Genomic DNA, 55,689 nt, shown 5'->3' on the forward strand with positions numbered 1-55,689 from the left:
CACCACGGCCATGACCCCACCCTCCACTGGAGCCGCGCACTACTGCTTCAAGCTCGCCATGGAGGCACTCAACGCGACGCACTGTGCCACTGACACTGGGCTCCGTCATCCTCACTACCGGTGGCCCCTCGCCGGTCCACTCCACTGCCGGGACTACTCCACCGAGCGTCCGTCTCTTTGTCCATAGTGCCTCGCCATGCCGGCAGCCATGATCACCTCACCCTGAGCCCGTAAAGCCACTCCATCATCCTCTGCTCTAGGCTGGTCTACGCTTGTGAGCCCCTACACGTCGTGTTGCTCGTGACACCGGAGACCATGCCCTTGCCACGATGTCATACAATGCCTCGTCGTGCTCTGCCCCTCCTCTGTGTCAAGCAGTAACCCCGTGAATGCAACTCGATGTCCTAGGCCATGATGTTGCCCACCGCACTACTGGAATGATCGCTCGGAGCCACCTTTGCCACGCTGCTCCGAAGCACACCGCCGGAGCCGCTGCCGAAGCTGTGGCGCTGCCCGCGACGCCATGCTCCCCGGCTGCCCGACGAGCGCCGTCCTGGGACCTGAGGCCAAGCTCGAGGACCCCGTGACGTCCACGCAGCTACACCACCTCATCGATGTCCACCTCAAGCTTCTACTCCATGCCTTGTCCCCGGCCATGGCCATGCCAAGCCCTAACCCTATCTCGGCCGCTGATGTTGTTGTGCTCCACCGAGGCTGCATCAGTGCCCTCCACTTCAACCCGCACCGATGTCACCACGGCCGAGAGCAGGAGCTGCATCGCCTGCTAAAGCTGCAACTAGGATAGTAAGCCGTTGTCCATGCCCCAGGCACGGTGGCAGCACCTCGACGCGCCCCCGTTCCAAGACCACAATGACCTACACCCAAAGCCTAGGACCCCATCTATCCCCTCCCTGCCGTTACTCATGCTGAGCTCGGCCTTCGTGCCGCTGTTTCCACTATCATAGGGAGGAAGCGACCCCACAATGCCACCATGCTAGAGGATGACAGCACCACCTGGCCATGTCCATCCATGTGTCCAGCCTTCATGCCGTGAATCTTTGCCTTGCAGGGAGGCTACGCCTCATTTCTCTTGGTGTGGCTACCCTGTCCGACAACACAGGCACCCCATCGTCTCTCGGCCACCTGCTGCCATGTTCCGGGACAAGTCGCAGCAGCCCTCCACCTCCCCGCTTTCATCAAGGTTGACCCCTCGAACCTAGTCGACACCGTACGCGAAGTCGGTAAGACCCTTGCCTTTCTTTTCCATGTTCTCTTCATACTTGTTGACTTTGATCATCAAAATCATTTATCTACATTGTTACTTGATCTATCAATATCCATTGTCTATACACGATCATGATCTTTATTTATTCAATGCCTGTGCCAACCATCGCCATCTCTGACGTTGCGACGAAGCTCTACCGCTCCTAGACACGCCCACACTCACTAGCACAAGACCGGACTTAGCCAAATGGATCCATGGCATAGGAGATGCCAGAAAGGACTTGTCGCCTATAAAACCCGTCGTGGCCAAGCCATGCCATGGCGAAGAGTTACCATGACCTCATCGTGAGCCCCAAAGCCATAATTGGACCACGTGGTATTGATCGCCGCATCATGGACTGCAGGATTCCCTTTTTGGTTGCCCTGACAGCTCCGTGGAACCCTGTGCCTGTGTTTCACCACTATTCTAGCTACCTCGAGTCACGAGAACATGCCGTCGAAATCTACCGGGACCCACACTAAAGGCCTTTTGAAGTAGTCACATTGCACAACTCATGAATAAAGCCCTGCTATGCACCGCATGACCTAGTATCGTGCCATCATGGTATTGAGTCTGTTCCTAACATTCCAGCTGCCTCGTTAAGTGAGGGCAAGCCGTTGAGAAACCGTGTGATCCCTAGCATCGTACCAATGACAAGTGGAGTCTTTCCGACATCCCGGTCGCATTGCTTTGCAAGTGCGTGCCGTTGAGGAGATATCATAACCCTGTCTACTATGAGCCGTAACCTCTAGACCATGAACCCTAGTCGTATGTCTTATCGAGACCATGGAGAGCCCCATCTCGCATCTTTCCATATACGCATATCTACCTTGTTGGGCCCTATTCTTATGACCTATCTGTCCATGACTATCTTACAGGATCTATCCATCACCCAACTATGGAATGTGCTACTCCACCATTTTTGTTGGGTTGTTTGGTCATGTCTTATCGCTGGTAGTTGGTGTTGTTGCCTATGTGCCGAGCCTTCAAGCCAGCTGATGGATCGTACCTCGTTCGGACGCTATGATCGTGGGATCCCTCTTGCCATGGCCGTGATGCCGAGTGTAACTCGACCCCTCGCTCTTTAGTTGACTTCATAATACTATGAGTGTTAACTCCTACCTTTGGCCCTAGAACATGGTCGTGATGGATTCAATGTCGATACTAACATCGATGTGGATATCACCCGCACGCCTTGAGCCCTCCATGACCAAGTCCTATGGGAGATGACTGGGAGATAACAATCGTAGAACGATGGGTGCCAACTCATTGGTGTAGCTTGTGGCCGTGAGTTCGCCTCGCCATGACCATGGAACTACGCCTCTCTTTCGCTTTTGTTTGCTTCTTTGTGCACAAGCCCTTGTATGCTTGTACCCCATTCGACCATCATGTTTCTTTGATTCTCGCAGTGACAACCGCACCACTATGAATCTGAGAGATGACTTAGTGCTAGTGCACCTAGGTCAGGTACCCTATGAGTGGTTTGCGCACTTGTATCCTTTAGTAAGTCGCTCCTTCCGATGCCTGTGGCGTGTGCGTCGGAAGCAGTAGATCTCTGCTCTCTGTGGTTTCTTGCTCTAATTGCCCAGTTAGCCCGCTCTATTCGACCCCGCCCTGTCCATGGCAATTGGATCAAAGACCAGACTATTCCCCTTTTTGTTAGCGAAGCTATGGTCTATGTCGTACCTCGGACCCGTGCGTGTTGACCCGATCGATCGTCAAAAACCATCTTTCCAAAGATGTGTCTGAGAACATGACATGGATGTGCCTAGCTAACCCCCGTATCTTTTGCCATGTTGAGCGACCCTCTTCTCGGCTCCCAATGTTATTGTGTTGTGTGGATCGAGGGGAACCGTTGATGTCCAATCTCTTTGCGCTACCGCATTCTACCATAGCGGGTGAGCCAAAGTACGTTGGAGCCAAGTCACAACAGTGTTAATCGTTCTTGTATGCTACTCGTGTCCAATTGTGACTTGCAGGATAAGGCTATAAGAGTTGAACCCCGTCGTTCTTCTTTCTTGGGGCCCGACTTCCAATCCTCATCAATTCAATGACACCAGATCGAAAGATCGTGAGCCGTGGTGTTTGCTCTGGATAAGCTCTGGCTTAAACCATTTATCGTAAAGCCATACTGGCTTGGCCATGACTTAAGCTTGTGCTCAGCATACCACCACTTGTGATTCTTGGCCCGAGGAAATCGGACAACCACCGAGAGGGCTAAGCCATGTATCTCTTATTGTCTCACCGGTGTTATGGGATTTCCTATGTCTCGTCGTCTTTTCGAGTGTTGAGTGCTCTCTTGCCTTGCATGTCGCTTTGCGGAGTAGCTGACAATCGGACCAAGAGAACATGGACGACGACAAGGACTGCGGAATGGAGTCAACGTAGGAGGAGGTGACCCCGCTAATGGAACACCAACGAATGGAGAATTGTACCACTACTACCTCTACATCGTAGGTGTCATGGCAGCACCATCTTTTAGAGAATCCTATTAGACATTGCATAATATCTAGAACTGCTAGCGCTTTATAATTATTCCTTTGATAGTACTTTGATGCATGCTACTACCTGAGCCATTATTACCCTGATGCAACCCACTCTACCACATCACCCTGCTTAGCGCATTCGCTCGCTTATATATGCTTACTTGCCTGCTTGCTTGCATATTACACCACTATACTTATTATTAACTCCACTTCGCATTTTATTAGGGATGTGATGCTGGTGGTGAACCCCTTGGGAATGGTTTGGCTATGGGTGCTGGACTTGGTGATGTGTGAGCATGCTGCGTGTGTCTTGGGTGCGTGGAGAGTGAGGGTTGTGTCGACCGAGCTAGAATAATGATGAGCCTAGGGCGAGTCTTGCCATATAGTGCTACCTAGGCACTTGGATATGGAATACCTATGGCGGGTAAATGGTAAATGGGGGTGGCCTTGGGTGTGAACCTCGGAGAGGTAGAGCCTAGGGTAGAGGTGCTGTGGTGGCACGTAAAATGGAAACCCTAATGAAGACATTCTGGCTTTGTCAATCCCTAAGGACTAACTAGTACTCAGACTCACCGGGAATCCTTTACATCCCACTCGCCCTATATGGTGCGGGACGGTCAGACTAATTGGTAGAACAATGCCACTACTACTAGGCAAATGTGTGCAAGGAGGTACGGGGTGCGCGGTTCTCCCCCACACCCTTCCGAGACTTCAGGAGGCCTTGTGGACCTGGCTCTTGACACCCGGAGGGCCCTGGCTCTGTCTACGACTCATAGTATCAGCCATCCTAGACTAGACTTGGGATGTTCTAGGGCTGAGAGGTAGGGTGGCATCGTTCTAGGCTAGCAAGCGACCGGAATTCTGCCTAGGAGATACATGGCTCCGAGGATGGCTAATCTTATGGGTATGTATAACCTCTGCAGAGTGTTTGGTTGATCGATCGATACATATGCCGACTTGTCGGCTATGGACCTTTCTTGGGTTTCGCTTAAACTAGATAGGAGATGAGTCCTTCTTTCCTCCCTCCAGGGTTGGGGTATTTTCCGGTCATGAGCCTTGGGGGCTGCGGGCCGTTGAGACAAGGCCGAGAGGGAGTTGGCCTATCGACCTGAGTGTGTGAGATGAGATGTGGTGTGGTGGTGTGGAGATGGTTTGGGATGGATGGTTGGTGGATGGATGGATATGGATGGTGTGGTGGTGAAAGTGTTAAAAATTGGATAATATTATTATTATATTACTAATGCTATTTACTTCTCATGCGCTAAGGATGCAAACCACATCCAAATATTAGGATCGCCATATCCCTTGTTTATCTTTTCCACTAAAGCTCATTGGTGCTGACCATGGCCTGCACACATCTGGCGGTATGCAGATTTCCTGCTTCTCAGAGGTGCTGACTTTGGAAGGATTAGAAAATCTCGTGCCTACGCTCAAGTTTGGTTCAGGGATGGAATCTACGCTGCACTACGCCAACTCTGATGATACCCGTGAAGGAGGAGCCTTCACTCGATAGTCTTCCACTAGATTAACTCTGTAATAGGTGTGTTCCCTAGTGATGTAATATCTTGTATTTTTGTAATCTTACGATGTATGACTGTGACATCGACTGAAATATGATAATATGATGGAATCAGTTCTTGGTTTTATCATATTAAAATTCATTCTGTGGATTTTCCCTTCAAGGAAAATTAAGGATGTTTCAGTTGGTATCAGAGCCATACTTGACCTTAGGACAAGACCTTTAGTACCAAACTCTAGTTTAGAAGCCAAACATTCTATCTATAGTGGAGTCATAGTTACTAACACTTGATTCCCCATCTTTACCTTGAATTCTACCACTAACTGACTGTCCCCGCCTTGACAAAGTTGACCACTAGGAAATGATTACCTCGTCATTGCCCCTGCAAGATCGATAGATGTGTGAGACTCAAAGGCTTAGGAGTCGCCTTAAGTCAACACTATGCATATAGGAGTTGTAATGCTGCTTGAGTGCCTAGATCTTTTTGCTTCTTATGCTTCTTGTGTTTATATAGCTTGAGTGAAGAATATAAAAGTATTTTATCTACATGTGACTCCAGGCAAAAATCAAGGCCGTAATATGACTAGACAAGTGATTTTGACCACCGGTTGGACATATTAAGCCAAGACGTCATATCTTTACCCGTCCACTTCAAAATCGACTTCAAATTTTCAGCCAGGCATGTTCAAAATGCTCTCTCTCATTTGTTGAAAACTTCTTCCGTTAGCAAAAGCAACTCCATCTTAAATGAAAACTGTTTTAAAACCCTCTAAACCTACCAAAAGAAAGTGATTTCAACTCTTTTCCAAACCTACCTTAAATTTCAAAAGCTTTAAGGAAAGCAAATTGAAAACCAACCTTGTTTCAAAAGTGTTGTGAATTCATTTTTGAAAGACAAAAGTTTTGTTTTACACCATGCCTTTAAAAGCTGGTATTTATTTATTGATTCCAAATCAAAGATCTTGACTCTATCCTTAATATAAGAAGCTTGTACAAATAAAACCTACCATTAAATCAAACTACAGATGAATTACTAAATAAAATATCTATAAAAGCGCTACTTTTCAAAATGAGAACACAATTTCCAACTATTTTCAAAACCCTTGAGTCTTAAAACAAAAATGGGGCACAACCTACTTTAAAAAGGCATTTTTATAATGATTTAAAAATTCTAAAGGTTGTACCCTTCTTACTTACGAAATCTATGAGACAAATGATTTGGAACAATGTTTCAAAAGTTTTCACCACCAATTTAAAACCCACTTAAAAAGAGCCTTTCTCAAATTTTCGTAAAAGACTCTTTGCAAAAATTAAAATTGTGACAAACCCCGATTTGGTCCTTTAAAAGGTCTCTTCCTCATTCACAAAATAAAGTTTCTCCATTTAAAAAGCCGTATGCAAACAACTCTTTCCAAAAGCTCCTATTCAAAACTCCAACTACGAAACAAATGCATTGGTGCATATGACTTGACAACGAGGACCCCTCCTCTCTAGTGACACTAACCCCTAAATCTCAAGGACGAGATTCCTGTAAGGAGGGTGGATTGTAACAACCTGGGTTTTTGGAGAAGCCAAAAATACGAACTTTTTAAAAAAAATTCCCGCAATATGTGAAGCACGTAGACGCTAGGTCAAACAAAGAACAATTTATAAATAAATTGTTGCATACATATAGTGTTGCTTGTAGGAGCTTGCCAGAGTTCCTTATTTTGGTTTAGGGTTTTGTGTTGGAGAGCACAAGTCCGTAGCAAATCCTTTGACTCCTTCTAGAGTCTCTCATGAATCCTTCTATCTCTCTCTCTCTCTCAATTCATCTCTTTAGTTTCGAACCCCTTGACCTAAATTCTATAATCAACAAACTATCTTTATCAACTCAATGCCCATGAATTGCCAACCCTTGACTGGACCCCACATAGAAGCCCTTGGTTTATTTAGAAGGTAGAAAATAGAAATAGAAAAGAAATTAGAAAAGGGGAGGAAAACAGGAAAGCCATTTCAGCCCAAGGTGCCAAGTTAGCCCAGCTCGTCCTACTCTCTCAGCTAGCCCAGCCAAGCCCCCTCCTCCTTTTGGCCCAAGACAAGCACCGTAGATGGCCCAGCTCTCCAACCTGCCGGGCTGCTCGCGTCCTCAACTGCATGGCCTGCTTGGCCCAGCACTCCTCGGCGTTCGTGGGCCAAGCCTGCCCAACATCCCCGCTAGGCCCGCTCACGCACGCACGGCCAAGCGACCTAGCAGGGTCAGCCCAGTTGCCCCCTTGTGGCCGCCCCTTTCACCGAGCCCCTCTCCTTGCCCAGACGTCCCAAGCCACCACTCTAGAACCCTAGGCAGAGCACGCCGTGACCCCGCTCCCACGCCGTCGCCGCTTGCCTGCTGTGAGCTGGCGTGAACGCAACGCCAAGCCCCACGCCCTTGGCTCACTCTGCACCCCCCGCTCGATGCACGCTGTGTGGCCGGGCAGCATGGACCCTGAGAATCACCGCCATCCACGACCCCTAGCTGCCCTAGCCCATGAGCATAAATAGCTGAGCCGCCATCGCCCCTCTTCTTCTTTCTCCAAGCCGCCGCCATTCCTTTCTTCCTCCTCTAGTGCACCGCCGCTCTCCACAACCATCGCCATGTCCATGACCCCGCTCTCCACTAGAGCCGCACACTGCTACTTCGAGCTCACCATGGAGGCACTCAACGTGATGCACCGCGCCGCCAACGCCGAGCTCTGTCATCCTCGCTACCGGTGGCCCCTCATCGGTCCACTCCGCTGCCGAGACTGCTCCACTGAGCATTCGTCTCTTTGTCCACAGCGCCTCGCCACACCGGCTGCCACGATCACCTTGCCCCGAGCCTACAAAGCCGCTCCATTGTCCTCTGCTCTAGGCCGTTCTACGCTCATGAGCCCCTACACATCGTGCTGCTCGCGACACTGGAGACTATGCCCTTGCCACGACGTCATACCATGCCTTGTCGTGCTCTACCCCTCCTCTACGTCAAGCAGCAACCCCACGAACATGACTCGATGTCCTAGGCCACGACGTCACCCACCACACTGCTGGAATGACCGCTTGGAGCCACCTTCACCATGCTACTCCGAAGCACACCACCGGAGCCGTTGTCGAAGCCATGGCGCTGCCCGTGACGCCGTGCTCCCCGGCTGCCCGACGAGCGCCGTCCTAGGACCTGAGGCCAAGCCCGAGGACCCAGCGACATCCACATAGCTGCACCACCTTGTCGACGTCCACCTCAAGCTTCTGCTCTGTGCCTCATCCTCGACCGTGGCCACGCCAAGCCCCAACCCTGTCTCGGCCGCCGATGTTGTCGTGCTCCACCGAGGCCGCACCGGTGCCCTCCACTTCGACCCACACCAATGTCACCACGGCCGAGAGCAGGAGCTGCCTCACCTGCTAAAGCTACAGCTAGGATAGCAAGTCATCGCCTTGAAGCACTACCACAGCATGTTCGTCCATGCCCCAGGCACGGTGGCAGCACCTCGACGCGCCCCCATTCCAAGACCGCAATGACCTACCCGAACAGACGGTGAGCACCCAAACCCTAGGACCCCATCTTTCCCCTCCCTGTCATTACTCATGCTAAGCCCGGCCTTTGTGCCGCTGTTTCCACTATCGTAGGGAGGAAGCGACCCTGCAACGCCACCATGCCAGAGGATGACAGCACCACCTAGCCATGTCCATCCATGTGTCCGGCCCTTGCAGGGAGGCTACACCTCATTTCTCTTGGTGTGGCTACCCCGTCCGACGACATAGGCGCCTCGTCGTCTCTCGACCGCCTGCTGCCATGTTCTGGGACAAGCCACAGCAGCCCTCCACCTCCCCGCTTTCATCAAGGTTGACCCCTCGAACCTAGTCGACGCTGTACGTGATGTTGGCAAGACCCTTGCCTTTCTTTTCCCTATCTCTTCATACTTGTTGACTTTGATCATCAAAATCATTTATCTACATTGTTACTTGATCTATCAATATCCATTGTCTATACACGATCATGATCTTTATTTATTCAATGCCTGTTCCAACCATCGCCGTCTCTGACGTTGCGATGGAGCTCTACCGCTCCTAGACACGCCCGCACTCACTAGCACGAGACCAGACTTAGCTAAATGGATCCACGGCGTAGGAGACACCGGAAAGGACTTATCGCCTATAAAAACCCATTGTGGCCAAGCCATGCCACGACAAAGAGTTACCATGACCTCATCGTGAGCCCCAAAGCCATAATTGGACCACGTGGTATTGATCGCCGCATCATGGACTACAGGATTCCCTTTTTGGTTGCCCTGATGGCTCCGTGGAACCCTGTGCCCGTGTTTCACCACTATTCTGGCTACCTCAAGTCACGAGAACATGCCATCGAAATCAACCGGGACCCACACTAAAGGCCTTTTGAAGTAGTCACATTGCACAACTCACGGACAAAGCCCTGGTATGCACCGCATGACCTAGCACCGTGCCGTCGTGGTATTGAGTCCATTCCCGACATTCTGGCTGCCTCGTTAAGCGAGGGCAAGCCATTGAGAAACCGTGTGATCCCTAGCACCGTACCGATGACAAGTGGAATCTTTCCGACATCTTGGTCGCCTTGCTTTGCAAGTGCGTACCATTGAGGAGATATCATAACCCCATCTACTATGAGCCATAACCTCTGGACCATGAACCCTAGTCGTATGTCTTATCGAGACCATGGAGAGCCCCATCTCGCATCTTTCCGTATACGCATATCTACCTTGTTGGGCCCTATTCTTATGACCTATCTGTCCATGACTGTCTTATAGGATCTATCCATCACCCGACTATGGAATGTGCTACTCCACCATTTTTGTCTGGTTGTTTGGTTGTGTCTTATCACTGGTTGTTGGTGTTGTTGCCTGTGTGCCGAGCCTTCGAGCCGGCTGAGGGATCGTACCTCGTTCAGACGCTGCGATCGCGGGATCCGTCTTGCCATGGCCGTGATGCCGAGTGTAACTCGACCCCTCGCTCTTTAGTTGACTTCATAATACTATGAGTGTTAACTCCTACCTTCGGCCCTAGAACATGGTCATGATGGATTCGATGTTGATACTAACATCGATGCGGATATCACCCGCACGCCTTGAGCCCTCCATGACCAAGTCCTATGGGAGATGACCGGGAGATAACAATCGTAGAACGATGGGTGCCAACTCGTTGGTGTAGCTTGTGGCCGTGAGTTTGCCTTGCCATGACCATGGAGCTACGCCTCTCTTTGCTTTTGTTTGCTTCTTTGTGCACAAGCCCTTGTATGCTTGTACCCCGTTCGACCATTGTGTTTCTTTGATTCTCGCGGTGACAACCGCACCGCTGTGAATCTAAGAGATGACTTAGTGCTAGTGCACCTAGGTCGGGTACCCTATGAGTGGTTTGCGCACTTGGTTCCTTTAGTAAGTCACTCCTTCCAATGCCTATGGCATGTGCATCGGAAGCAGTAGATCTCCGCTCTCTGTGGTTTCTTGCCCTAATTGCCCAGTTAGCCCACTCTGTTCGACCCCGCCCTGTCCATGGCAATTGGATCAAAGACCGGACTATTCCCCTTTTTGTTAGCGAAGCTATGGTCTATGTCGTACCTCGGACCCATGCGTGTCGACCTGATCGACCGTCAAAAACCATCTCTCCGAAGATGTGTCTGAGAACATGACATGGATGTGCCTAGCTAACCCCCGCATCTTTTGTTGTGTTGAGTGACCCTCTTCTCGGCTCCTGACGTTATTGTGTTGTGTGGATCGAGGGGAACCGTTGATGTCCAATCTCTTTGCGCTACCGCATTCTACCATAGCGGGTGAGCCAAAGTACGTTGGAGCCAAGTCACAATAGTGTTAATCATTCTTGTATGCTACTCGTGTCCAATTGTGACTTGTGGGATAAGGTTATAAGAGCCGAACCCCATCGTTCTTCTTTCTTGGGGCCCGACTTCCAATCCCTGCCAATTCAATGACACCGGATCGAAAGATCGTGAGCCGTGGTGTTTGCTCTGGATAAGCTCTGGCTTAAACCATTTATCGTAAAGCCATAATGGCTTGGCCATGACTTAAGCTTGTGCTCAGCATACCACCACTTGTGATTCTTGGCCCGAGGAAATCAGACAACCACCGAGAGGGCTAAGCCGTGTATCTCTTATTGTCTCGCCAGCATTATGGGATTTCCTACGTCTCATCATCTTTTTGAGTGTTGAGTGCTCTCTTGCCTTGCATGTCGCTTCACGGAGTAGCTGACGATTGGACCAAGAGAACGTGGATGACGACAAGGACTGTGGAATGGAGTCAATGCAGGAGGAGGTGACCCCGCTAATGGAACACCAATGAATGGAGAATTGTACCACTACTACCTCTACATCGTAGGTGTCATGGCAGCACCCTCTTTTAGAGAATCCTATTAGACATTGCATAATATCTAGAACTGCTAGCGCTTTATAATTATTCCTTTGATAGTACTTTGATGCATGCTACTACCTGAGCCAGTATTACCCTGATGCAACCCACTCTACCACATCACCATGCTTTGCGCATTCGCTCGCTTATATATGCTTACTTGCCTGCTTGCTTGCATATTACAGCACTATACTTATTATTAACTCCACTTCGCATTATATCAGGGATGTGATGCTGGTGGTGAACCCCTTGGGAATGGTTTGGCTATGGGTGCCGGACTTGGTGGTGTGTGAGCGTGCTGCGTGTGTCTTGGGTGTCTAGAGAGTGAGGGTTGTGTCGACTGAGCTAGAATAACGACGAGCCTGGGGCGAGTCTTGCCATGTATTGCTACCTAGGCACTTGGATATGGAATACCTGTGGTGGGTAAATGGTAAATGGGGGTGACCTTGGGTGTGAACCTCGGAGAGGTGGAGCCCGGGGTGGAGGTGTTGTGGTGGCACGTAAAATGGAAACCCTGATTAAGACATTCTAGCTTGGTCAATCCCTAAGGACTTACTAGTACTCAGACTTACTGGGAACCCTTTACATCCCACTCGCCCTATATGGTGCGAGACGATCGGACTACTTGGTAGAATGATGCCACTACTACTAGGCGAATGTGTGCAAGGAGGTATGGGGCACGCAGTTCTCCCCCACACCCTTCCGAGACTTTAGGAGGCCTTGTGGACCTGGCTCTTGACACCCGGAGGGCCCTAGCTCTATCTATGACTCACAGTATCAGCCATCCTAGACTAGACTTGGGTTGTTCCTTGGCTGAGAGGTAGGGTGGCATCATTCTAGGCTAGCAAGTGACTAGAATTCTACCTAGGAGATACATGGCTCCGAGGATGGCTAATCTTGTGGGTATGTATAACCTCTATATAGTGTTTGGTTGATCGATCGATACATATGCCGACTTGTCGGCTATGGACCTTTCCTAGGTTTCGCTTAAACTAGATAGGAGATGAGTCCTTCTTTCCTCCCTCTAGGGTTGGGGTATTTTCTGGTTGTGAGCCTTGTGGGCTGCGGCCCGTTGAGACAAGGCCGAGAGGGAGTTGGCCTGTCGACCTGAGTGTGTGAGATGAGATGTGGTGTGGTGGTGTGGAGATGGTTTGGGATGGATGGTTGGTGGATGGATATGGATGGTGTGGTGGTGAAAATGTTAAAAATTGGATAATATTATTATTATATTACTAATGTTATTTACTTCTCATGCACTAAGGATGCAAACCACAGCCAAATATTAGGATCACCAGATCCCTTGTTTATCTTTTCCACTATAGCTCATTGGTGCTGACCATGGCCTGCACACATCTGGCAGTGTGCAGATTTCCTTCTTCTCAGAGATGCTGACTTTGGAAGGATTAGAAAATCTTGTGTCTATGCTCAAGTTTGGTTCGGGGATGGAATCTATGCTGCACTACACCAACTCTGATGATGCCCGTGAAGGAGGAGCCTTCACTCGATAGTCTTCCGCTAGATTAACTCTGTAATAGGTGTGTTCCCCAGTGATGTAATATCTTGTATTCTTGTAATCTTACGATGTATGACTGTGACATCGACTGAAATATGATAATATGATGGAATCAGTTCTTGGTTTTATCATATTAAAATTCATTCTGTGGATTTTCCCTTCAAGGAAAATTGAGGATGTTTCAGTGACATCCCAAAGATAGCTTTCGTGACTAGGTATGGGCAGTTTGATTTCACCGTGGTGTCCTTTGGACTCAAGAATGCTCCTGCATACTTCATGAACATGATGAATAAGATTTTCATGAATGAACTGGATAAGTTCGTGGTAGTATTCATTGATGACATCCTTGTCTATTCAACCATCGCTGAAGAACACAAACATCATCTGAGAAATGTGCTTGAGAAACTAGCCCAACATTAGCTCTACGCAAAATTCAGTAAATGTGAATTTTGGCTATAGAAAGTTGCCTTCCTAGGACATGTACTATTAGCTGAAGGTGTCGTAGTTGACCCAGCCAAGATTGAAGCTGTGAAAGAGTGGGATCAACCCCGTAATGTGATAGAAATCAGAAGTTTCTTGGGATTGGCCGAATATTATCATCGATTCATTGAAAACTTCTCCAAGATAGCCCGTCTAATGACCAACCTTCTAAAGAAGACTAAAGAGTTTGAATGGATGCCCAAGTGCAAACAAAGCTTCCAGGAATTGAAACAAAAGCTTACCACAACTCCTATGCTAGCATTGCCTGATATCAACAAAGATTTCATGGTCAATTGTGATGCATCCCATCAAGGACTTGGTTGCGTACTGATGCAAGATGGAAGAGTGATAGCATATGCATCTCGATAGTTGAAAGAACATGAGAACCATTACCCTACTCATGATCTTGAGTTAGCAGCAGTTGTGCATGCCTTGAAGATTTGGAGACACTACTTGATAGGCAACAAGTGTGATATCTATACAGATCACAAGAGCTTGAAGTACTTTTTCACTCAAGAAGATCTAAATATGAGGCAACGCCGATGGCTAGAGTTGATCAAGGACTATGACCAGGAAATTCACTATCATCTGGGAAAAGCTAATGTAGTCACAGATGCTCTCAGTCACAAGAGTTATTGTCAGACTTTGATCACTGAATTCATACCACCTAAGCTCAAGGAAGAGATTGAAGATTTCCAACTTGAGATACTACCGCATGACTTGTTGAATGAGCTCCGCATATAGTATGATCTCACAGATCGCATCCGTCAAGCTCAGAAAAGTTGCAAAGAGATCGAATATCTCCATGGTCTGATGAAACTAGGCTACAAGACCAACCACCAAGAAGATGAACAAGGAACCATCTGGTTCAAGAATAGAATATGTGTTCCATCTGACCCAGCACTATAGGAGGAAATTATGTCCGAAGCCCATGACTCTAAGTATTGTATCCACCCTGGAGGTTCAAAGATGTATCAAGACTTGAAGAAACACTTTTGGTGGAAAGGCATGAAGACCGACATTGCAGGACATGTGGCACGATGTGACACCTGCAATAGAGTCAAGGCTAAACATCAAAGGCCTGCAGGATTGCTAAAGCCTCTTGACGTCCCTAAATGGAAATGGGAGAGCATATCCATGGATTTCATCATTGGATTGCCCCGTTCACGAAAAGGCAATGATTCCATTTGGGTGATTGTTGATCGTTTGACCAAGATTGCTCACTTTGTACCAGTTAAGACCAAGACAGATGCCAAAAAATTAGCAGATCTATATGTTGAGCATATTCTCAGACTACATGGAGCTCCCTCTAGTATTGTATCTGATCGTGGTCCTCAGTTTATGTCCCAATTCTGGGAAGCCCTACACAAGTCCATTGGAACCAAACTTGATTTCAGTACCGCTTATCAGCCATAGATAGATGGATAGACTGAACGAGTGAATCAGATCTTAGAAGACATGCTTCATGCTAGTGTACTAAATTATGGCTCTAATTGGGAGAAATACCTACCCTATGCAGAGTTCTCTTACAACAACAGCTACCAAGCCAGTATCAAGATGTCACCATTTGAAGCTCTGTATGGCAGACCTTGTAAGACACCTTTGATGTGGTCTCAACTAGGTGAAAGATCGTTCTTTGATTCCGCTAAGATCCAAGATGCAAAAGGAGTTGCTCAAGTGAAGGAGAATTTGAGGATTGCTCAAAGTCGATACAAGAGCTATGCTGACAAAAGAAGAAGAGAACTTGAGTTCAATGTGGGAGACTTTGTCTATCTCAAGGTATCCCCGCTATGTGGAACTATTAGATTCCATGTGAAAGGAAAGCTAGCCCCTAGATTTGTTGGGCCATACAAGATCCGCAAAAGAATTAGAAAACTCACTTACAAACTTGAGCTACATGAGGAATTGGTGGGTGTACATCCCGTATTCCATGTCTCACAGCTACGCAAGTGTTTGAGAGTGCCCAATGAAGTAGTTCCAACTAATACACTTGACATTCAAGACACTCTCAAGTATAAAGAACATCCTATTCGAATTCTGGGTAGAGATACCAAAGAGACCCGAAGCAAAACTATTCCTATGTGCAAGATCCAATGGAGCAATCACACTAAGAGAGAAGCAACATGGGAGAAAGAGTCTGACCTCCGGCTATGATACCCTTACCTCTTCGAAGAGTACGTTACGCTTTAATCTTGGGGACAAGATTCTGTTAAGGGGGTAGGACTATAACAACCCAAAAAATCCACACACCAAAAATCACAACTACAAAATTTTTGTGTTTGCCTTATGTGATGTTGAGTGACACATGTAGAAGCTCAGCCCTAGTTTTGGATTGGATGTGACCCAACTAGGTTAAAATCATAAGCATAGTTTGGTTTTATGCCACATGTGTAATTAAATTCCTAAATAAATAGATCATGCATGCATCCTTAATCCCACTTGTGATTTGGATTCTCTTGCCTTATGTGATATTTAACTAACTTAATATTTATGATAAACCCTAACCAAATTGGCAACAAATAAAAGAGAAAGGAAAGAAGAGGGAGGCAGCAACTCAGCCCAGCCTACCTCGATCGGCCCAGCTAGCCCAGCTGAGCCTCGCCTGCCCTTTCACGCGGACAGCCGCTGACAAGCCGACCCCGCTTGATAGCTATCACGCACCGCACGTAGCCACATTGCGCCAAGCGCCTAACGACCCGACCCCGCTTGTCAGCACAGTAGCATCTTCTTCCCCTCACCCATGCAATCTCCCCGCATGACTGAAAGCCGACCAGTGTGGCAGGTGCGGGCCTAGGGTCACGCAAATAGCATGACCTTGTTCCCCTTTGCTTCACACTTATGCAACCGCACGAGAGCCGTCGGATGCGCCGCACGTATCACCACCGCCCGATCGCCGTCCGCCATTGGAGCCCTTGGAGCTTGGCTATAAAAGCCAACGTCCATGAGCCCTAACCCTCAGCTCGTTCGCCACCACCGCTGGTGGCACAGCACCACACAGCGTCAAGCCGAGAGAGAGGGAGGAGGGAGAAGCAAGGTGGAGAAGGAAGCCGCTGCGGGGAGGACCTCGCCGGAGCCAGGAGCACCACCCTAATCAGCTGTAGCGACGTAGCTGCTCGGCACAGCACTACATTGCCTCATCACGGCCTCGCCTCACCACCGCACCACCATCCTACCACCACGAACCCTGCGGTGAGCCATCTTGCTGAGACCACCTCCCTAGCCAAATGGAACGTGCACCGCCATGATCGAAACCTTGCTGAAGCTTCGAGCTCTGGCCTAGCCCAATTGGTTAGCTAGGGAGACTGCCATGGCCACGCCTGCCGAGACCCAGGACACGCCATGCGTGCTACCATCAGCCAAAAGGAGGACCCCAGCCATGACGTTGCACATCGGAGCAGGAGCGCACATACACGGACACGCTCACCATGGCTGAGAGCACAACCATGGCGAGACCACTGTGTCTTCTACGTTGCAGAAAAGGCAACGTTGACACCCCGACTGGCTCCGCCATGACAAGAGTCACACCGCGCTCACCTTAGCTGAAGAAGAAGCCCACCAGAGCCCTGTGTTGCTACACCGCACCTCGTCGGAGCGCCACCGCCTTTGTTTTTCCCCCACCACCATGGCCAGAGCCACTAGGAGCACTAGGAGCTCCATCAACACACCCACCATGGCCGTAGAAACACCATGGAGCTCACACACTCTTCCAACTAGGCTCTCGCTACAACTACAGCCCTGTCCATGCACGCCGATGAACCCACGCCACCGTACACCAAGGCTAGAGCCCTAGGGAGCCCTAGCCATTGCCCCAACCCCACTGTCACACTTGCCGAGGCTTGGGGAAGCTATTGCCTACCCTAATTGGACGCTAGCGCTGCCACGGGGGCTCGTTGGTGACCTCACCACCAGCGGGAGCCCCATCTAGGAAGAAAAGGGGATTTTCCCCTCGTCGACCATGTCCCGAGCAGCTCCGCCGAGCTCCAACCACGACCACGTCCCGAGCAGCTCCATCGAGCACCGACCACGACCTCGCCGACCACGTCCTGAGTAGCTCCACCGAGCACCGACCATTACCTCATCGACCACATCCTGAGCAGCTTCACCGAGCACCGACCACGACCTCGCCGACCACGTCCCGAGCAGCTCCGCTGAGCTCCAACCACGATCACGTCGTGCACGTGAACCAAACCCTCGGAGTAAGTGGACCAAGTCCATCATAGACCGGCTCTGCGGTCTATGGACCAACACAAGCGGGTTCACCATGAACCACGCCTCACCTACGCCCGTGGATCACGGCCCATTAGTGGCCCAGTATGACAATGTGGCCGCACCAGCGCGTGCCACGTGGCAGGCCAAAGCCCAGCCCGTATCCAGGCCCAACCAGCCCAGTCGAGGCCCGGCCTGTATTGGCCATTGACTGGTCAACACTGACCATTGACCGGGGCCACCTGTCAATGATTGTGATTCGTTGACCGTTGACTCGCCCAATTGACTTGACAATGACTTAGACCGGGCCTACAAGTCAGCGACACAGAGCCGCTGGACCCACTTGTCATTGAGTGACGTCATGCGGGACCCCACCTATCAGTACCTGAACCGAGACGATGACGTCATGCTGATGTCAGCATGCCACGTGGACCAGTCATAGCGTGAGACGTGTCAGCCCAGGATTAATTCAGCCTTTTCCATTTTCAAAAATGATTAAAACTTCAAAAATTCATAACTAATTCATATGACCTTAGAAAAATACGAAACTAGGACCAAAATTCATCTAAAATTGAGCTTTACGCAATGAACCCATGTTTGAGTGCATTTGGCTCTTTTGAATTTTCATTGCTTCTTTGTGCTATTCTATAGACGTCGCTAACGCGACTATAATTCGATCATATGTAGACTCGGAGGAGAACCAGATAGACGAGGATCATGAGTACCATGAGGAGTACGGAGACGACTATACTAAAGGTGCCACATCCCACCCAATCTCGTAGCACCTATTACGCACGGCTAATATAGGACTGCTATTGCTTTACTTTACTGTTATAATCATACGATAATAGGACTTGCATGGTAGTATGCTTACTTGATGGCCTTTACCTTGACGCAACCTTACCCCTGCATACCCTGCTATTAGGCTAGACACACGCTTCCTACTATATTTCATTGCTTATACTCAAAACTCTAAAGGAATAGACACTAAGACCAGCAACTCGACACAACCGATGCAACTGAAAACTCAACAAGCCCTAACTAAGCAATGGTAGCAAAGGCTCAAAGGGTTTATAGGATTGTGGGTAAACCAATCTATTTTTTTTGGCTTTTCTGGACTATAGGAAAAATTAAAAAAACAGCGAAGGATTTGAAGTCTCTCACCGATAAACCTTGCTCTGATTACCAACTGATATGAACCCGCTAGGGTGAATCCTAATCTTTCGATGAGAGAAGGTGGATAACTCGATTTGGGGATGGAGATGATGTTCATGGCCCGACTACAACCATCCAAGGATGCTGCGCTTGGGCAACCGATACACCACCTCCAACAGTCGTCACAATCTTGTGGAACACGATCAACCAAACCACTAGGGTAATTCCTGCAAGCAATCGAGGAACAAGCAAGAACAAGTAGAACAAGCAACTCAATTGCAAATATGGAGATGAAAACAAATCTGAAATCACAAAGTTGGGGTTTTGAATTGAGTAGAACGGATGGTCTAGTCGACACATGCGTCTACAAGGAAGTAGCAATGGCTAAACTTTCAACAAAATAAAAACCAATCTATTTGTGGCGGCTCTAATCCTTATTAATACCTAGGGAAATGACCAAGGGGGTGTTGGGGTCATTCTCCAACCCTAGGACGCGTCCCTAATGGACCCAACTTGATACATGGACCATCGGCCCAAAATAGGGTGATGCAGCACCAAAGGCAGAAAAGGTCCTGGCGTTGAAACGATGACTGCAGAAGCATCAGATAAGATATAGCCATGAGTCCAGATCCATTGGAAAATAGACTTGATAAGCTTTCCAAAAAGTGCTAGAATGTCCCAATCGGAGTCCGTATGAAGTCATAGTGACCGTCGCAATTTGGGACTATTTTGCAGTCCGAATTCAACTTCCAAAACGTGTTGGACTTGGACTCTTTCTGTCCTTGGAACCAAAGTGACATGGTGGCCTAGCGGAGGATGTTAGGAATACTTGGATTTGGTCCCCAATCAACTTCATTAACCTTCCATGCTTTCTATATGCAATCAAACCTTCCCTTGATCCATGTAAGTAATTCTGAAAATGAGAATGAACACACATCATGGTGCAGCATCAATTCATCAAATGCATCAATGATAAGCCTCATATAGAATAGTTGCACTTTTGGTATAGAAGTGGTTGGCATGGTCATATTTGAGCCAATGATGTCCTCATCAGAACCTATGATGGGAGGAGACCGGGATGGAGGTGCTGTGGTGGCACGGTAAATAGAAACCCTGGTGAAGACATTCTGGCTTGGTCATCCCTAAGGACTTACTAGTACTCAGATTCACCAGGAAGCCTTACATACCACTCACCCTATATGGTGCGGGACGGCCAGACTACTTGGTAGGATATTGCCACTACTGGTAGGTTGATAGCGGACAGTGTAAGGAGGTATGGGGCATGGAGGATTCCCCCACACCCTTCCGAGACTTCATGGAGACCTTGTGGACTCGGCTCATGACTCACAGTTTCAGCCACCCCAGACTAGACTTGGGGTGTACCAGGGCTGAATGGTAGAGTGGCATTATCCTAGGCTAGCAAGCGGCCGGAATTAGCCTAGTTGATGACGGTCAGCGAAGAAGGCAGATCTTGTGGTTATGTAAAACCTCTGCAGAGTGTATGGTTGATCGATCGATACATGTGCCGACCTATCGGCTATGGACCTTTCCTGGGTTTCGCTTAAACTAGATAGTGAGATGAGTCCTTCTCTTCTTCCCTCGTGAGAGAGTGTCGGTTGTAGCCAAGGGCTACGGGCCTTGAGACAGTGTCGAGAGGGAGTTGGCCTATCGACTGAGCGATGGTGTGGAGATGGTGGTATATCGATCCCAGGATCGAAACCTGGTGCTGGACGAGAATGGGGTGGAATGTGTGTGGGAATAGTGTTGAAACTTGACTACACTATTATATACTTGATATGCTAATACATAGAAAACCCCAGCCTTCTAGGTTCCTTTTGATTATATCCAACTTGCATCCAATTTCCACAAAGCGATGCTCATAGGGTGGGAGTGGCCAGTACAAATCGTACTGATAAATTTTGGCACACAGGTTCTGCTGAGGAGTATAGCTCCGAGGAGTTTGACGGTTGAGGGGTTCGTTCCTACGCTTGAGTTTGGTGATCTTATCTTCAAGTTGTTCTGAATGAATGCTACTTTTGATTCCGCCAATGCGGCGATGTAATAAATTATGTAATTCCGCACTATTTGAACTCTGATATTATCATTGTATGGATGTGGTATTCGACTAGAAATTGGGTAATATGATCCACAACGTTCTTATTACACTTCGACTCTATGGATTTCCCTTCGTGGAAATCAGGTCGCTTTAGTTCCCCTACTGATTCGGTCAAAAAAAACATATGGCTCAAAATAAACTACCACTAGAAACACCATAAACTACTCTATCAAGAAGTGCACTTAAGATTTTTTCTAGTGTTCTCTAAGTTACCCTCAACCCAAAGGACTTTTTGCTACATAGAGCCAATCCTATCAACTAACCTAGAGATAATCTAGGAAAGTAAAGGTCACATAAACAAAGCATGTGCTAAGGATAGAGAGGGCAAATTCTTAGACACACGACGATATATATGGTGGTATTGGTTGCAAAACCTCAAACCCTAGTCCATTTTGGATCTCCACCAGGGTACGCTCCTAATCACCAAGTCCATTTCATTTGTGATGTTTGCTCAACCAAAGGTGATGGAGTCACACAGCCTCTCATGCCACCTGATCCCTACTGCAAAGTTGGACTACCACACAAGACCTCCACCAACCAAAAGACCATGTCGTGAGCACTCAATCTCACAATTGCCACCACTATTAGCCGATTTGGACTGTGTTGAAATGCAAATAAACTGAAGGCATGTCGATAGGTGTTAGTGACATAGTCTTATCACCACCACCAGATCACGATCACCTTGATGCTACTTCCACTATGGAGTTTCTCTAAATGATGGAGGGCATATCCTCTTCCCTCGCACACCATCACGTCACCGCCCCTCATCAAGAAATTAAAGGAGGGTTATCGCCTAGATGGCCACAAGGCCTTGACCAAAAGGTCAGCACTCTAGACGGAATGTAGAAACACTTTCTCTAACTTATAACAACCTTGGGGCACTCTAGCACACTTAAGCAAGTGAGACAACCTCGTATATATAGCCTCGTCCCACTCAATGGACCATTGGGAAAAGTCTGCCATATTTTCTGTGCATCACCTGATGATTCGCTTGATGGTCCTCGATACTGCATATATCACCTGACGGGGTATATTCCCTAGTCGAACGTTGAATCTTTACTCAATTGACACTAGGTTGTATTCACCTAATAATCTATCACCTTATCCTTCATTGTCCACCATATCGTCTACATGGGGTATCGACCATTGGTCTTGACCAATGCCACAATTCTGATCATCATAGAATAATTCGCTCAGTTGCTCCTATGCTACACCACATTATCTAGTGGCCTTGATCTTCTAGGTCATCAACTATGCTAGCTCTCTAATGTACACCAGATGATTCACAATTTGATTCTTCTCTTCACCATATCATTCGATGAGCAGTCTTCCTATTTGATTTACTAGACTCCACCATATGACCCGATAGGCTTGATCAAATGATCAAATGAATGTTCTAGTGGGGAATCTTCATTGTTTCTTTTTCGTTTGAACTCAGATCTTGATCAAACTTAACATTGCATCCTTTGGATCCATTATAACATGTCTAACACATCTATAGCACACAAGTGTTGGTATTTCTTACGCTCAAGTAGAACATTCTACAAGCGCACAGAATACCATTGTAGCACTTCACCAAGGAGTATTGCAATGTATCATTATTTATTTAATCCCAATGGAAAGAGGTATCAAGGAATGATATTAAATGAGAGATCTTAGTGTTTCGATAGTGTAGAGGGGTAGATCGAATTGGATAGGAAGGGTGCTAAAACAAGCTCAAGATAAAAGATAACTCAAAAGATAACTAGTAAGGTATAGCTAGATGGGAGGACCTTGAGAGAGTAAAGGTTCCTATGATTTTAGCTCTACTTCTATGGTTCTACCTCAATCATACAAATTTAGCAAGCATATTGAGTCCACACAGTGGATACACGAGGCGATAGGCGAGACAACAAGAGAAGAAAGCTCTTGCCTGAAGCGGATATCTCTTTATGCGGGCCTTACCTTTTAAGAACTTGTCTAACAACACGTGGTGGAATATAAAGACTAGATAGTGCTATCACCACCTACTAGCTACCACAAACAATTCGTGCAACAAGCGACAACCATGTGCAAGATCAAATATAAAAACCACATTTACACTATCTCACTACTCTAATTGTGTAAACATAGATCAATTAGATCACCCAATTAAAGGCAATGATCAATGTACAAGTGTGGGTCCTGGATCATCAATCTATCATCCATACAACTATATGCTAAGATATATACCACAACAATAATATTACAAGAATAATGTTGCACAAAATAGAGACTGAGTAAAGTAGAGAAAGAATAATACATTAAATAAAGTAGAATCTTACTAAAAATGGAAAGGTACAAGAGCTATACTCAAATTCATTGTCTCTAACTTTATATTTTTATTGCATGAACAATTTAGGATCCATTTGGTGGGGATTTTGTTTCTCGTAGAAACATTTTAGATCCAAAATTTTTTAAAGAAATATTTCAGGTGATGAATCATAATCACTTCTATGGAATCATTTGATTGGTAGGTTGGATACTAACTCCAAAAAAGATGTTTTATATATGTTTAAAAAATCTAGAATTTTTTGTGGGCAAAGAATAATTTAAATAGAAAACATTTTATCTTGTTGCACGTAAAAAGAATAACTAGAAAAAATAGTCTCTGGTGTATAGGGGAAACTAGAAATGTAATCTAGTGAAACTTGGCTCGAGGCATTTTGCTCGCTTCAGTCTAAAAAAGGAGAACTAGAGAAATGTTCTAAGGCAAAATCATTTCGCCGATATAGCATTTGGCAGCATTTCTTCCGATTCAAATAAGAATCGGAACTGATCCGATCATCCTACCGACCCTTAGTTTTGGTGTGAAACGGTATATGTTTTTAATATAGATCTTTAATAAAGGTTCAAAAAATGAAAAAGAATATGCAATAGGCATGGTAGCAAATTGTTCACGGAACAGTTAGAGATGTGTGGAACGACGGACGACCTGGCCAATAATCTTAGAGATTTTTGCTTGTGCCTTTTATATTTTTGGAATACTGAACTCAAAAATCCTAGCTCCGTAACTGACGAGCGGCACGGGCGGCAGCGACGAGCTACCCAACCGTCCACACTGGTGCATGCTCCAGGAACACAAAAATGAGAACGTGTTGCGCCCTTCAAAAGAGGACACATCACAACTTTCTACTGGAAGGGAAGGTCAAAAGGACTTGAGAGCGTCTCAAGACACTCTCCATGTCCTTCCTAAATAAAAGAAATAGAGATTTTAGTAAAAAACTATCATCCAACAACTTTTTAAATGGTCATTCAAATATAGCCATCTTTTATTTCGGATTTTTCGCTAACAAAGAATAAAAAACGAGAATGACTCTTTAGAGTGCACATGAGATATAGAAAAACTGTTGGAGAGTGAAAAGATATAGAAAACAATTTTTATGCAAATGATTTTCCAAACGTTAATTTAGAAAGTGAGATTTAGAAAACTCTTAGAGATGCAGAGACAAGCTTCACATGATACATACCACCCCTTGTTGACAAATCCACTCATGCGCATTCCATGGTTTCATGTGGCCCCACCCAAGCGTGTACACCAGGCCTTCAAGGGAAAGCTAGCGCTCGCTTTTAGCGGTTCAACTTGGCCCACATTTGCTTTCCAACACGTCAATGGAAATTGCGTCGCCCATAATCCCTTGTCCTTTTTTTCTATTATAAAACTACTAATTGCACCCAAAAGGCTAGGTAGTGCCTCCGTTAATATTGGTGGTGATTATACAATGGCCAGAGTTATTATTGATAGCTATCAATCAAACTTCTATAAATTTGATCTAAAGCCTTGTTTAGCACAATTTCGCCAGCTTTATGAACGGTTTGAAGCAGTTTTGTGCCAAACAGGTCTTTTGCAAACAACTTCACATGTAAAAGCTTCTGAAAACATGCTCTCATAGAAGATAGATGGGTGATAACTTGAAAATAATGGCTTCACCCATCCCACACACTCGCATCGGTGGGCTCCCTCGTTAGTGGAAGTCGGATTTGCCCCTGTGCGACATGGAGGCACCGCCGTGGGGGCACTGGCGTGGCTGGGACACGTTGCAAGCTGTGGGGCGTGACCGCAGCTGGGAGGCGCAGCCATGGGGGTGTTGGCATGGCTTTGGGAGCTTACGAGCGCTAGGGCACGGCCACCGGGGCTTGTGGTCCCTTGGCACGAGGGCCGCCGGGTTGCGGCTGCTAGGGTTTGCAGGCATCAGGAAGAAGCACTTTCGTAGAAACAAAGATTGTGGGAAGGAGATGAGGAAAAAGTAGACAAGAAATGGAAAAGAAAAGGGTATTATGGTCATTTCATTTTTTTCCTATCATGAGAAGCTCTTCTGGCAAATGGGTCACTGAAACAGTTGTAGCTTTATCAATAAAGTTGCTCATGGAGCTAAAAGAATAAGAAACCTGCTTCAGTAGTAAAGTTGGGTTATGCCAAACATGACCAAACTAACAAATATGTCCGTGCATTACATCGAAAAATAGAACTTTTACATAGCCTCCTAGACGACTTTACGATTCAAACATTTATTCGACGACCATAACTGCTTTCCAATTTATTTTGGAATCAAACTTTGTCACTATTACAAAAAAGGATTTATAGCAACACCATCTTTCTTTTGTAGGTATTGAGCCGCCCGTACAAATGGTGGCCAAATGAGCCGCCCCTACAAATCCATTTGTATGGGCTGCTGGTGTTATCAGTCGCCCCTACAAATGGCCCGATTTGTAAGTGTTGCTCAATATATAGCCGCTCTATAAAAGGGATTTGTAGGGGCTGCTCAATATCCAGCCGCTCCTACAAAAGGGATTTGTAGCCCTACGAATGCACGCCGAATAGTAAAAAGTAAGTACTAAAATTCAATTTTTTTCAAATGATCTCGGAGGGAGAAATGGCCAAAATAAAAGTTGTAGATGTTAAAAAGTTATAATATTAAACACCTGCAACATTAACTCATACAGTCTTGGTATTCTTGCGGCCGATACATGTCAGCGTTAACTCATGCAGTCTCAGGAGAGAGTGAAAGAGACTCATCTGGCGCTTCGCCCTGCCCACGTGAACGAACGCGCCTTGCCGTGCAAGTAGATTTATCCAGGGTAGAAATTACTATTAAATTATAATTTTCTACTGCTATAATGACAGATATTGATATTCAAAGCTAAACAAGATTATTGACACGGATAAAAATGGGACTCGTAGCTCCGGTGGTGACGACAACAATTGTGAACTGAACGTACATCAGCTAGCTAGTTACGTTGCGTGTAGCGAAATCTGTTCATCTGGATTCGCGTCGTTAGCAGGGCATGTACAATGACTTCGCTAATCTTGATACATATTGTCTCAATTGTTCAAAGATACGTACGTTTATAACTGACAAAAGAAATACAAGTGAGTAAATCGAAGCACCTCCTGCCCAGCGCCTTTGTTGACCACGCAAGGAAACAAAAAGCAGTATCGATCTGGCCCGCTTCGTTTCTTTTATAATCCGCATTTTTTTATTTTTTTTTAATTAAAATAGTTTTTTTATAACAAATCAGTTCGTACGGTATTTTAATTTACTTTTTCAGCGAAGTGAACGACACTGGTCGGTTTCCCCTGCCTCTCTGCCTATATATAAACAGACCAGCAGGCCTGCTCCACTTGTCTCGCTCCCCAGCTGACCAATAGAGCCAAGAGCTCCATTCGTTTCCTCCTCTCTCTCTCTCTCTCTCTCTCTCTCTCTCTCTCTCTCTCTGAAAAGTAAACCAGCTAGCAAGAGGCCGGAGAGAAGAGAACCAAGAAGGCGCATCAACCATCAATCGATCGAAGACACCATGGCGGCCAACGGCCACAGCAGCTTGGCGAACGGTGCCTCCAGCCGGGGAAAGCCCATCAAATGCAAAGGTATATATATAATATGCTGTATGTTGCCCTGCAGCGGCTTGTTTTTCTTCCTCCTCCCACTCGTGCGTCTTCCTCCTCCTTGCTCGATCGATCCATCAATCTTTCGCCATGCTGGAAGCATGATCGAACTGTCTGGTATGGTATGTACGTGTGCAGCGGCGGTGGCGTGGGGTCCCGGCGAGCCGCTGGTGATGGAGGAGGTGGAGGTGGCGCCGCCGGGTCGCCTGGAGGTGCGCGTGAAGGTGCTCTTCACCTCCGTCTGCCACACCGATCTCAGTTTCTTGAAAGGAGAGGTATGTAATTCTACTCTACTTCTATATGCAGTACTGAGGTGACTATCTTATTATATAATCTGTGTGTATAGCTGAGTATGCTACTACATGTGTGTGTATGGCTGTGTTCAGTAATTTGTTGCCGAGTTGATTCTTTACTTCATCCCTTGACTAATAATCTACGTATTGATTTGTGTTTCCGGCCGCCCGCCCATGTGATGCTGCTGTATTTATGGACGTGATATGATATGGCAGAACGAGCTGCAACGCAAGTTCCCCCGCATCCTCGGCCATGAGGCAGCCGGGTGCGTCTCTTTCATCTTCTTATTAATTATTATTATTATTATTATAAGGGATTATTATCACCGGCTTGTGTTTTCGTATGTAAAATGTTGCAATAAGATAGCAAAAGGAGTTTCCACTTGCTTGATACTGCTCGCCTGGAGTCTTTTCTACCAATATCTATCTCTTGACCAATAATAATAATAAGAATAATACTGCAACTCGGGGCTCATTTTCAGCTTTGAGCTTCAGTAGCAGATAGCCGTTTAAAACGTAGGGATTTTATTTTACTGAAAAAACATGGACAACAGATCGAAAAGATTTCCGTATTTCAAAGGGGGCGGAAAATGAGCTGTGCTTTTGTAGGTTCAACTCGTCTGTAATTCTGAAATCTTGCATTGTTTGTGATAGTTCTCTGTAAAGTGGCTTGAGCTCATCTTTGCGTTGAACCGCCACTTGGAAACATTAGCTTAATTAGGCCATGTGCCCCAGGTTGGCCCTGGCTCCACACGACTAACAACTAGGAGTACTTTGGATGCGCAATCCAATTGATGGTGACCTTATGCACGATGCTTTGCCTCCGATAACGGATAATCCAGAGTGGTGGAGAGCGTGGGGGAAGGGGTGGAGGACCTGGCCCCCGGCGACCATGTGATCCCCATCTTCAACGGGGAGTGCGGAGCCTGCGCGTACTGCGAGTCCGACAACACAAACCTGTGCGGGACTTACCGCGTGAACCCATTCAAGAGCACCATGACTTCCGATGGCGGCACCAGGTTCTCCGTGGTGGACCGCAGCTCTGGGGTGCGGCAGCCGGTGTACCACTTCCTCAACACCTCCACCTTCGCCGAGTACACCGTGCTTGACGCGGCCTGCGCCGTCATGATAAACCCCAAGGCCCCGCTGGAGAAGATGTGCCTCCTCAGCTGCGGCATCACCACAGGTACCGTATCCGTGTATATATCCCATCCGGCCGTTGGTTGTCAAAATTCGAAAATAAATATGGTTGAATTATATTCACATTCAATTTGATCGAGCTGGGCGAACTTGACATGTGAACTGGACATGCATGATATACTAAGTTTCTAGCTAGTCTGGTTTGATACCAGAATTGGATTGAGGGCCTCTGAACCTGAATGGCCTGTCATGGGACACTGCGGCCTGGACCTGAATGGTCTGTCATTAGTAAAGCCTGTGACAGATCAGCTCTGTCTCAAGATGCTTATTGCTGAACCAAGGCATGTGCCATCTCCTGTGCGTGCTACCTCCAACCTTTATTTCATTTCATACTAGCATAAGAAAATAGTTTTTGACGCAAGTGACGGTTCATCCAGTCACTGTCACTTTCTACCTCACCGACAAGACAAGGCGTGTGTCTGAACTCAGCTTGTGGAAAATAACAAGGCTGCTTAGGGCCGTAACTTACTTGTGGACAGAGACTGCAAATCGCAGTCATCATACCTGTTTTTTTTTCCCCCTTCTTTTTACCCACAAACTTTAATCAATCGGTCATCATTCATTCAAATAATAATAATAATAATAATAATCTTCAATATAATTGTCGTATGTCTTTGGCATGCATCATCAGGAGTTGGGGCTGCATGGAACACTGCAAACATTTCCGCGGGCAACACCGTTGCAATATTCGGCCTTGGAACTGTTGGTCTCGCGGTCAGTAATAAGATACATAAATAAATACGTACTGTTACAAAATTTACACCACTACATTACCACATAAATTGTTTTGTATTGTTCTTCTAGGTTGCTGAGGGTGCCAGGCTACGTGGGGCATCTCGGATCATCGGCGTTGACATAAACCCTGAAAAGTTCACCAAAGGTGCCTGCTGAGCCACGTCGTTAAGTTTCCTTCCCTTGTTGCATTGCTTTCTCTGCTGTCTATTAATTGCTGCCCATTTCCACGTCCGTGTCAAGCTACAGAACAAAAGTGTCATTTCATCATCACGTAACCATGACCTGGCGCTTTAATCTGCTGGTCTAATGCAGCTGCAGCTTATTTCAGCCATATCTTTTTGTTACCAAAAAAATGAAGTCCAATGGTTCACATGGTTATTTTTCTTCTTTGATTCAACAAAACTAGCGCATATGGTTTTCTTTGTTTTCCAAACTGCCATAAGCACAAGCGCGCCAAGAAATTTTTGGAGCCCGCCAAATAAGACTAGTTATTTTCGTCTTGTAGATACTTTTATTTATTTTAATAAAGTAGAAAGATACATCCACCATCCATGGAGATTGGAGAGATGAGAGAAGAGCACACCTAGCTAGCTCGTCGACTTCAAGCTAGAGACGAGGGTGTTACTTTCCTGGTGATGCCATTACGAGAACACAACGATTCAAGCATTGTCATCACTGGGTTGACACAGCACACAGTATTATATATATATATATATATATATATATATATATATATATATATAGGGAGAGGCTATTCAGCAGCCGGCTACAAAATAAGTTATTCTGTAGCCACCTCTATTTACCATAATTTTATATACTAATTTACCATAATGTCAATACATATTTACGATAGTTGGGTTACTATAACACATGAGAATATTTACCATAACGTTATAGTAAACCACTTAGTAAGGAGTTACTGTAAATCTCGTAAATTAACATAGTAATTATCGTAACTCAAAGTGGCTACAGAATAAGTTATTCTGCAGCCAGCTATAGGATAGTAGTTCTATATATATATATATATATATATATATATATATATATATATATATATATATATATATAGGTCTCAATCTCCATTTATCTGTTGATTTTTATGTGCTACATTTGATATCCAGCAAGCAAACAACTTATCTCTTACCAATCAATTGCATACGGCCCAATTAGTTGCATGATAGTATTGTTCACCTTTTTAAAAGTAAAGTAATGCTACACAACATAGGACCTCTGCTATGTTTTAGCAGCTAATTGTTAGCTGCATGGATCGAACATCACTAGATAAAAATTAGTCTAAATTAGCTCTAGTGCATCCAAACAGGAGGCTAATAGATAGTCGGCTAATTTTTTTAGCCAAGGCTTTCAACTAGTTATTAGCCAACATTGGTTAATTTGAGCTATAGCCTAGCGAGTAACTAGCTTTGGCTCATCTAAACAAGCCCTAAGTCCTCCTAATTATTTTTTTTCTTTGAAATCGGGGAGAATCACGGGAGTTAATTACTTTGTTCAATTTGTTCTGATTAACTTGCCGTGTGTGCTGCCTCGTTTTGCTTCTGAGGTCAATGGGCGTCCCATATACGCATTACCTTTCTCGTTGACAAAATCCGGCAATATTTCTGTCATTCGGTATAATATCTCTTTGTCCAAAAAGACACCCATCATAGTAACTTATGCAAATTGTTTATTTAAAGTTTGGGGAGATCGTCAGAGAAGAATGTTTTGATGAGAATCGTACAATTTGGCGTGATTTTTCTAAATTTTGGTTTCTGCTTTCAACAAACGTGTAAGGACAAATCCATATGCCATTTGGTTAGGAGGAAGCTTCCCTAGCTACTTTTATTTCTAACATATTCGCTATTTTGGGTCAACGAGTGTCCTGTGCATCTATTGCATTTCTTGTTTATTTCATCAACTTGTGGTACATTTCAATGTCAAAGGAATAAAAGGACAGAGAAATTAAGGTGTACATACAGGGAGATCATCAGTAATCCACCCCTACCGTGAGAGGGTGAAGGTTAAATTAAATACAGTGGGTACAAGAAGAAAAAATTGCAGCTATTGCTATAAGAGACAAGCCACGGAAAATGAAGTTTTATTCTTTGGAAATTATAATAAAACTGATAATTTGTGACGCATACGCATCACAGCACAAGGATGTTCAGTGTGCCACTAATAAACTAGTAAAACCAAACAACACTGATGAACATAGATATACTACATACTCCATGTGTTATGATGATGAGTCATGGGCTTGAAATGTGTGTTCAGGCAAAGAGATGGGCGTCACTGACTTCATCGACTCCAAGGCCTGTGACAAACCGGTGCATGAGGTAGCTATATATACAAGAAGTTATTACATACACCTGTATATATATAATATGCATGACTGGACTGATTACGAGTTCGTTGATGTGCAGGTGATCAGGGAGATGACTGACGGAGCTGGTGTCGACTACAGCTTTGAGTGTACTGGGATCAACGAAGTGCTGAGAGAGGCCTTCGTGTCCACGCATGATGTACTACGCTGTGCTTAATTAGTTTTTTTTTTTTTTGCTTCTAGGAGTACAAATTAATAATCTCTTTATATTAATTAACTCTCTGAAATGGAAAGAAGCAGCAAAGTCATGCGCATACTCTACGTGTATGTATATATGCAGGGTTGGGGCCTAACGGTGGTGCTGGGGATCCACGCGACGCCCAAGATGGTGCCGCTACACCCGATGGAGCTCTTCGACGGCCGTCGGATCACCGGCTGCGCCTTTGGTGACGTCAAGGGCAAGTCTCAGCTGCCTGCCATGGTCGACAAGTGCATCAACGGGGTGAGTCACACGCTCCCTTAATTTCTGCCGTATAATCACTTACCATCTTTAATCTGATGTGCTCCTCCTACTTTGTCGTCACAGGACCTGAATATAAACTTTGATGGGTTCATAACACACAACATGCCCTTCTCGGACATCAACAAGGCCATCCAGTTGCTGGAGGAAGGCAAATCCCTTAGGTGCGTGCTCCATCTCTGATGGACCAGACATGGGAGATTGTTATCCTTGTTTAATTTGGTTATGACACAAATAAATATAGAATCCAGTGTTGAGTTGTACAATTCACATGTGCATCAGTGCTATTTCTCTTGTAAAGAAGGGTGTGATTATTGAACAGAACTATTAGCAGGAGGAAACAGAGTAATTCACATGTGCACCAGTGCTATTTCATTCTTCTGTGTTTGTGCTGTAATATATCTCAAGTTATCTCCATTAAGTGGATGTATTCCCAGCTATTAACTAATACTGTCATTCTTTTTTTTAAGGCAATGCCATTCGGCGAGCTTTATTTATTCATAAGAATAGTTATACATCACTCATAACGAATTCAAGAATAAAACTAGGGGGTTTATTGACCCAAATACAATTTTGTTTCGAAATGAAAACTCGCCTCATGTGCTATTTGGTTGGCATACCTTTGACAATGCTCAATGGAGATATCGACGAAATCCCTCCACAAAGAAAATCAACACTGCCACTCTTGATTGCTCTAGACACCTCTATGTGCTAAATCAACAGGGCAGGCCTTGGTGTGTGTTTGTGTGGGTGCGGGGTTAGGGATGTGGGTTTGTGGGCGGACCCCTGTGTTTTCTCTCAATATTAGTTTGATGTCAAAAAGCCTAACAAAATTTGTATCTAAATAATTCCTATTGTTTAAATCTTGATAAAATCAAAACTGTCTCCCCCTCCCCCCCCCCCCCCCCCAAAAAAAAAATTAGTAAGCCTTAATTTGGTCTTGCATCAAATCAAGTTAGCCCAAAACACCATTGAAAATATGAACCTAAACTAAACCCTTTTGTTGCTGTCGGACAGTCTGGAGCACATTGTGATGGGGACAGGGTTTCCGATCTTGCGTCAGCTTCAAGATAACTATCAATTTGGGCGGAGAGTGACACACGACCCGACTTCAGATCACAAAGACCCGAACTCTGCAACTTAGCACCACGTCTCCTATGGTTCTCGACCATGTCACAATCCAGTTGACCTCGCCAAGAAGGCTAATACTGCTGCGAATCAAAGAACACAAGCAAGAACGAGATAAAACACAACTCAAGTAAAGTGACAATTTGTTGATGTATGATTAAGATCTCAAAGTGGGGTTTCACAAACCGATAACGGAGACTTTTCAAAGACAGATTGATCTAAAGCAAAACATAAACCCTAACATGGACAGCGGCTAATGATTATATAGTCTAAGTGGCATCCAAGGACCCCTATTCACGTCCCTAAGGAGTCCTGATACGTTACAGGGCCCAAAAGACGGCGACATAGCGCCCTAACAGATTTTACACGTCAACTTGTTTCGACAATTCTTGTTCATTCCGAAGAAATTTTCATATGGAACTAGCTCCATTGGTTATCTTATCAAATTATCTTTCTATCCATATGTGGATCATCGAAAATGGAGTCTGTATGCGGCTTAGGCGTCCGTTTTACTATAGGCTGCTCCTGGAATCCGAGATGGACACGAACTTGATATGGATTGGGCCTCCAACTTGGCTTGGACGCCCTTGCTGGCCTCCTAATGGCCAAGGAGGAGGATGAACAAGGGCTTACTTGGTGTGTTCTCCATCTTCTTAGGGTATGCTCCAACTTGGACCAGGGTTCCAAGGGTTAACATCAAGTCCGCAACAACATTGATGCTACTTCCACTATGGAGTTTCTCCAAATGAGGGAGGGCATATCCTCTTCCCTCGCACACCATCATGTCACCGCTCCTCATCAAGAAATTAAAGGAGGGTTGTCGCCTAGATGGCCACAAGGCCTTTACCAAAAGGTCAGCACTCTAGACGGAATGTAGAAACACTTTATGTAACTTATAACAACCTTGGGGCACTCTAGCACACTTAAGCAAGTGAGACAACCTCATATATATAGCCTCATCCCACTCAATGGACCGTTGGGAAAAGTCTGCCATATTTTCTATGCATCACCTGATGATTCGCTTGATGGTCCTCGATACTGCATATATCACCTGATGGGGTATATTCCCTAGTCGAACGTTGAATCTTCACTCAATTGACACTGGACTATATTCACCTAATAATGTGTCACCTTATCCTTCATTGTCCACTATATCGTCTACATGGGGTATCGACCATTGGTCTTGACCAATGCCACAATTCTGATCATCATAGAATAATTCGCTCAGTTGCTCCTATGCTACACCACATTATCTAGTGGCCTTGATCTTCTAGGTCATCAACTATGCTAGCTCTCTGATGTGCACTGGATGATTCACAATGTGATTCTTCTCTTCACCATATCATTTGATGAGCAATCTTCCTGTCTGATTTACTAGACTACACCATATGACCTGATAGGCTTGATCAAATGATCAAATGAATGTTCTAGTGGGGAATCTTCGTTGTTTCTTTTTTGTTTGAACTCAGATCTTGATCAAACTTAACATTGCATCCCTTGGATCCATTATAACATGTCTAACACATCTATAGCACACAAGTGTTGGTATTTCTTACGCTCAAGTAGAACATTCTATAAGCGCAAAGAATACCATTGTAGCACTTTTACCAAGGAGTGTTGCAATGTATCAATATTTATTTAATCCCAATGGAAAGAGATATCAAGGAATGATATTAAATGAGAGATCTTAGTGTTTCGATAGTGTAGAGGGGTAGATCGAATTGGATAGGAAGGGTGCTAAAACAAGCTCAAGATAAAAGATAACTCAAAAGATAACTAGTAATGTATAGCTAGATGGAAGGACCTTGAGAGAGTAAAGGTTCCTATGATTTAGCTCTACTTCTATGGTTCTACCTCAATCATACAAATTTAGCAAGCATATTTTGTCCACACAGCGGATACACAAGGCGATAGGCGAGACAACAAGAGAAGAAAGCTCTTGCCTAAAGCGGATATCTCTTTATGCGGGCCTTACCTTTTAAGAACTTGTCTAACAACACGTGGTGGAATACAAAGACTAGATAGTGTTGTCACCACCTACTAGCTACCACAAACAATTCATGCGACAAGCAGCAACCATGTGCAAGATCAAATATAAACACCACATTTACACTATCTCTCACTACTCTAATTGTGTAAACATAGATCAATTAGATCACCCGATTAAAGGCAATGATCAATGTGCAAGTGTGGGTCCTAGATCATCAATCTAAGATATATACCACAACAATAATATATACAAGAATAATGTTGCACAAAATAAAGACTAAGTAAAGTAGAGAAAGAATAATATATTAAATAAAGTAGAATCTTACTAAAAATGGAAAGGTACAAGAGCTATACCAGAGTCTCTAGAAGACCAATCTGAAACCTGAGCAAAGCTCACGACTCTCTCTAACTCCCACACTAGACTATCCTACTAGACTAATTTGTCACGATTCTTTCTTGTGTGCCTCTATGGTCCCTCAATTTGTTGACCTCAAATCTTAAAGAGCTAATGAGAACATAGGTCACAAGGGAGTTTGTGAAGGCAGATGCACATCGTGTGGTGCCCAAGCTAGGCAAGGCTAAAAGGGAGTAAAAAACTCGTGGCTTGGAACAACTCCTAACCCAACAAGGTGGCAACACCACATCAAAACAGACAGATTGTAGGCACACTCAAATTCATTGTCTCTAACTTTATATTTTTATTGCATGAACAATTTAGGATCCGTTTGGTGGGGATTTTGATTCTCATAGAAACATTTTAGATCCAAAATTTTTTAAAGAAATATTTCAGGTGATGAATCATGATCACTTCTATGGAATCATTTTATTGGTAGGTTGGATACTAACTCCAAAAAAGATGTTTTATATATGTTTAAAAAAATCTAGAACTTTTTGTGGGCAAAGAATAATTTAAATAGAAAACATTTTATCTTGTTGCACGTAAAAAGAATAACTAGAAAAAATAGTCTCTGGTGTATAGGGGAAACTAGAAATGGAATCTAGTGAAACTTGGCTCGAGGCGTTTTGCTCGCTTCAGTCAAAAAAAGGAGAACTAGAGAAATGTTCTGAGGCAAAATCATTTCGCCAATATAGTATTTGGCAGCATTTCTTCCGATTCAAATAAGAATCGGAACTGATCCGATCATCCTACTGACCCTTAGTTTTGGTGTGAAACGGTATATGTTTTTAATATAGATCTTTAATAAAGGTTCAAAAAATGAAAAAGAATATGCAATAGGCGTGGTAGCAAATTATTCACGAAATAGTTAGAGATGTGTGGAACGATGGACGACGTGGCCAATAATCTTAGAGATTTTTGCTTGTGCCTTTTATATTTTTGGAATACTGAACTCAAAAATTCTGGCTCCATAACTGACGAGCAGCACGGGCGGCGGCGGCGAGCTACCCAACCATCCACACTGGTGCATCAGCCTGGGCGTTCGGTTAACCGAAACCGATCGGTTACTTTGAAGATACGGAACCGAGGAATTTCGGTTTCGGGTAATTCGGTTCGGTTTCGGTTCTAACCGATGGAACCGAATTTTCAGGAACCAGGAAACACCCCATTCAATTGCAAATTTCAGCAGCAATTTGCCTGATTTTCATGCAGTCAAAAGGGACAATTTAAACAAACAACAGTACAACACATATATGTTATTGTTCTCTCAAATATTAAAGCAAATTCAAGCCTGCAGACTGCAGTAAGAAAACAAGAGCCAAGAGGTCCAACAGGCAACAGCATAGGCTGCATAGCAATGCTCAGTCACAGACCACAGCTCCAGAGTGGTGCATGCTCCAGGAACACAAAAATGAGAATGTGTTGCGCCCTTCAAAAGAGGACACATCACAACTTTCTACTGGAAGGGAAGGTCAAAAGGACTTGAGAGGGTCTCCGAGAGACTCTCCATGTCCTTTCTAAATAAAAGAAATAGAGATTTTAGTAAAAAAACTACCCTTCAATAGCTTTTTAAATGGTCGTTCAAATATAGCCATCTTTTATTTTGGATTTTTCGCTAGCGAAAAAATAGAAGACGAGAATGACTCTTTAGAGTGCGTATAAGATATAGAAAACTGTTGGAGAGTGAAAAGATATAGAAAACAATTTTTATGCAAATGATTTTCTAAATATTAATTTAGAAAGTGAGATTTAGAAAAAATCATAGAGATGCTTGGAGACAAGCTTCACATGATACATACCACCCCTTGTTGACAAATCCACTCATGCGCATTCCATGGTTTCATGTGGCCCCACCCAAGCGTGTACACGAGGCCTTCGAGGGAAAGCTAGCGCTCGCTTTTAGCGGTTCAACTTGGCCCACGTTTGCTTTCCAACACGTTGATGGAAATTGTGTCGCCCATAATCCCTTGTCCTTTTTTCTATTAAAAATGCTAATTACACCGAAAAGGCTAGGTAGTGCCTCCATTAATATTGGTGGTGATTGTACAATGACCAGAGTTATTATTGATAGCTATCAATCAAACTTCTACAAATTTGATCTAAAGCCTTGTTTAGCACAATTTCACTAGCTTTATGAACGGTTTGAAGCAGTTTTGTGCCAAACAGGTCTTTTGCAAACAACTTCACATGTAAAAGCTTCTGAAAACATGCTCTCATAGAAGATAGATGGGTGATAACTTGAAAATAATGGCTTCACCCAGCCCACACACTCGCATCGGTGGGCTCCCTCGTTAGTGGAAGTCAGATTTGCCCCTGTGCGACCTGGAGGCACCGCCGTGGGGGTACTGGCGTGGCTGGGACACGTTGCTAGCTGTGGGGCACGACTGCAGCTGGGAGGCGCAGCCATGGGGGTGTTGGCATGGCTGTTGGAGCTTACGAGCGCTAGGGCGCGACCACCGGGGCTTGTGGTCCCCTGGCATGAGGGCCGTCGGGTTGCGGCTACTAGGGCTTACAGGCATCAGGAAGAAGCACTTTCGTAGAAACAGAGATTGTGGGAAGGAGATGAGGAAAAAGTAGAGAAGAAAAGGAAAAGAAAAGGGTATTATGGTCATTTCATTTTTTTCTATCATGAGAAGTTCTGGCAAATGGGTCACTGAAACAATTTTAGCTTTATCAGTAAAGTTCCTCATGGAGCTAAAAGAATAAAAAACCTGATTCAGTAGTGAAGTTGAGTTGTGCCAAATGAAATATGTCCATGTGTTACAACGAAAAATAGAACTTTTACATAGCCTCCAAGACGACTTTACGATTCAAACATTTATTCGACGACCATAACTGCTTTCCAATTCATTTTAGAATCAAACTCTGTCACTATTACAGAAAAAAATTTAGCAACACCACCTTTCTTTTGTAGGTATTGAGCCGCCCATATAAATAGTGGCCAAATAAGTCGTCCCTACAAATTCATTTGTAAGGGCTGCTGGTGTTATCAGCTATCCCTACAAATAATTTGATTTGTAAGGGTTGCTCAATATACAGCCGTCCTATAAAAGGGATTTGTATGGGCTGCTCAATATCCCGCTGCCCCTACAAAAGAGATTTGTAGCCCTACGAATACACGCCAAATAGTAAAAATTAAGCACTAAAATTTGAATTTTTCAAATGATCTCAGATGGAGAAATGGCCTAAATAAAAGTTGTAGATCTCAAAAAGTTATGAATCTTTGTTGTTTATAATTTTTTCATTTGAAATCATTTACTACTTTAAAATAGTGTTTGAAATTTAATTTTGAAATTGTTGAAGAACTCTGATTTCTCTTTTTAATCTCTGGCTAAAACTTATAACTAGTGTTTCTCCCCTATACTAACTTCAAATTTGATAATTTTCCCTAAACTTTTCTAAAATCATGCTCTATTAAATTATTGTCTTCTTACAACTATTATTTTGTCAATCTTTTCATGTGATCGTGTTTTATCTATTTGAATTTTGAATTTCAAAAAATTGTAACTTCAAACGTCATTTTGAAACATTAAATGATTTCAGCTGAAAAAAGTCATAAATATAAAAGTTGTAAAATTCATCAAGATTTATAACTTTTATTTTGATCATTTCTTCATCCAACAAAGTGGTAGTAATATTGTTCACAAATTTTATATATCAGGTGAACAATGTTACTACCACTATGTTGGATGAAGAAATGACAAAAATAAAAGTTATAGATCTCGAAAAGTTATAGAACTTTGTAGTTGACAACTTTTTTAATTGAATTCATTTTATCAAGGAAAACTGCGTTTGAATTTCTCAAATTTGAAATTTGGATTTTTCAAATGACCTCGGACGGAGAAACAACCAAAATAAAAGTTGTAGATCCCAAAAAATTATACAACTTTATAGTTGAATCCTTTTTTATTTGAAATCATCTTGTCAAGAAAAACTATGTTTGAATTTCTAAAAAATTAAAATTTGAATTTTTTAAACGACATCGGATGGACAAACAGCAAAAACAAAAGTTGCAGATATCGAAAAGTTATAAAACTTTATAGTTGACAACTTTTTGATTTGAATTCATTTAACCACGTTTGAATTTATCAAATTTGAAATTCAAATTTTGTAAACGACCTTAGATGGAGAAACTACCAAAATGAATGTTGTAGATCTCGAAAAGCTATGAAACTTTATAGATGACAACGTTTTCATTTGAATTCGTTTAGAGCCTCAAACAATCAATTTAAACTAAATTTAGTATAATATGTGGGGAACCAAAATTTAGTGCAGATACAAGTGAGTGTGAAATACAGTGGTAGATGAGGGCACATGTGAGGGGGAGGGTCGTGGGTTCGAATCTCACCCGCCATGACTTGGCTGACCGGTGGAGGTCTCCATGGATTAAAAATAATTTACTATTTTTTTTTTGCTTTTCCCTTTTTTTTGGCTTGGAATCGTGATTTTTGGAAAATGATTTGTAGGCGCCCCTATGTACAAATTCACCGTTCGTAGTAACGGTTTGGTAAGGACGTCCGGCCAAACTATTGCTATAAATGCCCTGGAGCCGCCCCCAAAAAAATACATAGTGGCGTAGTGTGTAGAGTGTATTTGGACTTGTACTGCTCCAACTTGCATGTGCATAGAAAGCTTGGTGATTTACCCAATGAGTATAATTCATTTTGGGATCGAATTGAAAAGTGTTCCTACGATCGTGTCATATGTCTACTATAATCGCGCCATGCGCTTCAATTCGTCTTAGGATTGGACTCCGCACTATATTAAACACCTGCAGCATTAACTCATAGAGTCTTAGTATTCTTGCGGCCGATACATATCAGCGTTAACTCATACAGTCTCAGGAGAGAGCGAAAGAGACTCATCTGGCGCTTCGCCCTGCCCACGTGAACGAACGCGCCTTGCCGTGCAAGTAGATTTATCCAGGGTAGAAATTACTATTAAATTATAATTTTCTACTGTTATAATGGTAGATATTGATATTCAAAGCTAAACAAGATTATTGACACAGATAAAAATGGACTCGTAGCTCCGGTGGCGACAACAACAATTGTGAACTGAACGTACATCAGCTAGCTAGTTACGTTGCTTGTAGCGAAATCTGTTCATCTGGATTCGCGTCGTTAGCAGGACATGTACAACGACTTCGCTAATCTTGAGACATATTGTCTCAATTGTTCAAAGGCCCTGTTTGCTTTTTTTAGGATCCGTTTTTTTAGCTTGTTTTTTTTAGCTGGAATAATATTTTTCTCTCACACCAAATTAGCTGGAACAGTATTTCGACTGATTTTTTCAGCGAAGCGAATATATAGATGAACATGTATACATTATAACTGAAAAAAGAAATACAAGTGTGTAAATCGAAGCCCCTCCTGCCGAGCGCCTTTGTTGACCACGCAAGGAAACAAAAGGAAAACACAAAAAGCAGTATCGATCTGGTTGTTTCCCCTGCCTCTCTGCCTATATATAAACAGACCAGCAGGCCTGCTCCACTTGTCTCGCTCCCCAGCTGACCACTAGAGCCAAGAGCTCCATTCGTTTCCTCCTCCTCCTCCTCCTCCTCTCTCTCTCTCCCTCTCTCTCTCTCTCTCTCTGAAAAGTAAACCAGCTAGCAAGGGGCCGGAGAGAAGAGAACCAAGAAGGCGCATCAACCATCAATCGATCCAAGACACCATGGCGGCCAACGGCCACAGCAGCTTGGCGAACGGCGCCTCCACCCGGGGAAAGCCCATCAAATGCAAAGGTATATATATAATATGCTGTATGTTGCCCTGCAGCGGCTTGTTTTTCTTCCTCCTCCCACTCGTGCGTCTTCCTCCTCCTTGCTCGATCGATCCATCAATCTTTCGCCATGCTGGCAGCATGATCGAACTGTCTGGTATGGTATGTACGTGTGCAGCGGCGGTGGCGTGGGGTCCCGGCGAGCCGCTGGTGATGGAGGAGGTGGAGGTGGCGCCGCCGGGTCGCCTGGAGGTGCGCGTGAAGGTGCTCTTCACCTCCGTCTGCCACACCGATCTCAATTTCTTGAAAGGAGAGGTATGTAATTGTACTCTACTTCTATATGCAGTACTGAGGTGACTGCTGTATGTACATGTATCCATATAGGCATATAGCTACGACGTGCTGCATTCAATATTATCTAGTACTATCTTATTATATAATCTGTGTGTATAGCTGAGTATGCTACTACTACATGTGTGTGTATGGCTGTGTTCAGTAATTTGTTGCCGAGTTGATTCTTTACTTACTGAGACTTTTCTCTGTGTGCCATTATAAAAGATCGTAATTTTTTGTGTGCCCCTGAAAAAATTCAGCGGTCTTCAGCGCCACTGCTCTAACTTTTTCGTGTCATCCATGTCACTTCCGTCAGTTTGGGCTCTAACGCCGTTAAACTGCAGGTGTGAAAAGACAAAAATGCCCTTAAGTTCAAATATGTTATTAATTTTTTTTGAGTATCTTAACGAATTCAAATGAAAAAACTCAAAACTAGAAAGTTGTAGATCTCGTCGAGATCTATAATTTTCATATAAATTTTTTTTCATTTAATTTCGCAAAAAAAATAATATGATTTTTCTAAGATATATTAATCATATCAAATCATATTTTTTTTGTGAAATTAAATAAAAAAAATTATATGAAAATTATAGATCTCGATGAGATCTACAACTTTCTAGTTTTGAGTTTTTTCATTTGAAGTCGTTAAGATGCTCAAAAAAATTAATAATATATTTGAACTTAAGGGCATTTTCGTCTTTGCGTTAGAGTCCAAACTGACGGAAGTGGCATGGATGACACGAAAAAGTTGGAGTAGTGGCGCTGAAGACCGCTGAATTTTTTCAGAGGCACACAGAGGATTACGATCTTTTATAATAGCACACAGGGAAAAGTCTCTTACTTCATCCCTTGACTAATAATCTAGCTACGTATTGATTTGTGTTTCCGGCCGCCCGCCCATGTGATGCTGCTGTATTTATGGACGTGATATGATATGGCAGAACGAGCTGCAACGCAAGTTCCCCCGCATCCTCGGCCATGAAGCAGCCGGGTGCGTCTCTTTCATCTTCTTATTAATTATTATTATTATTATTATTATTATTATTATTATTATTATTATTATTATTATTATAAGGGATTATTATCACCGGCTTGTGTTTTCGTATGTAAAATGTTGCAATAAGATAGCAAAAGGAGTTTCCACTTGACCAATAAGATAGCAAAATGTTGCAATAAGATACTGCTCGCCGGCCTGGAGTCTTTTCTACCAATATCTATCCCTTGACCAACTGCAACTCGGGGCTCATTTTCAGCTTTGAGCTTCAGTAGCAGATATCCGTTTAAAACGTAGGGATTTTATTTTACTGAAAAAACATGGACAACAGAAAAGATTTCCGTATTTCAAAGGGGGCGGGAAATGAGCTGTGCTTTTGTAGGTTCAACTCGTCTGTAATTCTGAAATCTTGCATTGTTTGTGATATTTCTTTGTAAAGTGGCTTGAGCTCAGCTTTGAGGTTGAACCGCCCATCCCATGTGCCCCTGGTTGGCTCTGGCTCCACACGACTAACAACGACTAGGAGTACTTTGGATGCGCAATCCAATTGATGGTGACCTTATGCATGATGCTTTGCCTCCGAATCCAGAGTGGTGGAGAGCGTGGGGGAAGGGGTGGAGGACCTGGCCCCCGGCGACCATGTGGTCCCCATCTTCAACGGGGAGTGCGGAGCCTGCGCGTACTGCGAGTCCGACAAGACAAACCTGTGCGGGACTTACCGCGTCAACCCATTCAAGAGCACCATGACTTCCGATGGCGGCACCAGGTTCTCCGTGGTGGACCGCAGCTCTGGCGTGCGGCAGCCGGTGTACCACTTCCTCAACACCTCCACCTTCGCCGAGTACACCGTGCTTGACGCGGCCTGCGCCGTCATGATCAACCCCAAGGCCCCGCTGGAGAAGATGTGCCTCCTCAGCTGCGGCATCTCCACAGGTACCGTATCCGTGTATATATCCCATCCGGCCGTTGGTTGTCAAAATTCGAAAACAAATATGGTTGAATTGTATTCACATTCAATTTGATCGAGCTGGGCGAATTTGACATGTGAACAAACTGCAAGGGAACTGGACATGCATGATATACTAGCTAGTCGGGTTTGATACCAGAATTGCATTGAGGGCCTCTGAACCTGAATGGCCTGTCATGGGACACTGCGGCCTGGACCTGAATGGTCTGTCATTAGTAAAGCTTGTGACAGATCAGCTCTGTCTCAAGATGCTGATTGCTGAACCAAGGCATGTGCCATCTCCTGTGCGTGCTACCTCCAACCTTTATTTCATTTCATACTAGCATAAGAAAATAGTTTTTGACGCAAGTGACGGTTCATCCAGTCGCTGTCACTTTCTACCTCACCGACAAGACAAGACGTGTGTCTGAACTGCTTGTGGAAGATAACAGGGCTGCTTAGGGCCGTAACTTACTCAACATGTGTGCAAATGTGGACAGAGACTGCAAATCGCAGTCATCATACCTGTTTTTTTTCCCTTCTTTTTACCCACAAACCTTAATCAATCGGTCATCATTCATTCATTCATTCAAATAATAATAATAATAATAATCTTCAATATAATTGTCGTATGTCTTTGGCATGCATCATCAGGAGTTGGGGCTGCATGGAACACTGCAAACATTTCCGCGGGCAACACCGTTGCAATATTCGGCCTTGGAGCTGTTGGTCTCGCGGTCAGTAATAAGATACATAAATAAATACTGTTACAAAATTTACACCACTACATTACCACATAAATTGTTTTGTATTGTTCTTCTAGGTTGCTGAGGGTGCCAGGCTACGTGGGGCATCTCGGATCATCGGCGTTGACATAAACCCTGAAAAGTTCACCAAAGGTGCCTGCTGAGCCACGTCGTTAAGTTTCCTTCCCTTGTTGCATTGCTTTCTCTGCTGTCTATTAATTGCTGCCCATTTCCACGTCCGTGTCAAGCTACAGAACAAAAGTGTCATTTCATCATCACGTAACCATGACCTGGCGCTTTAATCTGCTGGTCTAATGCAGCTGCAGCTTATTTCAGCCATATCTTTTTGTTACCAAAAAAATGAAGTCCAATGGTTCACATGGTTATTTTTCTTCTTTGATTCAACAAAACTAGCGCATATGGTTTTCTTTGTTTTCCAAACTGCCATAAGCACAAGCGCGCCAAGAAATTTTTGGAGACCGCCAAATAAGACTAGTTATTTTCGTCTTGTAGATACTTTTATTTATTTTAATACAGTAGAAAGATACATCCACCATCCATGGAGATTGGAGAGATGAGAGAAGAGAAGCTCGTCGACTTCAAGCTAGAGACGAGGGTGTTACTTTCCTGGTGATGCCATTACGAGAACACAACGATTCAAGCATTGTCATCACTGGGTTGACACAGCACACAGTATTATAAGATATATATATATATATATATATATATATATATATATATATATATATATATATATATATATATATATAGGTCTCAATCTCCATTTATCTGTTGATTTTTATGTGCTACATTTGATATCCAGCAAGCAAACAACTTATCTCTTACCAATCAATTGCATACGGCCCAATTAGTTGCATGATAGTATTGTTCACCTTTTTAAAAGTAAAGTAGTGCTACACAACATAGGACCTCTGCTATATTTTAGCAGCTAATTGTTAGCTGCATGGATCGAACATCACTAGCTAAAAGTTAGTCTAAATTAGCTCTAGTGCATCCAAACAGGAGGCTAATAGATAGTCGGCTAATTTTTTTAGCCAAGTCTTTCAACTAGTTATTAGCCAACTAGCTAGCCAACATTGGTTAATTTGAGCTATTTTTTAGCCTAGCTACTAACTAGCTTTGGCTCATCTAAACAAGCCCTAAGTCCTCCTAATTATTTTTTTCTTTGAAATTGGGGAGAATCACGGGAGTTAATTACTTTGTTCCATTTGTTCTGATTAACTTGCCGTGTGTGCTACCTCGTTTTGCTTCTAAGGTCAATGGGCGTCCCATATACGCAATACCTTTCTCGCTGACAAAATCCCGCAATATTTCTGTCATTCGGTATAATATCTCTTTGTCCAAAAAGATACCCATCATAGTAACTTATGCAAATTGTTTATTTAAAGTTTGGGGAGATCGTCAGAGAAGAATGTTTTGATGAGAATCGTACAATTTGACATGATTTTTTCTAAATTTTGGTTTCTGCTTTCAACAAACGTGTAAGGACAAATCCGTATGCCATTTGGTTAGGAGGAAGCTTCCCTAGCTACTTTTATTTCTAACATATTCGCTATTTTGGGTCAACGAGTGTCCTGTGCATCTATTGCATTTCTTGTTTATTTCATCAACTTGTGGTACATTTCAATGTCAAAGGAATAAAAGGACAGAGAAATTAAGGTGTACATACAGGGAGATCATCAGTAATCCACCCCTACCGTGAGAGGGTGAAGGTTAAATTAAATACAGTGGGTACAAGAAGAAAAAATTGCAGCTATTGCTATAAGAGACAAGCCACGGAAAATGAAGTTTTATTCTTTGGAAATTATAATAAAACTGATAATTTGTGACGCATACGCATCACAGCACAAGGATGTTCAGTGTGCCACTAATAAACTAGTAAAACCAAACAACACTGATGAACATAGATATACTACATACTCCATGTGTTATGATGATGAGTCATGGGCTTGAAATGTGTGTTCAGGCAAAGAGATGGGCGTCACTGACTTCATCGACTCCAAGGCCTGTGACAAACCGGTGCATGAGGTAGCTATATATACAAGAAGTTATTACATACACCTGTATATATATAATATGCATGACTGGACTGATTACGAGTTCGTTGATGTGCAGGTGATCGGGGAGATGACTGACGGAGCTGGTGTCGACTACAGCTTTGAGTGTACCGGGATCAACGATGTGCTGAGAGAGGCCTTCGTGTCCACGCGTGATGTACTACGCTGTGCTTAATTAGTTTTTTTTTTTTTTTTGCTTCTAGGAGTACAAATTAATAATCTCTTTATATTAATTAACTCTCTGAAATGGAAAGAAGCAGCAAAGTCATGCGCATACTCTACGTGTATGTATATATGCAGGGTTGGGGCCTAACGGTGGTGCTGGGGATCCACGCGACGCCCAAGATGGTGCCGCTACACCCGATGGAGCTCTTCGACGGCCGTCGGATCACCGGCTGCGTCTTTGGTGACGTCAAGGGCAAGTCTCAGCTGCCTGCCATCGTCGACAAGTGCATCAACGGGGTGAGTCACACGCTCCCTTAATTTCTGCCGTATAATCACTTACCATCTTTAATCTGATGTGCTCCTCCTACTTTGTCGTCACAGGACCTGAATATAAACTTTGATGGGTTCATAACACACAACATGCCCTTCTCGGACATCAACAAGGCCATCCAGCTGCTGGAGGAAGGCAAATCCCTTAGGTGCGTGCTCCATCTCTGATGGACCAGACATGGGAGATTGTTATCCTTGTTTAATTTGGTCATGACACAAATAAATATAGAATCCAGTGTTGAGTTGTACAATTCACATGTGCATCAGTGCTATTTCTCTTGTAAAGAAGGGTGTGATTATTGAACAGAACTATTAGCAGGAGGAAACAGAGTAATTCACATGTGCACCAGTTCTATTTCATTCTTCTGTGTTTGTGCTGTAATATATCTCAAGTTATCTCCATTAAGTGGATGTATTCCCAGCTATTAACTAATACTGTCATTCTTTTTTTGAAGGCAACGCCATTCGGCGAGCTTTATTTATTCATAAGAATAGTTATACATCACACATAACGAATTCAAGAATAAAACTAGGGGGTTTATCGAACCAAATACAATTTTGTTTCGAAATGAAAACTCGCCTCATGTGCTGTAACAGAACCGACCAAATCATACGAACGTAAGTACAAAAATAATCACCGAAGCGATCAAATTCCTGTACTTAAGCTCCCATAATCCCGGTAGTCCAGAAATCACGAAGGATTTCAACTAACTCTCGACATACATACTAAGATCGTAGTAATTCAACATAACACATCATCCGTTACAACATTTCACAAGTAGCATTCGGATTACATCCATCAGAGTTTAAAAAAAATATTACAAACCAAGTTTGAGTGTGCGGAAGCAACATAGTTTAGTACAAAACACCATAGTTTTGAAATACATTGCCAAGTCTGAGTCATGTCCCACAAAAGTATTATGAGGTACGAGAACTAGTAGAGACCGCGCCCAACGGTCTAGTCTTCATCCCCAGCTGGGAGAAGACAGTACTTGCAGCAACCAAAGTAGAACTGGTCATCTACAACAGGTGGGAGATAAACCCTGAGTACGAGAAGGTACTCAGCTAGACTTACCCGTCAAAAACTAGAAATAAAAGACATCAAGGATCATGCAAGGCTTTTCAGGTGGGCTAGCTTGACACAGTTGCATAAAAGAGCTTATGATTATAGTAACCAATTTAAACTTAGCATCAAGCTTATCATCATTTACCTGTCCACTAAATTAGCACCTATACTAGAGCACTCACTTATTAGGAGCAAACAATATTAACCATAGCAGGTATAATAAGGCCGTCATCATCATATCATCAATTCTAAACCATTATGTTATTTAGTGTATCTACATTGGAGATAAGCCCGTCAAGTTCTCACTAACCGGGAGAGACGGCGACTCGAATCGAATTACAACTCAGCTGAGGGGGTATTCCTAACTCTCACCCTGGCATACTTAGCAAGGATAGCCGTGGGTTACCTTTGGGACAACTCAGGAACCAAATTCGCGGGTTCGATCAGCGCCAGCGCTCTCAGGGATTACCCTTCTGCCAGGACGATCAGGACTTTTAAATCACCTGCCCTTGGACTCACGCCTACGGCTCCCTTCCGAGGCGTACTTTATACTTATCGACTCCCGGCCTGAGTTGAGCTACTCGGCTTTGCGGTCGGTCTTCGGACACGGCCAACTAAGAGAGAGGCATGCGTTCAACATGAACAGGAAAGGCTCCAAGATTCAGTCCTTAATCGACACAGGCGGAGTCACTGCAAACCGGCAAGCCTCCGTCCGGTCTTCATTTCAAATTAAGGTTGGTTCTTTTCCACGATAGCAAATATAGCCAACCGTGCCACATGTATCTTCCTATATCTCGCAGGTGATAGGAAATCACCTGACTTCTACCGTGTTTATGCAGGGCTAAGCACTACACGAGCCTAAGCTACATAGGATTCAGGGTAACAATATCTGGACAAGGATTGGGTAACCAATGCAGCAATTGTTTGCATCCAACACCTAAACTTAATGCAATAATATATATATGTAACAATAATACTGTAACTGCATTTTAGAAATTAGGAGGCTTAATATGCTCTGGGGCTTGCCTTTCACAAAGTTGCAAGGACGGTGATCCGGGCACTCAACGGCGACCTTGTCTGGCACTTCTCCTGAAGGCTGCACCTCCTGACCCTCCGGTGTCGGCTGCTGCTGCTCGCTCGGTTCCTCGAATTCCAGCAGTGTTACTCCCTCTGGTACACCTATTGCATGCCGATGCACAAGATAAATATTATGGATACATAAGGAATGACATGATGCTCATGATGAATGAATCACAGTAAGTGTTTACGAAAGCATCACTGGACACCCGTTTACCGAGTAAAATAGCTCTATTCAAATCACTTTAAGCATGTATCTAACTTAACTTAAAGAACAAGATCAACTTACCTAACTTGCATAACCTAAGATAAAGATGCTTATCTTCAGTTAAAGGCCTAACACCTAGGAACATTACCACAAACTTAGAAATAGTAAAGGCATACATAAATCAACATTTAAAGTTTCATATGCACACAAGTAGTCCCTTAATTCAATCATAACCAGGTTTCTATAATTCCAAATGACTTGCATGAGGATATTTTGAAAAGCTTATGAAATTCTCTACAAAACAATTGTAAACATCATAGCATGATACTTATGTTAACCAAATCGAATTCCAGTAAACCTAGAATCTGTCCATAAATGACAGGGTTACTAACTTAATTATTTAATGATGATGCAAAAGCATAATTTGACCAAGCCAAGTTTACCAACATGTTTTGCATACCAGAGAAACACTAGAAAGTATAGTGCCAACTTCTAAATAAATTATTTAATATCCTTTTTAAATTTATTTAGTTAATTAGGTGATTAAAGCAATATATAGTCAAACTATTCATAAAAATCTATAAAAATTACAGTAGCTATCTCATGCTTCACATAGACTACCATCAAAATTTCAAAGCCATTGGGCAAGCAGAACTTACTGTATCCAAAATAACAGGTGGCATGTCTATTTTTAGCATAATTAGAAAACCCTATTGAAAAGTGTCAAGCAACAGATTTCTTATTTTTCCCAGTATCATTCTAGCATAAGAATAGCACTCACCAATTTTTACCCTAACTGGATCTATAGAAAAATTATGAAAATTCACTCAAGATCCACTCATGCAAATAAGATAATTTTCTATCTCCTACATACAGTGTCCAAAATTTATGAAAATTTACTACAAGCTATTCATGATATGAGCAGTACACCATAAAAATTTCATGCCATTTCGAGCTACCTAGAAAAAGATATAATTACCCCTATTTCTTGCATGATTAAAAGAGATAAATAGAAACTCCTATTTTCATAACAGACATGGCATGGATTATATTTTTAATAGAAACTAGACATTATCATGAACTCAACAAAATTAGAACCACATCATTTGGATCTATATACTAGGAGATACATATTTTTGAATATCTATACAAATCTGTAAAAAGAATAAAATAAAAACACATTTGAAAACCTATCAGCTACTGGTGGGCCGGCCCGAAGAAACGGCGGCCCGCGAGCAGGCGTAGGCGTGGCCCAGAACGGCGCGGTCCAGCCAGGCTCCTGCCTTAGCCTCAGCTGCTGACAGCCGGGGCCCGCGTGACAGAGAAACAGGCAGGGGAGAAGGAGACGGTGGCGAAGCTCATCGCCGGTGACTCCTCCGGCGAGGTCGGCGGTGCTACGATGTTCAATACAATAGTGCGCATCTATTGGTGCCCTCAATTGAAGCTAGTACTATGGCTACAGGGGTTGGCGATGAGCATGGCGGCGCATGGCCACGGCATGGCCGGCTCCGACGAGATGATGACGTCGCAGCCCTATATGGCGACCCTACGAGCTTTAGCAGCGCTCCTAGGACCTAGCGCAAGACAGAGGAGGGATGGCAAGGGCGCGAGGACAGCTGGCCGCATGGAGCGCCATCTCCGGCGAGAACAGCCATGGCGGCGGTGGAAGAAAACGACGCATTCATCCTTACCAAGACTCGATTGGACCGACGATGGGGTGGAGAAGGTAGAGAAGATCACGACGAGGCTACTAACAGACTGGGAAATTTGTTTTCGCGGTGGCGAGCGTGCACGACGACGACGACACGTGGTCGGCAATGGTGGAGCTACTACAGACACGGCGCTGCGCGCGAAGAAGGCGAGAGAGAGGAAATGGAGCGGTGAGCGTGTTCGGGTAGGCGCTGGCCTTCTTCTAGAGCGCGGACGCGCGACGTGGAGACCTCGGCAACGTATGAATGCCACGCGGCAAACAGCTTCTATGTCGGTCGGCCATGGCGACACTGAACGTTTTCAGAAACGTTTCGATTCAGTACTCGATGACAATGACTGTCAGCGACATTTCGACGTGTCAACACGGCTAATCCATCGATCTATTGCAAAAACAGTATACATGAAAAATGTAGGCCTACCATCCATCTACAACTTCTTTTCAAAGACCATTCCCTAATTCACCATGGATCAGCAGTTACATGAAGCCAAAGTGAGCTTGATGCAACTGAAAATGTAACTACGACTTAGAATATTTTCTAAGTGTGAAATCAGCATGAAATACTGACTTGTGGGCCATGTTTAAGCATGTTCTAACCATTTTTATGAAATGATCATAAAACAACTTTTGTTCCTTAATAAATTAGCTACAACTTTGGTAAAGAGTACACAGCCATGCAAGGTCTCTAAGTTGGTCTTTTGAAACAGTCAAACAGTGACACTCCAAGGGTCAATTCAAGTCAAACCTCCACTTGAGGGCATTTTGGTCATTTTGATCTACATGAACAATGTCCCAACAAGTACCCTAAGTGTAGTTAAGGTGTAATAGACCATAATCAACCACTTTACAAAATTGTTATACCAACTTCTAATGATCACATAAAGCAACTAAAACAAGCAATTCACTCATATGTTTCAATTCTATGTTTCACATGTTTCATGACCTTGTTGTTATTTTATATTTGTCATATTACTACCCTGTTGCCATGTGTCAAGGTATGAGAAATCCATGTTGCATTCACATGTTGCACTACCACCATTCATAAGCAATAAAGTACGAAATAAACAGAATATGCGAATGTTGCATATGTATGTTTCAATGACAATGGCATGATGACATAGATGATGCATATGTTTATGAAATAACATGCAATTTAGTAGAAGCCAAACACCTAGGGTGTTACATGTGCTATTTGGTTGGCATACCTTTGACAATGCTCAATGGAGACATCGACGAAATCCCTCCACAAAGAAAAGCAACACTGCCACTCTTGATTGCCAATAGGGCAAGCCTTGGTGTGTGTTTGTGTGGGCGCGTGGGTGCGGGGTAGGGGATGTGGGTTTGTGGGCGGACCCTAATTGCCAAATTCTGTGTTTTCTCTCAATATTAGTTTGACCTCAAAAATCCTAACCAAAATTTTATCTAAATAATTCCTATTGTTGAAATCTTGATAAAATCAAAACTGTCTCCCCCAAAAAAATTAGTAAGCCTTAATTTGGTCTTGCATCAAATCTAGTTAGCCCAAAACACCATTGAAAATGTGAACCTAAACAAAACCCTTTTATTGTTGTCGGATAGTCTAGTGCACATTGTGATGGGGACAGGGTTTCTGATCTTGCGTCAGCTTCAAGATAACTATCAATTTGGGCGGAGAGCGACACACGACCCGACTTCAGATCACAAAGACCCGAACCCTGTAACTTAGCACCACATCTCCTATGGTTCTCGACCATGTCACAATCTAGTTGACCTCGCCAAGAAGGCTAATACCTGCTGCGAATCAAAGAACACAAGCAAGAATGAGATAAAACATAACTCAAGTAAAGTGACAATTTGTTGATGTATGATTAAGATCTCAAAGTGGGGTTTCACAAACCGATAATGGAGACTTTTCAAAGATAGATTGATCTAAAGCAAAACATAAACCCTAACATGGACAGTGGCTAATGATTATATAGTCTAAGTGGCATCCAAGGACCCCTATTCGCGTCCCTAAGGAGTCCAGATACGTTACAGGGCCCAAAAGACGGCGACATAGCGCCCTAACTTATTTTACACGTCAACTTGTTTCGACAATTCCCGTTCATTCCGAAGAAATTTCCATATGGAACTAGCTCCATTGGTTATCTTATCAAATTATCTTTCTATCCATATGTGCATCATCGAAAATGGAGTCTGTATGCGGCCTAGGCGTCCGTTTTACTATAGGCTGCTCCTGGAATCCGAGATGGACTTTAACTTGACATGGATTGGGCCTCCAACTTGGCTTGGACGCCCTTGCTGGCCTCCTAATGGCCAAGGAGGAGGATGTACAAGGGCTTCCTTGGTGTGTTCTCCATCTTCTTAGGGTATGCTCCAACTTGGACTAGGGTTTCAAGGGTGAACATCAAGCCCACGACGACATTGTAGCACCCGACAGAAATAGCGATAGCGTGTCTCGATGATTTGGAGGCCTTGCCAACATGATCTTGAGGTCAAACCATATCCATTTGAAAACTTATCAAATAAGCTTTCCATCAAGTGCTCATGGACCTCATACTCACTCCGAATGAAGGATTTATGGCCATTCTAATGAAGTACTGTTGGGCCGCCGATGATCTGAATGTTCAACTTTGATGAACTTGCATTTTGAGATTGGTCTTGCTCATGGCATATCCATTCTCTACCATCATCACCATTGTTCCTATGCGCATTTGAAATACCAATATTAGGTAGCAATCAATGCTTAGTTTTATCATTATGCAAATATAGGAACAAGCTCACCTCGTAACCGATTGTTGTACTCGAAGGTGTTATGTCCTCATCACACTACGAATGGTCTGACAAGCTCGTCAAAGTCCAGAACATCTTGACTTAATCCCCACCTTGATAGATCAATGCCTACTGGATGGGTCGTGCTTCTCGATGGTTAAACCAATATGCTAGTCAAAATTAATGTCATCATCTCCCCTTCCCCAACTTGAACGATCCAGTACCTCTCAAAAAGTCCATGCCACACCCCATGGACGATCCACCAGATCACGCCGAGACATGTTCCATGCAACTTGAGTGGTGTCACACACCTATCCTCCTCAGCTCCACATGGCAGCCCTACCCCCTACACCTCCATCACTATCCCCTCTTTCACTTCTCACCCTCACTAACCTTATCCCTTGTCGTTGGCAGTACTTAACTCAACTAATCCAACCACCAAAATAATATAAAATGACAACTTCATATCTAACACCATAGCCACAAGGCTTGATCTAACAAATTCCATATATAAGTTTTTGTGTCCCAATGTCTTTTATAAGGAATATAGATGATTTGGTGCACAAACACTATGAATGCTAAAGGAGCAACAATAGCCTATAAGTCTAAGGGTTAATGATACATAGGCAAGGGCTTATCCGAACATATTAACATGATTCCAAGTAAGGGACACATGGGATGTTGTGCTTAATTTGCTTCTAGGAGCACTAATATCCTCTTTAATCAACTCTCTGATGAAATGGAAAGAAGCAAGACATGGGCATATAATGTGTATATATGTAGGGTTGGGGCCTAATGGTGGTGCTGGGGATCCATGCGACGCCAAAGATGATGCCGCTACACCCGATGGAGCTCTTCGACGGCTGTCGGGTCACCAGCTGTGTCTTCGATGAGGGCAAGTCCCAGCTGCCCGACATCATCAACAAGTACATCAATAGGGGTGCGTCACATGTTGCTTTAATTTCTATCATAAAATCGCTACCATCTTTCAAGTATAAAAAGGAGAAATTGTCTTCCCTAGTTATGGAACAACTTAACAATAATGGTGAAAGCTCTAGTTTGGTTTTGGTGAATTAATGAAACCCTAAGTGCTAACCTATTGCTCTAAGTGATCATGAGATAGGGTAGCACATTCCAAGTGGTGGAGCAAATGGATGAAGATCATGATGATGGTGGTGATGGCCATGGTGATGATCAAGTGCTCGGGCTTGGAAAAGAAGAAAGAGAAAAACAAAAAGGCTCAAGGCAAAGGTATATTTGATAGGAGCTTTTTGTTTTGGCACTCAAGACACCAAGTGGGTGTGAGTGTATTTAGGATAGATACCCGTACTATTAAGTGGGGTGAAACTCATATCGAAATACAGATATCAAAGTGCCACTAGATGTTCTAATTCATTGTATATGCATTTAGATTCTAGTGAGTGCTAACACCCTTGAAAATGTTTGTGAAATATGCTAACACACATGCCCAAGGTGTTACACTTGGTGGTTAGCTCATTTGAGCAAGGGTGGTGAAGTTTGGGATTAAAAGGAGAAGGTTTGTTGGGACCGGACTCTACCTCGGGCAATGATCGGACCATGACCCTACATCCGGTCAAGGTGCATAGTGAAGGCGTGGCTCTTGGCCTTTGACCAGACTCGGTGAAGAAAAAGTGAACGGACTCAGGCTAAATACTATTCAGCGTCCGGTCCTACTGATGTGGCTCATTGAGAAAAAGGTAGAGAGGAATGGACGCTGGCCTACATCCGGTCACCCTTGACCGGACGTGTCTGGTCGTGAAAAATGTCGTTTTGGACCTCTTGGTGTAAAAATGGGCGAGACTGGACTCTACGTTGTAGAGTGTCTGGTCATCTCTAACAGCGCGTCCGAACTTTGCAATGGTGGCGCGGGCGCGCGCGTGAGCGAACGCTGGGTGGTAACGTCCGATCCTGCTCTGGCACGTCCAGTCATCACTTTACC

At 44.0% G+C, this 55,689-nt stretch overlaps 2 protein-coding genes across 3 annotated transcripts; both read left to right on the forward strand.

The window, feature by feature from the left end:
* Positions 1 to 26,774: 26,774 nt before the first annotated feature.
* LOC136538408 (alcohol dehydrogenase-like 4) lies at positions 26,775 to 32,471 on the forward strand. Its single transcript, XM_066530383.1, has 10 exons — positions 26,775 to 27,009; positions 27,166 to 27,302; positions 27,537 to 27,586; positions 28,163 to 28,506; positions 29,152 to 29,234; positions 29,325 to 29,400; positions 31,524 to 31,585; positions 31,673 to 31,771; positions 31,913 to 32,074; positions 32,159 to 32,471. The coding sequence occupies exons 1-10, from the start codon at positions 26,940 to 26,942 to the stop codon at positions 32,273 to 32,275; spliced, it is 1,200 nt and encodes a 399-aa protein (XP_066386480.1). The 5' UTR covers positions 26,775 to 26,939; the 3' UTR covers positions 32,276 to 32,471.
* An 8,657-nt stretch (positions 32,472 to 41,128) lies between these two features.
* On the forward strand, positions 41,129 to 47,283 carry LOC136538417 (alcohol dehydrogenase-like 4). Of its 2 annotated transcripts, none has more exons than XM_066530397.1 (11): positions 41,129 to 41,154; positions 41,191 to 41,349; positions 41,506 to 41,642; positions 42,602 to 42,651; positions 43,244 to 43,587; positions 44,255 to 44,337; positions 44,424 to 44,499; positions 46,334 to 46,395; positions 46,483 to 46,581; positions 46,725 to 46,886; positions 46,971 to 47,283. In XM_066530397.1, the coding sequence occupies exons 2-11, from the start codon at positions 41,280 to 41,282 to the stop codon at positions 47,085 to 47,087; spliced, it is 1,200 nt and encodes a 399-aa protein (XP_066386494.1). In that variant the 5' UTR covers positions 41,129 to 41,154; positions 41,191 to 41,279; the 3' UTR covers positions 47,088 to 47,283. The 2 variants fall into 2 exon arrangements, with proteins under 2 accessions (XP_066386494.1, XP_066386487.1); XM_066530390.1 differs by having other exon boundaries at positions 41,130 to 41,151; positions 41,183 to 41,349.
* Positions 47,284 to 55,689: the final 8,406 nt, after the last annotated feature.

Source organism: Miscanthus floridulus, chromosome 1 (genome assembly GCF_019320115.1).
Source record: "Miscanthus floridulus cultivar M001 chromosome 1, ASM1932011v1, whole genome shotgun sequence".
NCBI lineage: Eukaryota > Viridiplantae > Streptophyta > Magnoliopsida > Poales > Poaceae > Miscanthus > Miscanthus floridulus.

Bases quoted from the DNA above. Each gene is read 5' to 3' on its own strand.
- LOC136538408 (XM_066530383.1), top strand. From the start codon at position 26,940: ATGGCGGCCAACGGCCACAGCAGCTTGGCGAACGGTGCCTCCAGCCGG. The intron at 27,010-27,165 runs GTATATATATAA...GTACGTGTGCAG, and splicing joins AAAGCCCATCAAATGCAAAG to CGGCGGTGGCGTGGGGTCCC. The intron at 29,401-31,523 runs GTGCCTGCTGAG...ATGTGTGTTCAG, and splicing joins CCCTGAAAAGTTCACCAAAG to GCAAAGAGATGGGCGTCACT.
- LOC136538417 (XM_066530397.1), top strand. From the start codon at position 41,280: ATGGCGGCCAACGGCCACAGCAGCTTGGCGAACGGCGCCTCCACCCGG. The intron at 43,588-44,254 runs GTACCGTATCCG...ATGCATCATCAG, and splicing joins CAGCTGCGGCATCTCCACAG to GAGTTGGGGCTGCATGGAAC. The intron at 44,500-46,333 runs GTGCCTGCTGAG...ATGTGTGTTCAG, and splicing joins CCCTGAAAAGTTCACCAAAG to GCAAAGAGATGGGCGTCACT.